The following is a 72,089-nucleotide window of genomic DNA, read 5'->3' on the forward strand; positions in this document are numbered from 1 at the left end:
TTCTCAGCAAACAAAACAATCAGTGAGGGGAATAGGGAGCCTTCATTTGGGGAGCAAATTTTTACCACATGCACATCAGAGCACTAATCTCTAGGATATATAAAGCACTCAAAAATCTTAACACCACAAACATAAATAACCCAATCAATAAATGGGCCAAGGAACAGGACACCTCTTAGGAGATGGTATATAATTAATCATCAAACATATGAAAAAATGTTCGACATCTCTAGCAATTAGAGAAATGCAAATCAAAACTACTCTAAGGTTTCATCTCATGCCAGTCAGAATGGCAGCTATTATGAAGACAAACAACAAGAAGTGTTAGCAAGAATGTGAGGAAAAAGGTACACTCATACATTGCTGGTGGGACTGTAAATTGGTGCAATCAATATGGAAAGCAGTATGGAGATTCCTTAGAAAAGTCAGAATGAAATCGCCATTTGACCCAGCTATCCCTCTCCTCGGTCTATATCCAAAGGACTTAAAAACAGCATATACAGGGACACAACCACATCAATGTTTATAGCAGCACAATTCACACTAGCTAAACTGTGGAACCAACCTAGATACCCTTCAGTAGAAGAATGGATAAAGAAAATGTGGCATATATACACAGTGGAATATTACTCAGCGTTGAAAGAGAATAAAATCATGGAATTTGTAGGTAAATGGATGGAGTTGGAGAATATTATGCTAAGTGAAGTAAGCCAATCCCCCAAATCAAATGCCAAATGTTCTCTCTGATATGTGGATGCTGATTCATAATGGGGATGGAGAGGGGAGCATGGAAGGAAATGGAGGAACTTTAGATAGGGCAAAGGGAAAGAAGGTGCAGGGAGAGGGCATGGGGGTAGGAAAGACGGTGGAATGAGATGGGCATTATTACCCTAAGCACATGTATGAAGACATGAATGGTGTACTTTGTGTACAACCACTGACATGAAAAATTGTGCTCTATAAGTATACTATGAATTGAAATGCATCCTACTTTCATGTATAACAAATTAGCATAAATAATTTTTTTAAAGTAATACATTTTCCCTCACATCTTTACCAGAATTTAGCATTACTTATATTCTTTTTAAATTTATTTATTTATTTATTTTTTAAATTGATTTTATTTTTTTAAATACATGACAGCAGAATGTATTACAATTCTTATTACACACATAAAGCACAATTTTTCATATCTTTGTATAAACTATATTCATGCCAATTCATGTCTTTATGCATGTATTGTTTTTTCTTGCATTATAATTCTTTTTTAAAAATATTTTTTAACATATTGTTTAGTTGTCAATGGATGTTTATTTTATTTATTTATGTGGTGCTGAGAATCAAACTCAGTGCCTCACACATGCTAGGCAAGCGCTCTACCACTGAGCCAAAACCCCAGACCCTACAATTCTTATTACACATATATACCACAATTTTTTGTATCTCTGTTTGTTATAAAGTAGGTTGACACCCAATTCATGTCTTTATACATGTACTTTGGATAATGATGTCCATCACATTCCACCATCATTGCTAATCCCCTGCCTCTTTTCTTTCCCTCCCTCCTCTCTTCCCTATCTAGAATTCATCTATTTGTCCCATACTCCCCCACCCTACCCAACTATGAGTCAGCCTCCTTATATCAGAGAAAACATTCGGCATTTTTTGTTTTTGATTGGCTAACTTCACTTAGCATTATCTTCTCCAACACTATCCATTTACCTGCAAATGCCATGATTTTATTCTCTTTTATTGCTGAGTAAAATTCCATTGTGTATATATGCCACCTTTTTTTATCCATTCATCCACTGAAGGGCATCTAGGTTGGCTCCACAGTTAAGCTATTGTGAATTGTGCTGCTATAAACATTGATGTGGCTGTGCCCCTGTAGTATGCTGTTTTTAAGTCCTTTGGGTGTAGTATGAGGAGAGGGATAGCTCGGTCAAATGGTGGTTTCATTCCCAGATTTCCAAGGAATCTCCATACTGCTTTCCATATTGACGGCACCAATTTGCAGTCCCGCCAGCAATGTATGAGTGTGCCTTTTTTCCCAAATCCTTGCCAACACTTGTTGTTGTTTGTCTTCATAATAGCTACCATTCTGACTGGAGTGAGATGATATCTTAGAGTAATTTTGATTTGCATTTCTCTGATTACTAGAGATGATGAGAATTTTTTAAAATATATTTATTGATTGATTGTATATCCTCTTCTGAGAAGTGTCTGTTCAGGTCCTTGGCCCATTTATTGATTGGATTATTTATGCATTTTTTTTTGGTGTTTAGCTTTTTGAGTTCTTTATATACCCTAGAGATCAGTGCTCTATCTGATGTGTGAGGGGTAAATATTTGCTCTCAAGATGTAGGCTCTCTATTCACCTCACAGATTGTTTCTTTTGCTGAGAAGAAACTTTTTAATTTGAATCTGTCCCATTTATTGATTCTTGATTTTAATTCTTGCACTACAGTAGTCTTATTAAGGAAGTTGGGGCCTAATCCCACATGATGAAAATTAGGGCCTACTTTTTCTTCTATTAGATGTAGAGTCTCTGGTTTAATCTAGGTCCTTGATCAATATTGAGTTTAGTTTTGTGCATGGTGAGAGATATGGGTTTGATTTCATTTTGTTGCATATGAATTTCCAGTTTTCCCAGCACCATTTGTTGAAGAGGCTATCTTTTCTGCAATGCATGTTTTTGGCATCTTTGTCTAATAAAAGATAATTGTAATTTTGTGGGTTAGTCTCTGTGTCCTCTATTCTGTACCATTGGTCTACCAGTCTGTTTTGGTGCCAATACCATGCTGTTTTGGTTACTATTGCTCTGTAGTTTAGTTTAACGTCTGGTATAGCAAAGCCACCTGCTTCAGTCTTCCTGCTAAAAATTGATATAGCTATTCTAGCTTCTTATTTTTCAAGATGAATTTCATGATTGCTTTTTTTTTATTTCTATGAGGAATGCCATTGGGATTTTGATCAGAATTGCATTGAATCTGTATAGTGCACTTGGTAGTATGGTCATTTTGATAATATTAATTCTGCCTATCCAAGAGCAAAGTAGATCTTTTCATCTTATAAGGTCTTCTTTGATTTTTCTCTTTAGGGTTCTGTAGTTTTCATTGTATAGATCTTTCACTTCTTTCATTAAGTATCTTATTTTTTTTTGAAGTTATTGTGAATGGGGTAGTTTTCCTCATTTCATTCTCAGAGACTTTGTCACTGATATACAGAGATGCCTTTGATTTTATGGGTGTTGATTTTATATCCTGCTACTTTGCTTAATTCATTTACTAATTCTAGAAGTTTTCTGGTGGAGTTTTTTGGGTCTTCTAGGTATAGAATCATATCATCAGCAAATAGAGCTAATTTAAGTCTTCTTTTCCTATACATATCCCTTTAATTTCTTTTGTCTGTCTAATTGCTCTGGCCAGTGTTTCAAGAACTATGTTGAATAGAAGTGAAAGAGAGCATCCTTGTCTTATTCCAGTTTTTAGAGGGAATGCCTTCAATTTTTCTCCATTAGGAATGATGTTGGCCTGAGGCTTAGCATAGATAGCCTTTACGATGTTGAGATATGTTCCTGTTATCCCTACTTTTTCTAGTGTTTTGAACATAAAGGGGTGCTGTATTTTGTCAAATGTTTTTTCTGCATCTATTGAGATGATCATATGATTCTTATATTTAAGTCCATTGATATGATGAATTACATTTATTGATTTCCATATGTTGAATCAACCTTGCATCCCTAGGATGAATCCTGCTTGATCATGGTGCACAATCTTTTTGATATGTTTTTGTATTAGATTTACTAGAATTTTATTGAGAATTTTTCATGTATGTTTATTGGTCTGAAGTTTTCTTTCTTTGAAGTTCTTTGCCTGGTTTTGGGATCAGGGTGATATTGGCCTCATAGAATGAGTTGGGAAGTGCTGCATCTTTTTATATTTCCTGAAATAAATTGAAGAGTATTGGTATTAGTTCTTCTTTAAAGGTCTGTAGAACTCGGCTGTGTACTCATCTGGTCCTGAGTGTTTCTTGGTTGGTAAGCTTTTGGTGGCTTCTTCTATTTTTTCACTTGATATTGGTCTGTTTAAATTGTGTATATCTTCCTGACTCAATCTGGGCAAATCATATGATTTAAGAAATTTGTTGATGCCTTCAATGTGTTCTATTTTATTAAAGTTTAAGATTTCAAAATAGTTTCTAATTATCCTCTGTATTTCTGTAGTGTCTGTTGTGATTTTTACCTTTTTCATCATGTATACTGGTAATCTGAGTTCTTTTTTCTTCTCTTCATTAGTGTGGCTAAGGGTCTGTCAATTGTATTTATTTTTTCAAAGAACAAACTTTTTGCTCTGTCAATTTAAAAAATTTTTTCTTTTGTTTCAATTTCATCTCTAATTTTAATTATTTCTTGCCTTCTACTGTTTTTGCTTCTGCTTTGTTCTACTTTTTCTAGGGCTTTGAGATGTAGTGTGAGGTCGTTTATTTGTTGACTTTTTATTCTTTCAAGGAATGAACTCCATGCAATGAGTTTTCCTCTTAGTTCTGCTTTCATGGTGTCCTAGAGATTTTGACATTTTTTTTTCTACGTTCTCATTTACCTCTAGGAATTTTTTTTATCTCCTCCTTCATGTCTTCTGTGGCACATTGTTCATTCAGTAGCATATTATTTAGTCTCTAGGTGATGGAGAGATTTTTATTTTTTTATTTTGTCATTGATTTTCAATTTCATTCCATTATGATCTGATGAAATGCATAGCAGTAACTCTACTTTTTTTGTATTTGCTAAGAGTTGCTTTGTGGCATAGTATATGGTCTATTTTAGAGAAGGGTCCATGTGTTGTTGAGAAGAAAGTGTATCTGCTTGATGCAGGTTGAAATATTCTATATATTTCAGTTAGGTCTAAGTTATTGATTGTGTTATTAAGTTTCTTTATTCAACTTTTGTTTGGAAGATCTCTCCAGTGGTGAGAGAGGTGTGTTAAAGTTACCCAAGATTATTGTGTTGTCGTCAATTTGACTCTTGAACTTGAGAAGAGTTTGTTTGATGAACAGAGCTGTACCATTGTTTGGGGCATATATATTAATGATCGTTATGTCTTGTTGGTGTAGTTTCCTTGAGCAGTATGTAATGTCCATCTTTATCCCTTTTGATTAACCTTGGTTTGAAGTCTACTTTATTTGATATGAGTATGGAAACCCCTGCTTGCTTCCACAATCCATGTGAGTGGTATGATTTTTCCCAACCTTTCACCTTAAGTCTGTGTATGTCTTTTCATATCAGATGAGTCTCCTGGAGGTGGCATATTGTTGAGTATTTTTTAAAAAATCCAATTTTCTAGCCTATGTCTTTTGATTGTTGAGTTTAAGCAATTAACATTTAGGGTTACTATTGAGACATGATTTGTATTTCCAGCCATATATATATTTTTTTTTGTTATTTTACTTGAATTGATTTTCCTCTTTGATTAGTTTTCCCTTTAGTGTACTATATCCCTCTGCTGATTTTCATTGCTGTTTTTCATTTCTTCTTAATACAATATTTTGCCAAGGATGTTTTGTAGTGCTGGTTTTCTAGCTTTAAATTCTTTTAACTTTTGCTTATTGTGGAAGTTTTTTATTTCATCTTCAAATCTGAAGCTTAATTTTGCTGGATACAAGATTCTTGATTGGCACCCATTATTTTTCGGAGCTTCATATATGTTGTTCTAGGATCTTCTAGTTTTTAGGGTCTATGTTGAAAAATCTGCCATTATCCTAATTGGTTTTTATTATATGTTATCTGATTCCTTTCTCTTGTGGCTTTTAAAATTCCTTATTCTGTATGTTGGGAATTTTCATTATAATGTGCCTTGGTGTGGGTTTGTTGTGATTTTGTATATTTGGTGTCCTGTAGGCTTCTTCAACTTAAATTTCCAATTAATTCTTCATGTTTGCAAAGTTTTCTGATAATATTTCATTGAATAGATTGTTCGTTCCTTTGGTTTGGACCTCTATGCCTTCCTCTAATCCAATAGCACTTAAATTTGATCTTTTTATGTTATCTCATATTTCTTGAATATTCTGCTCATGGTTTCTTATAATTTTCGCTGTGTGGTCTATGTTCTTTTCAAGATGCTTTATTTGATCTTCATTGTCTGATGTCCTATCTTCTAAGTGTTCTACTCTGTTGGTGATGCTTTCATTTGAGTTTCAATTTGGTTTATTATTTCTTTCATTTCAAGGATTTCTGTGTTTTTTTTTTTTTGTATAACCTCTATCTCCCTGTTGAGGTGATCTTTTGCTTCTTGAATTTGTTTATGTAGCTCATTGTCATAGTGATCTTTCACTGCCTGTATTTGTTCTGTCTTCTTTGAGATCCCAAAACATTTTAACCATGTATATCCTGAAATCTTTCTCTGTATTTTTTTTTTTTTTTGCTATAGCTACCAATTCTTCTAATGATGTATTGTCTTGATTTGTTTGTGGTACTTTCTTCCCTTGTCTTTTCATGTTGCTCATGTGTCTTCCTTTCCAACTCTGTGGATCTGGTGTGTTATTGTTTTTACCCTATAGATTTGTAGTGCTCTTGTATGCTCTTGTGGGAAAGGACAATGTTAACAGATCCAAATATCAACTATACATCACCTATGAACAGATTGTTGTTATCAAGACATTTACAGTTTAGTCTCAATGTCCAGAAATGTTGGATTCAATTATTATTTTAAATATAATCAGTAGTTTTATAAAAAGGTTTACAGTTTCTGGTGGTGGACAATGACCTGGGGGTCAGATGTAGGATGATATGTTGAGGGGAGAGGATGTGAGGGTATATAGTTAATATATTTTAGGAAATGTGAAGGAGAAATCTAACGTAGATGGTTAGTAGCAGGAGAATAGATAGGAAGTAGTTTGGGGTAGACAATTACGTGGGAAGACAGTAGAGTACATAAAACAAACACATATATATTTTTAGAAAATTTTAGGATGCTAAAATAGTATAATTTGTAGGGTGAAGGAAGAAGAAATATAAAAAAAGGGAAAGAAAGAAAGAAGAGAAGAAAAAGAAAAAAAGAAAAAAGAAGGAAAAAAGAGAGAAAAAGGGGGCTTATGCAATTCCTCTATATGATATTATTCAGGTGACTCAGTCTTCAAAGTTCTATTTCATGCAAAGTTCTTGGTTTTACATATGTTGGGGATGTGAGGGCCAGAGGATAGAAGGGTAGAAGAGAAAGAAGAGGAGAAAAAAAAAAAAAAACTCTTAGAAATCCGTTTCTTTCTCTTCTCATCCAGTAGGTGGGGTTGTCTCATCCATAGGTGTCTCTGCCCTCAGGATTGTGTAGATACCAGGGTGTGAAGACTGGACCTAGTGTGGAGCATCTAGAAGTGGGGAGTGCTGCCCACCAGTCCCAGCAGGAAAATAGTGCCTCACGGGTCTTTTTATGTGACCACAGGTCTGACTGGAGACCCCAGTATCATTTCCCTCTCTTGCCTGGATATTTCCCAAATCCTGGTCTCTCTGTTATGCTCCAGACTTTAGTTCCCTCCCCTCTCTTATTTATCAGGTCCCAACTGTGGGAACTCTCACACCCAGGCTCACACCAGGTGGGCAGCACCCTGTTCTCACTGCACTCCTGTCCAACTGAGAGCTGTTCTTGTGTTGGGTGGCCACTGTGCTGATTTAATGCTGTTGGGGAGAGGGGAGGAATTGGAAATCAGGTACCTGCTCAAATGGCAATCCAATCTGATAGCCATGCACACCACAAAATGGCGGGGAAGGTTTTCCAAGATGGAGTCAGTCTGCTTCCAGCACCAGGGTGTCTGATGATGTGGGGGGAGCTGGGCGATGGCCTTGTGCTGTGGATAGGTAGCAGCCGAGTGCCCTGTGTGGGAATGGTGTGCTGACTGGAGTTCTTCAGAGGTGGTGATAGGTGTTTCTGCTAAGTCATGCATGAGCTAGAACTGCAGGCTTTGGGTCCGGAATCCGGAGACTTACTCGAACCCAGAGGCTCTAATTTCTGTGCAGGTGGTCACATTTTTGCAGCACTGGTGATTTCTGCAAAAATCCACTGGCCCCTGGAGATCTAATCTGGGAACTGCCCCCACCTAATATGCTGAGAATGTTTAGCCAAGATGGCGGCAGTCTGCTTCCAGTGCTGGCGTGTCTGGTGAGGTTGAGGGAACTGAGCGATGGCGTTGTGCTGTGGGTAGGTAGCAGCTGAGTGAGCTTCATGAGAGCGGTGTGAAATCTTGGCAGTCTGCAGATATGCTGATAGGTGATTCTGCTAAGGCACTCACGGAGTCTTGCAGGTACTGGAACTTTGGGCTTTGGGTCCTACTCGAACACTGCAGACAGCAGCTGGATAGGCGTCCTCTAACACTCTCAGAGATGCAGTATTCCAACTAGGTGAGATCTGGATCACAGAGCAACACAGAATGCTGCCTCCCTCTGGTCCGCCATCTTGAAAACCATTACTAATATTCTTGATGACTGCCATTATAATTGGGCTGAGATAGAACCTTAGTGTAGTTTTGATCTGCACTTTCCTGATGGCTAAAGATGTTGAACATTTTCTCATGTATTTGTGCTAGCCATTTGAATTTATTCTTCTGAAGAAATTAATTCATTTGCCCATTTACTGAGTTATTTGGTTTTTTAAATGTTGAGTTTTTTTTTAGTTCTTCATATGTTCTGGATATTAATTCTCTGTTAGAAGAATAGCTGGCAAAGATTTTCTCTCATTATGTAGGTTCTCTTTCCATACTGTTGTTTTCTTTGCAGTGCATAAATGCTTTAATTTGGGATGTGATTCCATTTCTTAATTCTTGGTATTATTTCCTGAGATTTAGAATTCCTATTGATAAAGTCAGATGCATGCCATCTTTGATATTTTTCTGAAACAATTAAAGTCAGCATACTATGATAATAATGAATGCATATTCGTGTTTATAGCAGTGCAATTCATAATAGCCAAATAATGGAACCGGCCTGTGGGAAGCCATCTGTAAAATACATGAGGAACTTCTCTTGACATGGAAGCCAGGGAGGGATAGGCCTGGCATTGGGAAATTTCTGTGGCTCTCCCGAGGCAATAGATTACCCAATGCATGTGATCTTTCCCTCCGCTCTGCTAGAAAGGTTTCTCATAGTAGTACTGGAGATGAGCATATCCTGTTAGGAACTGAACAGCCCACATTTGTCCTATTTTAGTGAAGAACATTCTATGGAAGGCCTTTGATGTTTTCTGATATAAATAAAGCAGGTGGAGGCCTCATTTGGTCCAGAAGCTCAATCTGTCTGATGAGCTTGCCCTTCCTGCCTCTGCTTTTGAAACTACTTTCTGTGTTCTTTTTTTCCATTTTATTTCTCTTTTCTTTTATTTCTCAGCCATCCCATTCCCATCAAGGGGAACCCCATTTCCACTGCCCATGTGGACATGAGTAGGACCAGCATAGGTGTCCATCAATAAATCAACATATAAAGAAAATGTGGCATATACATACACAATGGAGTTTTATTCCATTCCAAATGAAAGTATATAATTTTCAGGAAAATTGATTGAACTGGAGAGTATCATGTTAAGAAAAATAAACAAGACTCAGAAAATCTAGGGTTGTATGTTCTCTCTCATATGTATAAACTAGAGAAAAAAATTTTAAAAAGGACCTTATAAAAATTAAAGGGAGACCAGTGGAGTTGAGGTAGGGTATCAGGGAAGAGAGGAGTGGAGTTAAAGGGAGATACTAGGAAATAAAATTAAGCATATTATGTTATCTGCATGTATGAATATGTCATAATGCACCAATTTAAAAAAGACATACTACATTAACTCAAAGCTAAATGAAGAAATAAAGATCTCCAGTAAAGTATTATGTATTTGTGTAACTCCAATTTTTATTTCCTAAATGATTTAAAGACAATTCATAAAACATCTTAAATCTATGTTCATAGGCATACATATAAAGATGCAATGTGTGATCCTCTAAAACAAAAACAAAAATCTTAAGAGAGGAAGGGATGGACCTATATGTGAATAGAATACATAATTTTGAAGGTAAATCAGTATCAATTTAACTGAACTTGCTATAAATATGACATGTTAATTAATTAATTAATTAATCAAGGAAATGTCCATAAATATAAAAGAAAATGAAAAAAGATCCATCATTGTGATAAAATACCTGAGGAAGTCAACTTTAAGAAGGAAAGATTTATTTTAAATCATGATTTCGGAGATTTCAATCCATAGTCAGTTGGCTCTGTTTTGGGGGGGCTTGTGGTAAGGGAGAGCATCATAGTAAGGAGCTTGTAGTGAAACAAAGCTGCCAACTTCATAGTAGCCAGGAAATGAAGAGAGAGGAAGGGACCAGCATCCCAATAACCCACTCAAAGCAATGTTCCCAGTGATCTATATTCTCCCACTGGGGCTCACCTACTAAGGGTTTTACCATCTCCCAATAGTGCCACAGGCTCCAGCCAAGTGTTTAGTATATGGGCCTGTGGGGGGACATTTAAGATCATTGGGATACAAACTGTAACAACATAGTAAAATACAAACCATCAGAATGAGTGGCAGAAAAGCTATAAAACAAAATGAAAAAGTGGCAGAAGCCCTTTCATCTGGAGTGGTTATAATGACATGAGACAACATGGACTGTAAATCAAAATCTGTTGTAGGAGACAAAAAAGAAAGTAATATATTGATGGAAGGGTCAATTTATCAAGAAAATAACAATGACAAACATATACACACCAAATAGCAGTGTTCCAGAATACATGAAGTTGACAATAATAAATGTGAGCAGAAACATAGACAGTTCTATAATAATAGTCAGAGACTTCACTATCTCAATTTTAATAATAGAAAAATTAAAACAGTTCTATAAAAAGGCAAAGAAATTGGATATCACTATAAACCCTCCAGGTCTAATAGACACATAGGAACACTCAACCCAATAACGGCAGAACACACATATTTTTCTCAGTGCACATGGAACATTCTTCAGGATAGACTACATGTTAAGTCACAAATCTCAATAAATTAGAAAACTTAAAGTACTGCAAAGTGTCAACCACAATAGAATGAAGCTGAAATTGAATAACAGAAGGAAAACTGGGAAATTCACAAACTTGTAGAAATTAAATAACATACTCCTAAGTACCTGAAGGGTCAAAGAAGGAAATAAAAGAAATGAAAAAAATACTTAGAGGTGAATGAAAAACAAAAGCAAGACATACCAAAACTGGCGAGATACAGTAAAAACTATGCCCAGAATGAAATAGCTTAATTGCATACATTAGAAAGAGGAAGAATACCCAACTTTATACCTAAAGAACTAAAAATAGAACAACTCAGTATCAGAAAAAAGGAAATAAAATTAGATTGAAATGAATAGAAAACAATATAGAGTTATCTAGAAAATGAAATAGCTCCAAAATCACCTAGAATTGGCAAAACTTCAACTAAGAAGACAAATACCTAAATTTTAAAAAGCATATAATCATTCATTTGACAAAGTTGAGGAAAAAAATTCATGAAAAAAACTTTTTGCAAGGGAGGAAATGAAATGTCATAAAAGATTTTTAAAAATTAACTTTCATAACCACCTCTCTATAATATTTGTAAATATTAGTGAAATGGATTATTTTTAAAAGAATATTTGTATTGATTAGAGAAAAATTTAAATTACAAGTAAATAAAACTTTTATAGTTACAAAGAATTATTTTCAGAACAAGCTCCAAGCCTATTAATTGTCACTGAGAAATTCTGTAAAAAAGTATCAAGAAGTAAATTTTCCAGATGAGAAAAACTTAAGAGAATCCCCTATGAATGAGGTCTAATACTCATTTCTAAACCTACCACCACACTCTGAAAAGAAAGGTCAGGACTGACTGCAGCAATTAATAAAGACGTGAAAGTCCTAAAACTAAGGCCTTCTGTATCCACAGGTTACACATCTTTGTATTCAACCAATCGTGAATCAAAACAGTACTTAGGCCTAAATTTTTTTTGTCTCTTATTTTACTCTGAGACCAATGCAATATAACAACAATTTACATAGAATTTATTTATTTTAGATATTTTAAGTAATTAGAGATGATTTAAAGTATGGGAAATGATCATGTAGATTATATGTAGTTACTATGCTATTTTATAATAAGGGAGTTGAACATTCACAGAGTTTTGGTAACTAAGGGAATTTTGAACCCAAACCCTATGGATACAAAGATATTGAACAAACAAACCAAGACAACAGCACATTAATCTCATTCAGAAAGTTTAGAATCAGCTTAATTAAGGAATGCATCAAAATTTATGTCATATAAATTGACCCTTTTGGGAAAGATTGATGATATCAATTGGCTCTGGATATTTTTTAAAAAAATTTTTTTTAGTTATAAATGGACACAATGCCTTTATTTTATTTGTTTATTTTTTATGTGGAGTCAAGGATCGAACCCAGTGCTTCCATGTGCTAGGCAAGCGCTCTTCTACTGAACCATAACCCCAACCCCGCTCTGGATATTCTTTAAATTTCTGAATTGAAATAAAGTAACCAACCAACCAAATAAAACAACCCATCCAAACCAACATAGATGCCCTCCAGTAGATGAATGAATAAAAAAAATGTAGTATGTATACATAATGGAATATTACTCAGCAATAAAAGAGAATAAAATCATGGCATTTGCAGGTAAATGGATGTAGTTGGAGAATATAAAGCTAAGTGAAGTTAGCCAGTTCCCCAAAACCAAATGCCGAAAGTTTTCTCTGATATAGGAGGCTGATTCATACTGGGATAGGGAGGGGGAGCGTAGGGGGAATAGATGAACTCTAGATAAGGCAAAGGGGTGGGAGGGGATGGGAGGGGACATGGGGTTAGAAATGATGGTGGAATGAGATGGACATTATTATCCAAAGTACATGTATGAAGACATGAATGGTGTGAATATACTTTGTATACAGAGATGAAAAATTATGCTCTATATGTCTAATATGAATTGTAATGCATTTTGATGTCATATATAACAAATTAGAATAAAAAATTTAAAAAAATTAAAACCCGTCCAAAATCTTTAGTAACCTAGTAATAAAAATATCTTACCTCAACAAAGAAAAAGCCATATTTATATGAGAAACACAAGAAAAAACATTTGTGATCACATTATTAACTAATATTTTTTTCTGGATTTATATTTAATATTTTATAACAAATGAAACACATCTACATATATTACTTTAAAAACAAGTAAATCTAGGTCATAGTGCTAATATAATTGATAGAATAATCAATGGAATCATCAATATTCTTGCAAGAAAATCTTTATATCTCATAGAAACACACACACACACACACACACACACACACACACACACACACATCCTCCAAAGGAAAAGGTCTAAGTTTTGGAAAAGAATTTGGAAATTTAACTTGTTAGAAAAAAAGTTTTATAAATTAAAAATAAAATAAAATAAGGAAGAAAAACAAGAATAAAATCTAGATGATATAGGATGAATACTGGAAAGAGTGAGGCCTTTTTAAGTATTAAAAAAAAAACAGCAAAAAATGGAGTAGTACTGATACCAAAAAACTGGTTCTTCACTGATAAACTGTTAACATAACAATTTATGTATGTTATAGACATATACATTTTACAGTTAAATGCATGGATACCTACTTATGGAATGTTCACATATATGTACATGTAATAATATATATTTATTTTTCTATAAAAGGAGTTACTAATCTTAATAATAACTCACAAATTAGATAAACAATAAAGCAATACCAAGAAAGAAATGAAGGTTATGAAAGAATTTTTAAAAGGCAAAAGAAGTGTTCATTCTTAATAATAGTAATTAAAAATTATATTAAAATTAGAATTTTAACAAATAATGAAAAATAAAGTAAATTGATAATATTTATTGATGGTAAGAGTGTGGTAAGACACCTGCACTGTATAAATTTTCTTAAAATCAATATATATCAAACATTCAATAGAATTTGCATCTCTCTGAGGAATATTTCTAAGATATTAGAAAGTTTGGGGATTGATTGTAGCATATAATTTGCCTTATTGGCATGCATAAATATTATCAGCTATTTAAATGACATTTAAAGTCTTTAGCAAGAATAATTGTGAGAAAATAATTATTGTGGGGTGTAGCTCAGTGATAGAATACCTACTTAGTAAGTGTGAGACCCTTGGTTTGATTCCTAGCATCAAAGGAAAATAAAATTAGCACAGAACAATAAAAGCCAATTGAGGTGTATTTGAAGTAGAAGGCTGGATGCTTACTTCTTACTTTTTTTGCACTTAAATATTTAATTCCATATAGTAGTTTGGTATGGTTATAGTTTGGTATGGTTATATGAGAGAACACAAGAGAAAGATTAAAATAACCTACCACCAACAAATTTTGGAGACAGGTAATTAAAAATTTAATATTTGAAGGTCAGGGCTGTGATGTGGTGATGAGGGAGAGTGGTTAATTTGTCCTAAAGGGATGGCTAACTTGGGTCATTGCCCTTCCATTCCCTTTCCGCTGGTGTGGTCCCCAGTGACACTTGGTTTAGGAGAGCACCAGAGGTTTGCCTGCCCCATGCCTGGCATTTACCTCCTGCTGTCGTCAATAATCCCTTTGTGCTAGAGCTCACCAACTTCAATTCCCTAACCCCTCTCAAGGGCCTGATGGAATCTTCACCGCTTTACAAATTTTGACCCAAGTTCTATGCATTATTGCTACAGGGATATTTTACATGGGAAGCTCCAGGTGAGTGACTATCAGCTGTTTCATTTGTCATAAGCTTTATTTCATTCATTTGAAGTCTGGAAGGACACACAGGACTGTAGTCCTGGCTGTGCTACTAACTGACCTTGAGGACTCAGTGTATTGTTGAACTTCTTTGGGTCTTAATTCTGAGCAACTTTATAATACAGACCACTTTTCCTGTTAAGGTCTGTTCACTTTCAGGATAAAGAATAAGGTTAAAATTAGAATGTTTCCTCTCTAACTGGAAATATGTGTTCATTAAAGTAGAGTGATTTCAACAAAAGGCTTAAACTTTTATAATTCTCCTAGTGAAGGCCTATCCCACAGTTTTAAATCTTTACTTAAATCATTGCTTAAACTCAAGTGCCACACCTAGGAGGTTCTAATGCGTAGATTTGATTTTCTGACTCCCTTGCTCAGAAACTCTACCTAAACTAGGGACTCCTTAGTCTAACATTTAAAGTTGAGAACACAATCTGTTCTTTATCTAAATTTTCAATATTATCCCTTACTTAGGTTTCTGTCTACAACTGAACATTTTGACCTTACCCATTCATATCCTCCACTCTCAGATCTCCACATATTTTCTTAATCTGTCCTTTCCCCTTGAAATTCACCATCTTTGTTGCAGCCTATTTCTGACAGTTAAATATCCTTTCCAAATCTCAAGACATAGTCATAAATAAATTTCAAGATATTGTTACCAAGATTTCTTCTAAACAAATAAAAGACATTAGGCTAAATGCTTTTTATACATTATTGGATTTCATGCTTAACCTAATCTTAAAGGATATTATCCTCCTTTTATACTTTTGAAAACTGCAAGATAGGCATTAATGCTCACATTTTGCAGATTAGATCCACAGCAATTAGAGACTTTGCCCAGGTGTTCCTAGTTAATGAGTTTTAAAGCCAGGGTCTGTACAGATGGTACTGAGCTTTTCTAAAGCACATGTTATCTTCTCTGTGAAATTTTGTTTTTGTAGAGTTGGCAAATGTTATGGTTATTGAGCACCTTCTGACTGCTGGTATAGAGATCCTTGGATGACGGAAATATACAGCTCTCAGTCCATCAAGCAGAGGGAATTTCTTCCTCATTAGCACAGTATCTATAATCTTCCAAACACATTTATTACATTTTAAACCTATTCTCAATTTTTATTTTATTCACAATTACCAGAGTGATTGTTTTCTTATTTTTAATCTAAAATGTAATCCAAGAAAGTAGAGGTCTTAAATAACACATTATTCTTATAGTTACTAATACTCTCTACACAAAATATTTTGCAAATGAATGACTATTGATTTGGATGAAATAGGAAATTCACACACAATGTCAGAGTTATACTTAAAATGTTAAAATAAAACCCTGCATACTGATTAAAATGTAAAACTACATTTGTATTTCTAGTGATGAGATATATTACCTTGAAGTTCTGTCAAATCTAAGGAAGTTTTCAGGGATGATAAGCTCAAGAAAATTCTTAAATCCAGACAGAGGTTGCAAATACATTATGCCTTATATAACTGTTTTTAAATATCTTGCATGATTTGATGTTTAAAATATCTCAGCAAGGCAAATTTGGCATATTGTTATCATTTTATCTTACATACAGAAAACTAAAGATTTGAGAGGGATTAAGTAAATTTTCCAATGCCACACATATTTTAGTGCAGAAGCAGAACTAGAGTTCAGGTTCTGTGATGTAGTTTCCACAAACGTAAACTTTTGTGGGGCTGTTGAATCCTAACTACTATATTCTCTAGTGTCCTCAACAGGTTATCTTGTCTAGTAGTTCAAGGTTTTTGTAATCAATCTTACAAAATGTGTCCTGTCTGGCACAGGGTTATTTCGTAATTTGGTATATTATAAATTTCCAAATAGCTATTTATTGTGAGGAAGATTGGTAGAGCATCACAAGTGGAATGAAACTTATTATTGTAACGCAACTAGCCTCAAAGTTCCTTGAAATGGAGTTCAGAAGAAACTTCCTTCCTCTGATTAACACAGTAGCTCCCAACCACTAGGGCTTTGGAGAACATTTGAAATATGGCCAGCACAACTTTAAAAACCCTTTTTTTAAATTTAATTTAATAAAAAATTATTACTAATCAACAAATTGTAATGGTATATATTTATGATATAAAAACCATGTAATATACGTACATTTTGGTTTTTCTCCCACTTCCTAGCTTCTGGCAACCATCTTTCTACTCTGATTCTGAGACCCATTGCCATAGATTCCACACATAATCGAGGGCATGTGGTATATGTCCGTCTGTGTCTGGCTTATTTCCCTTACCATAATGTCCTCCAGATTCATCCAGGTTCTTGAAAATGACAGACTTTCTGTGTTTTTAAAAGCTGAATAATATTCCACGGGCACACAGGCCACTTTTTCCTTATCCATGTGTCCGCTGATGAGTGCTGAGTTTGCTTCTGTAACTTGGCTATTGTGGATAATGCTGCAGTGAACCTGGGAGTACAGACATCTCTTCAGCAGACCGACTTCAAGTCCTTTGCATGCATAGCCAGAAGATTGATGAATCATGGTTATTCTAATTGTAGCCTTTAAAAAAAATTTGTTAGGACCTACATATTTTTCCATAATGGCTGTACTCATTTTTGTTCCCACCAAAAGCATATTAATGTTCCATTTTCTCCACATTTCCCCCCATAATTATCTCTTGTCTTTTGGATAATGATCTTTCTGACAGGTGTGAGGTGATATCTCATTGTGATTTTAATTTGCAGTTCCCTAGTGATTAGTGCTGTTGGAATTTTTTTCATATATGTTATCCATTTGCTTGTCTTCTTTTGAGAAATATTCTTTTTCTCACTTCTTAATAAGGTTATTTTCTTGCTATTGAGTTGTTTGCATAAGGACACTCCCATGGGCAAAACTGTGACACAGGTTTGTGTCCTCCCAGGTCTGAGGGATAGCCAAGGAGTGACCTGTTTTCTGGATGGTGAGGCAGGAGACGGAGCTTGACTATGCAATCTGGGATGCATACACATATACTATGGAGACCCCTGTGTGCAGGATGGAGCCAGGGGTGAACAGAAAGCAAGTGAGACTGAGTTCTCTCCTGTCACCTTCCAAAATAGACTTCTACATAACCAAGAATTCCAAAATCAAACTTTGTCTTCTGTGTCTTATGCAAATATATTCATCAAGTGATCAAGAATATATCTCATTTAACAGTTTATTTGTTTGGGCTATCATTTTATGTTTACATTCATGGGGTGTGATGGAAGTTCATGCTTAAAATTTAGATAAACATACTTTTTTGGGGGGGGGCAGTACTGGGGATTGAACTCAGGGCACTCAGCCATTGAGCTGCACCCCCAACCCTATTTTGTATTTATTTAGAGACAAGGTCTCACTGAGTTGCTTAGTGCCTCACCATTGCTGAGGCTGGCTTTGAACTTGTGATCCTCCTTGTTTCAGCCTCCCAAGGTGTTAGGATAACAGGTGTATGCCACTGCACCCCGCTAGATAAGTATACTATTTTTTGTAATTTTTTTTTTTTTTCGTTATAGATGGATACAATACCTTTATTTTATTTGTTCATTTTTTTAAATGTGATGCCGGGTATTAAACCCAGAGCAAGCATTCTACCATTGAGCCACAACCCCGGCCCAAGCATACTTTTTGACACAGCAGTTTCATTCTTGGGTATATAACATAAAGAAATTCTAAGAGATGTGGATAAAGATGAATATAATAGGATAAGTGCAACCTTATTTGTTAAGGGACAAAGTAAATAAATTCTCGTTACAAGGAAAATTAAAAGTAAATTATTGTAGATTATGAAAATTATGTCAAACTAAGTATACGATATAGTCATCTTGATCATAGTGTATGTATGATCTTTAATGTGCTGTTAAATTCTGTTTGCTAGTATTTTGAGAATTTTTGCATCTCTGTTAATCAGAGATATTAGCTATAGTGGCATTGTCTGGCTTTGGCATCAGGGTAATGCTGGTGTCATAGAATGAGTTTGGAAGTATTCCTTTTCTTGTTTTTTTGGAATAGTTTAGGAGGGCTTGGTATTAATTATTCTTTGAGTTTCAGTTTAATTCATCAGTTAAGCCATCTGTTCCTGGGGGTTTCATCATTGGGAGATTTTTATTTTTTCATTCTCCTTGTTATTGGGATGTTCAGTTTTTCTTTTTGATTCAATTTTTAAGCTTGTATGTTTTAGGACTTTATCAATTTCTTTTAAATTATTCAGTTGTTTTGTAGTTATTTATAATAGTGCCTTATAGTCCTTTGCATTTTTGAGACATCCATTGGAATGTTTCCTCCTTTGTTTCTGATTTTTTCTTTTTTTTTCTAGTCAATTTTTACTTTTTGTCAAAAAAGCAACTCTTAGTCATGTTAATTTCAGTTCAAGTATGGAATTCAGTATGGAGGCAGTCTAAATGTCCATTAGTGGATAAATAGATAAGGAAAATGTGGTGTGTGGGTGTAACAGAATATTATGCATATATATAATCAAATATTCAGCTTTAAAAAAGAAGATTTTGCCATTTGTGACAACATGGAGGAAACTGGAGGATATTACACTAAATGAAATAAGCCAGATGCAGAAAGATAAGTTTTGCATAACTTATCTTCTATGTTGAATCTAAAAATGTTGTAGTCATAGGAACAGATAAGAGTGCTTACCAGGGGCTGGAGAGGAGGATATGGGTAGATGCTGATCGAGAGGTACAGTTTTAGAAATGTAAATACATAAATTATAGAGAGCTAATTCAATCACATGAATAGGGTTAACAATATTATATTGTACAGTTAAAATTTGCTGGAAGGGCAGATATGACGTGCTCTAACCACAAACATAAGAAATGATAAGGGCTTGAGATGATGAATGTATTAGTTGGTTTGATCATGATCAATGCTTCACAGTGTATGCCTATTGCAAATTATCATTTTACTGCTGAAATGTAAGCAATTATTCACTGTCAACTATATCTTAATAAAGTCGATAAATGAATTTATTGGAGAGATTGAAACAATTAAAAATAATATATGTAGCATTCATGGTTTACTTTTATTTAAAACATGACATTTGAGTAAGTCAATACATAAATTTATAGAAGTTTAGATTGTTCTCACATAGATCTTAGACATATCTCATAAGGTTAATTTCTGAGTATTCTTAGAGCATGTAACACTATCTTGGGATGGTGAGTTTTAAATTTCAATGAATATTTAAAGCTTCCTCTTCTTGTTCCCATATAAGTAAGAAAATATTCTTTGGGTTATGTTTCTAAAACTACATTGGTACTCAAACATTTTGGAGGAGCTTAATATTTTAGTTCCCTCTATTTTTAGATTTTACTAGGAACTTAGAGTTTCTCTGGGCTTTTCTAGAATCACAAGAAAGGAGTCTTTCTCTTTCACATGCATGGTGTCCAATAGCACAACTCACAACATTCTTCCTATGGAATGAAACAGTTGATAATTACTAAGATGGGCTGGAGAAAACTATTTCAGGGAAGCTTGCAGATACCTCGATGAATATGTCCATTTTCTTCAGTAGGTTCACACCACGCAGATGAATCCATCAAATCATTCCCAGGTGACAGCATTTGTTCTACTGGGGCTTTCTCAGGTATGGGAGCTTAGGTTCTTCTTCTTCATTTTCTTCGCAGCTGTGTACTTTGTGACTGTCACTGGAAATCTCCTCATTGTGGCCATAGTGACCTCTGATCCACGCCTGCACACAACCATGTATTTTCTCTTAGGCAATCTTTCTTTCTTGGACTTTTGCTACTCCTCTATCACAGCACCCAGGATGCTGGTCGACTTGCTCTCAGAAAACCCCACCATTTCCTTCTCTGCCTGCCTGACTCAGCTTTTCTTCTTCCACTTCATCGGAGGCATCAAGATCTTCCTGCTGACTGTCATGGCATATGACCGCTATGTGGCCATTTCCCAGCCCCTGCGCTACACGCTCATTATGAACCAGATGGTGTGTGGGCTCTTCATGGCAGCCTCCTGGGTGGGGGGCTTCATCCACTCCATTGTACAGGTTGCACTGACTATCCAGCTGCCCTTCTGTGGGCCTGACAAGCTGGACAACTTTTATTGTGATGTGCCTCAGCTGATCAAATTGGCCTGCACTGACACTTTTGTCTTAGAGCTTCTGATGGTGTCTAACAATGGTTTGGTCACCCTAATGTGTTTTTTGGTGCTGCTGGGATCCTACACAGCATTGCTAGTGATGCTCCGAAGCCACTCTCGGGAGGATCGCAGCAAGGCTCTGTCTACCTGTGCCTCTCACATTGCTGTGGTGACCTTAATCTTTGTACCTTGCATCTATATCTATGCAAGGCCTTTTCGGACATTCCCCATGGACAAAGCAGTCTCTGTGCTGTACACAATGGTCACTCCCATGTTGAACCCTGCCATTTATACCCTGAGAAACAAAGAAGTGATTATGGCCATGAAGAAACTGTGGAAGAGACAGAAGAATTTTATTGGTCCCCCAGAGCGTTGACCCCCAGGTAGCAGAGACAGGGTTCGGAGAATCTGAGAAATGCTTCGCTGTACTAACTTGCATGAGAAAACCCATACAGTAGATAAAGCTCCTTCCCTATTGCTTGTCCATTGTTTAGAATCAAAATTTCTGGCGACATAACTTTTAGCCAATCTAGAACATGGGATGCCGTCTAAAGAAAAAGTCTCCAAGTTCCATACAGAAGTACCATATGGTTCAGAGAGCATCTTCCGAGATGAGCATGTTGGCCTTGCCAAGAAATTTCCAGCTGCAGTATGCATGGAGGTGGTAAACCTGGGGTCTTTCTTGCTATCACTTCTTAGACACAAAACATATTTGAAGAGCTCAAAACACTTGTCATCTTTCTGGAGATAGGATGGGATATGAAGGTTAAAATAAAAGTGGGATCCTGATTTCAAGAGACTGACTAAATGTCTGTCAATGAAGAAGAAGAAAATTATGTCCATCAAATTAATTTTTTCCTCATAGTTTCTCAAGGTCATTGTTGCTATCATTATTGCAATTATTGTCACAGTCTTCCTCTTCATCTTCTTCATCTAAACAGCATTTGGTAAGAGCTTATTATGTCAGGCATTATATCAAGTGATTTATATTTATTATTTATTTTAACTCATTTTAAAAGATGAGTCAATTGTGGGTTAGAGACACTTAAATAACTTATTGAAGGCCACGGAGCTCATTTCTGGAATCCAATGTACGTATGTCTACATAACTTTGAAGCCCAAATTCTAGATAATATCTAATCTTCTTCATGCTCCTAAAAGTCAGTATCTCTTTGTGAATTTTTGTTGATTAGACTCACATCATGGGTAGAATTGGAATTTTAAATTGGACTAGGTCAAGTGTGGTTGTGAGAGTCAGGCAGATTGGAAATTGGAATATGGGCAGATAATTCATGGAGAAATGGACACATGAAGAATGTGGAATTGGAGAAAGATCTCTTTCTTTTAGAGAATTAAGGGGGAATTTTCTTGAGGGGACAAACATCCAGAAGACTTGTATAGGTGAGTAGTTTTTTCTATACCTTTGCTCAAAAACTCATTCTTACATTCAGCTACCTTTTAAGCTTTGCAGAACCACAGATGACTGCTTTGACAGTATTTCATCCTCTGGTTCTTAAATAGAAAGTAGTCTCTACTTCAGCTTAAGAAGTGATAGAAAAATGATTATAGACTTCTTTCATCATCTCTATATTCTTTTCTAATATCTTATTCTCACCTTGATTCAGATTGCTTTATATGCTATGACAAAGTTTGTCAATCAAATCTCACTGGAATTGTGAGGGTTGTACCTTTTTATCTCCACATGCATACATAAGAATATTTGTAAAAATAAAACAAGCAAGGTTTTGCAAATTTAACTTTTTGACTGATTATAATCAATCAGTGTTACCCTTCATGGAATCTGTCATCTTTGCATTATGTCATTGTTCTTCACTTATGTTTTTATTAATAAGTCACTATAAGCAAAGTTGCTTCCCACAATACAGCCAACTGAGAAGAAATGTTTAAATACAAGGACTAGAGCATGGGTCAGTGTCCAAATAGAAAAGGCCTAGGATTAGAGAAAAGGGAGTTGGGATATTAAAGGAAAGGACATGACAGAGTAAACACTTCATCTGTTAAAGAGAGTGCACATTAGTGGAAAGGGAATTTTGGAGTTACAATACCTAAGTCAGAGTTGTTTTCTCATGGCATGAACTTGAAGTAGAGCCACATATTTACTTAGACAAAATCATGTGTGCAAGTAAAATGTAGTTTCTTTATTTTTAATAACTGATATTATTTTCTTTACAAGGATTACTTGGCTGGGCAATTGAGGAAAATTAGGCACATCTAGTACACTTACTTCTGTATATAAAATCACACAGTTCTTTTAAGTAGATGATCATTTTCTTTACAAAATACATCAGGCTTTTGGATTCTGCCATCTGCCTTCTGACCTGAGCTGCCTTTTGGATTCACAGATGGACCTGAGAATAGTTCTATCTCTGTGTTGGCCCTGGATGCTCCCTGACAAGGCTTGAAGTTGGGTTTCTCTGTTTGGTCAGGGCCTGGTGATGCTCCAGTTCCAACAGTCTCATCTATGCTTTGCTTTGGGTTAAGACCAACGATGAGTCCCTTGACTTTCTCCATCATTTCCTGGTCACGGTTTTTGTTCTATAGGGTGCAATTATCTTACCCCCCATCACTGTGACCCCCATGATAACCCTACTGATGTGGTTCAGACTACATCTGTACACTGCCTGGAGGCGGGTACAGTCAGTCATGTATTCTATCTGTGTCTCACAGAGACCCAGAGTGGCCCTTCCTTTTCCTCACCATCCTGTTTCTCTTAGATGACTTTAATTATGCCACACATCAGCTCATTTGGTGGACAGCCTGTGGGGTGAGTTCATTCAAGATGTCTTTCTGTGGTGCAAGAGAAGGTCTCCTGACCTTGGCATTCTCCTCAGTGCCACCCCAGAGGCAGTAAAGAGCACCAAGAAGATCTCTGATCATCCACTCCCCTGTCCCTTTATTCCTTTATTTCTTTTTATCATTATCCTTTCTCTTCTTGTTTTACCAGGATCTTCTTTAGGTAAAAATATATGTTCTAGTAAGTTCTTCAGGCCTTGACACTTGTGTGTTAAAGTGACAGTAAAAGGAAGAAGAACATCCTGTCTTTCTTAGCCAACAAACAAATTTCATGACTATTTTCTTGATATAAATTGCAAGTCTCAAAAATTATTGATGTCTTCTTTGGTCCTGTTCTCTCTTTATGTACCTTATGGTAAAATTTTTGGAGTATAAAGCTTCATGGATACTTGATTTAAAGAGGCAATTTAAATGCTTCGATTTATTATGCACAAAGTATTTTCCTTTTGGACTATCAAATAGTTCTTATAGACTCTACAATCAATGTGTCTAAACAGAATAGGAGAATTTATACAAAAGCACAGAGATTATTAGAAATTGAACAAAATGACTTTTCTTCAGTGTTTGTGCCTGTTTGAACTAAAAGTTTATTTAACTTTTTTCAGTTTGCAATGAAACTTAGGATGCTGAAAAATCTAAATAGAGTTATAATCATTGAAATGATAAGATTTTTTTTTAAATATATTTCTTATTGAACCAACCACAACCATTACAGAAATGATAGGATTTTAAAGCTGCTTGACACAGAGTAGTTTGTTTATCCTTTCTTTATTCTGAAAATGAAGTCTGATTTTCCAAGATTACTTGATTTATTTTGTACACCAAAAATGGCAGATCAATGTCCAAAAGGCTGTTACCTTCCTATTATTGTTCCTATAAAAATAATTGCCTAGAGTCCTCCTAAAATAGATCAATATGGCTCAGGTGGCCCAATGGGCACTGATAATGATTGGAATTTAGGACTGTAGATGAATCTGGAACAGGCTATTTGTTCATGTCCTTGGCACATGCAACTTAAAAGCTAACTATGTTCAGAGTGTTATAGTTCTTCAATTAACTTGCTTTAGGTGTGGTGAATTTATAGTTTTTCCTGCAATATACAATAAAGTATATTAACTTAGCCTCAGTTTCTCATACTTAGTATGTATAGTGTCAGAGTCTACATCTTTCTCTCTCCCTATCCAGATATATTTTTATATACTATCTATCTATCTACCTACCTATCTCCTACCTATCTTCTATTCATCCATCCATATTACCACTAATATAATACTAATGATGGCACTTACTATCAGAATCTAAAAGTGAAGTGTGTTTGAACAGACCTAGATATAATCTGCACTCTTTTAAAAATCATATAGAATTACAGATTTCCAGAGCCAAACATGATTTCTCTTATCTAACTTAGGGTTCCATAAATGAGTTTAAGTGTTCCATAAACAACTTGAAATCCTTTGCTAAGTTTTAGGTCTCTATATAATATTTTGGGGAGGAAAAAGGTTATAAATTTCATGAAATTCTCAAAAAAGATATGTGAGGGGCTGGAGTTGTGGCTCAGTGGTAGAGCGTTTGCCCAGCAGGTGCGAGGCGCTGGGTTCGATCCTTAGCACCACATAAAAATAAATAAAATAAAGATATTTAAAAAAGATATGTGATCCCCCCAAATATTAAAAGTTATGTTATTCAGCTCCTTTATTTTACACATGAGGAAGACAAGGAAAAAACAAGAAAGAAAATGGTATTCTTAAGTATAATGCTAGTGTTATGCTTGTTACTATGATCTATTAACGAAGCGTGTTTTAAGAGACCTAGATACAATCTATAATTCTTTCAGAGCATACAAAATCATAGATTACTAGAGCCCCAAACAATTTCTCTTATCTAATTTAGGGTTCTGGAGATGCACAGGGCCAGCAAATGGCTGTACCATTCTTACTCATTGGAGCTTCTTAATATTAACAGAGCTGCATTGACGAGGTCCCGCTCACCTTTCCGTCCCTGTGTTTTCCTTCACTTTGCCTCATATGTGATCCTACTGTACTTTGAGTTTCCTAAATATGCTTGAGGCCCTCTGAGTCTTTGTACCTACAGCTTGTGCTGCAGGAAACACTGGTGGCTTCTTTCTTCATCTGGCTTATTTCTACCAAAATTAAAGAACCACTTATCACTGCAGCCAGAACTGGCTTTCTCAAATCAGAGGTTCTGGTGGTTTTGTTTGTAGCCCCTGTTCTAGGAGAAGGAGTCCTCACCAGGCCTCTTACCTCTAAACTCTAAGTTGCAATTTCCATGTTTAGCCTGCCCTGGTGGACAGTGTGGTTTGTGGGACTGAAGCAGTGATGGGGCCCTTCAGCATAGACGTGGAAAAGGATCTGCCTCTCTGCATTGAGGCCACCCACTGCTGCATGCTCTCCAATTCAAATATTCCACCTCAGAAGGAATGCGTCCTAATCAGAATTCTAAAATTTTGGCCAATTGGGTTTGGCTTCTCTCTGTGGGGGTGTGGAGACATTAAAAGAACTACAGGCAGAATGATGAGAGTTAACTCTGATATTTCTTATTGCATATTCATTCAGACTAGCTGAGAAAGTTGTAGGGCATTGCGGAGTCTTTAAAAAAAAATTCTGCACATTAAAAATATTTACCATATATATTTAATTTCCCAATTTAATAGGGATATTTCCTTTTACTTGTGACCCACATAGTTTCCTGGAAACAGTGGACCAGTGCCACCTCAGGGCATCTCTCAGCACCTGCTTCACCTTGTCATTGCGGAGGCTGAAGATAAATGGGTTCAGGAGAGGTGTGATGATACAATTCAGGACAGAGACACCTTTGTTGAGCAGCATGGACTGAGCCTCTGACAAACGGATGTAGAGAAAGATGGAACTGCCATAGAAGATAACCACCATGGTAAGGTGTGAGGCACAGGTGGAGAAGGCTTTTCTTTTCTCGGCAGCTGTGGGGGCCCTGAGGACAGTGGCAAGGATAAAGGCATAGAAACTGAGGTCAAGGTCAGAGAGCCCAGTAACACCAATGAAGAGAGCAGGAAAGCCACCAGCTCCAGCAGGGAGGTGTCCCCACAAGAGAGCCTCAGCAAGGGCCAACTGTCACAGAAAAAGTGGTCAATCCTGTTGGGGCCACAGAAAGGGAGGCTGACCATGAGGATGGTGGGGCAAAGTACCCAGAGGAACCCAGCTAACCAGGAAGCCAGCACCAACTGGGAACAGACATAACCACTCATCAGAGTCTCATAGTGGAGAGGTCGGCAGATCGCCAAGTAGCGATCCAGAGACATGACTGCTAAGAGGAAGAAGTCGGTAGTGCCTAGGAGGAAGTAGAGATAGGACTGGATCATGCAGCTGGCAAATGAGATGGTGTGATCCCCTGTGAGGATGATGTCAAGCATCTTGGGAACCACAACAGATACCAGCAGCAGCTCCAGGAAGGATAGGTTCCTCAGGAAGAAGTACATCTGTGTGTGCAGGCGGTGGTCCATCCAGCTGAGCACTATGATTAGCAGGTTGCCTGTGACTGTTACAATGTATGTCACCATCAACCCCAGAAACAGAAGCATCTGCAGGATGTGGTTACTGGGAAAGTCCAGTAGGACAAATCCTGTTATCTGAGTCCAGTTTTCAGAGCTCATCTCCAGTCACCTGCTAGAGAAATGAAACACAACTTTATAAAATGGTTTATCGCTACCAATCATCATTTTATCAACCAATAAAATTATACGGAATCTTTAATTCTGTCTTATATTCTGGTAATGTGTTGATTCATATTTCTGTCTAAGTGGTTTACAAAAACAAACCAATTATGATAGCAGGTAGTTAGTAATAGATAACCTGGATGGTACTGAACACCAGTTTTGTATTTGGAAATTTATGTGCAGTATCCCCTCTTAGCTACCCTTAACATTAGGTTTTATTATTCTCAAGTAAGAAAAGGATGACTAAGGAAATTTAAGTGACTCTTCAATGAGCAAAAAGGGAACAGCGGTAAAGGCAGTTTCCTAGGCAGCCTCTGTGAGTCTAACACACTTGCTATTTCCATTGTTTGACTTAAGCAGAGAACCACATTCCTAGATAGTATGTCCTTGGAGGAATCTGCTGGAATAGAGGGATCAGGGAAGAAGTTGCAGAGGAAATGTACCATGAGAAAAGTTTTGCTTATACCAAGAACTGTTTCAGTATTTATGGCATTAATATGTCTTGGCATATCATAAAATAACATTTTAAAAATTTGGGCTTTTGTGTCCTTGGAGATTTTATCTTCATTAATCAACTGGGAAACTATATAGATTTGGACAGTACAAAGCTCTAATTCCATTAATAAGTGTTATTTTTCTCCACTCCCAGACTTTTGTAGGTTATAAGAAATCTCTCCTTCTGGTGTAAAATGTACTAATCTCAAATGCAACTCTTCTAACATTCAAGTAGCATAAAACAGAGAGAAAGCAGGAATGTTACCAAAAAAGATAGGATGTATCAACTTGCCTCCTCAACTTTCTTCCTTACTTTGGAGATAAATTTATTTTGTCCTTGGAGTTTTGGGAGTCTTGTGAAATTTATCTACATATTTTGAAGGATTGGGTTTCACAAGACATCTTGGTTCCAAGATCCTTTTCTTACATCTTGCACTAAATACTCAGAATTGTATAATTCTTGCCTATCAATTAGGGAAAATATTATCAAATACTCTAGGAGAAAAAAATGAAAGTCATCATCAAATTACTATTTGACAAGGAATGAAGTATTGAGAGTTGTGACAAAATTTAATCCAGTATCATCTATTAGTACAGAATACTAATGTTAAAGATGAGAACCACACATTTTCTCATTGTGCCTAAAATCACTTTAACAGAGAATATTGACTGAGGTCAGGAATCCTTCTTCAATGATGAAGAGAGAGGACTCAGGGCAAGTTCTCTCAGTATCAGTTTTGGCAGAAATAAGTCCTGGGTCTTAAGTAGCTAGCTAATAATAAAACTTCATTTTGCTGGAGTCTGTATGTCTAAAATCAAAGAAATACCTTAATGACACTCCAAGAAGTTTGCTTGAGCTCTATTGTACGGTAACAGTGCTACTGTGGCTATTTCCAAAGTATGGGATAAATATTATTAAAAGTAACTTATAAAGTCTAGCTGTCAGTATCATTTTCTGGTTATTATAAGATATATACACTAGAGTCTGAAATCCAGAAATCCTTTAAGAGTTTAACCCGAATAATCACAAGTTCCCAAAGACCTTCCTCAATTGACTAGCTGTATCTCATATAAATCTAGATAATAGCAATATCATCCCTGTACATACATGTTTAAATTTTGTCATTTTGAACCTCAAAATAATCTTGTTGATCAGGTTACTTAATAAGTAGGACAATTTACCAAACGTCCCACAATTATACGCTGTTTGTATTCTTGTTGGAAATGCATTCCTGTTTATATGCATTTTGCATTAAAAATACTTCTTGACAAGATGAGGATCAGTGAAGGGAATTAGAACTAATGGGGACACACACACGTTTTTATTCATTCGACATGACTTACACAATTAGGTAGCTACTATTATTGTCTACAACTGAACAAGATGGAATATAGCAGTTTTAAGTAAAACACACACACACACACACACACACACACACACCCACAAAACAAACTCAGGTAGAACCAAATTTCTGACTCTGGTTTCTGACTACAGCACAAACTTACAATCATAGTATGTATAACTATGAACCTTGAAACTACTGGGGAGCAGGTTGTGGATACTGATTTGGATATTGCATTCTTTCTTGGTTAAATCACTTAGCAACTACACAAGGCACGCATTATTATTTTCTCCATTCTACAGACAAGGAGAAAGTACTCATATTAGTAAGTAGTGGAATTATTGATTACAATTTTATTCTGATTTCAGCGCCTGCACTTTTAACCTAAAACTATTGTCTTATATGAGAGTTATCTTATGTGAGTAATACAACTAACTGTGCAGTTGCCTCAGAGCAACAATAAAACAAATTTAATATCAGATTCTATTTGTTACCTTACTTCATTTGTCAGTTGATGATAGGAGTTTTTTTTTTTTATTGTTGGTCGTTCAAAACATTACATAGTTCCTCATACATCATATTTCACAGTTTGATTCAAATGAGTTATGAACTCCCAATTTTATCCCGTATACAGATTGCTGTATCACATCAGTTTCCCTTCCATTGATTGACATATTGCCTTTCTAGTGTCTGATGTATTCTGCTGTCTGTATTATTCTCTACTATCCCCCCTCCCCTCCCCTCCCCTCCCCTTTTCTCTCTCTACCCCTTCTACTGTAAATCACTTCTTCCATTTGAATTATCTTGTCTTACCCCTCCTTTCCTCTTATATGTCATTTTGTATAACCCTGAGGATCGCAGAGTAATTAATTGAGTAGTTTGAAGATTTGATCTTGAAAAAGAGAAAACATTTTCCAGATTTTCTTCCAGAGCAATGACAGGTAGAGGTTATGACCTAATATGCCCTCTCCACTCTCAGAAGATGGATACCTTACCCTCATTAGATCATAGAAACTTGTTTGTCCTTGTCCTCTATGTTCTGTCACAGGCTACATAAATTATATTACATTCTGTCTGGATACAAAGATGAAGTATCAACCATGATTTATTTATAATCACCAATTCTTTATAGATCTGGAATCACAGAAGTACCTGCCTATTTTAATAATCTCCAGTAAGTATTCCCTCATGGAATTTTGCTTCTTACCCTAATTCTGATGGATTATTAAAACCCTTCTAGAAGGTGGAGCTCTCCCAGCAGGGCTCACCCTAAACTTGTGCTTATCAGACCCTTTGTTGATCCCTTCATCCTCAGAGACCACTTAGATTTGGACCTCTCTCTCTGGCTGAGTGATGTGTGCTAACCTTGTAATCTCTGAGTTAGTGTCTTTCTCATGTTAAAGCCGTCCTGTGCTATTTGTAAGATCATCACTTGGTTTTTGCTTTCTTCTCTTTAGATATACTCCTGGTGTCTTGAAGTTGGTATAAAATTAGCATCTTATTAATCAAGTGTTATTGATTTTTTTTTTCCCTGAGAGTGTGGAAAACCTGCATCAGAACTGCCCAGTTTGTTTCTTAGAAATGCTGATTTCTAGCTTCTACCCATAAATATACAATCATTCTCTAAGGTTAAGATCCAGGAATACAGATTTTTAACAATTTCTTTGGGTTCTTATTACCTTAAAGTTTGAAGAATACTGTTTTAGAAAGAAAGAAAAATATAGAACAGGTTTGTGTATGATTAGGGTAAAGGAAAGAGTTAAACAGGAGATGAAGATACAGAAGAGCTCAGCTATGTGAAGCCTTGTTTTCTAAACTAAAAATATTGTCAACTTTCTCATGTGGTGATACAACTGACTTTAAAATGCCCTAGAGCAGCAATAAATCTTAGGCCTTTGAATTCTCATTACATTACAGATGGCTGTCTTGCACTCCAATATCCCCATGGGTTTGCAGAGATTACTCTTTTTAGGGGCTAGCTAAATATCCCTATAAAGGTAAGACAGAACACCTGCTGTGTGCCAAGTTCTGCTAGGTATTGAAGATACAAAGTTGAATAGTGTAGGAGCCCATAGTGTAATAAGGATCAGATCTATGCAAATGATAAATTTCATCAGAACTCAATGAAGGCCATAATAAGAGTAAAACCAAAGTCTTATGGGGGCATAGTAAAGAAATGTACACAGTTTGTTTGGGGACAGCATGAAATACTTCAGAGTATTTCATAAAGAGATCGGTGACATTTAATTGGGCACTTAAGGATGAATATTTTCACACGAAGAAGGGAAATGAAGGCTGGGTATGAGAGCACATGCCTGTATCCCAGTGACTCAGGAGGCTGGAAGCAAGATGATTGTAAATTTGAGGCCATCCTGGGCAACTTAGACTCTGTCTCAAAACAAAAAACAAAAAGGGCTGGAGATACAGCTCAGTGGTAGAAGAGCACCCACAGGTTTTACCCCAGAACAAAACAAAAAACCAAGTGAGCCTTTTAGTTTTAAAGTAGCAAATCACAAACTTTTTTTTTTTTTAGTTTTTCAATAGGGAGATGAGATTATGAAGATTATACAATTACTGTTTAAAATATATGTCATAGTTATTACATAAGTACATTCTGCTTAAAGGTGGCAAGAACAAAGCATACAGTTTGGACAATATGTATGCTCAATTTAATTAAATTCAGTGGGCTTACAGACTCAGAGCATAAACAGAGTTGACCCTGGAGACAACAGAAATTTAAACTTTACCTTTGGATCTTTCCCATTGCTCCCAGTAGTGCTACAACCCTTATATGATATTCTTTATTTTAAGTAATTGTAAAATAATATGATTAATATAATTTAAAAATATATGAATATTTTACAGTTATTTACATATAAACACTTCAAGTGTGTGTGTATATATATATATGTGTGTGTGTGTATATATACATGTATATATGTGTGTGTGTGTATATATATGTATATATGTGTGTGTGTATATATGTATATATGTGTGTGTGTGTGTATGTGTGTGTGTGTGTGTGTGTGTATGTATACACACACACACTGTTTTGGGATGGGGACGTTTGTCTTGTGCTCTCTCAATTATAATAGATCACCAGTTATCCCTCTGCATGTAAAACTTGATCTTCACATGAAATTAGTGAGTACTTTAAAGTTTTCTGAAAGCTGGAAGCTTGGTGCTTTGGCCCCTAATAAAATAGAAAGTTGTAGGCTCATTTTCTGGGTACTTAAAAGATGAAAATAAGGTCTCTGCATAACGTCATCCTGTACTTGGTGTGCTCAAGTGTTGATCTATGTAGAACCCAACAACTAAAGAGATGGAGAGGTCACATCCATATCTCCTATCAGTAAACAAAAATTTTATAGCTGTGCACAATTATTTTTCAGTGGCCCAAATTCATATGGCTTAAAGAACATAATAAAGAGAACACCTCAATCCCAATGATTAAAGTTCTAGTTCAGGATTAAGACTAAGTTTTAGGCATACAAATTTATTTGAGATGAGAGTTTGATTAGTTGGCTCCTCTACCTGTTCCAATGCTGCATTTCATGGGCTCCTTTCCTGGATCTGCTTGAAGAATGTGCACTCAAACTACACAAATCCTGTTATGATCAGTGGAGCACACATAGAAGGGTTCTTGCACCAAGGGGTCCTTTTGCTTCAAGTAATACCAAGTAGAACTCCTTAATGGTGTTGAAAGAGAAGTGACTACATCTTTGCATAGTTATTTTTTCCACATCCAATTAAAATTGACTTAAAGTTGCTTTGAAGATAAATCTCAAAAGGAAACAACTTTGGACAAAGCTTACTAAAAATAGCAAAGTAATTAGTCCTTCAAGGATTTAGGGGATGAGATGTTTGAGATTTGAGATTTGTTATAGAGTGGCAACTACACTTTTTCAAACAAAGGCTAAGCTATTTCTTGGGTAATAAGAATAGAAGAAAATTTGTTATTGAATTCAAACTTTGGAAAATTCTCTTAATTTAAAAAATATTTATTTTTAAGTTGTAGTTGGATACAATACCTTTATTTTATTTATTTATTTTTATGTGGTGCTGAGGATGGAAACCAGGGCCTCGCATGTACTAGGCGGGTGCTCTACTACTGAGACACAATCCTGGCCGAATTCTCTTAAATTTGTGAATGACTTAATGAGGCCTTGGTTATCTTGACTATGTAATGAAATAATTAAAATTAAGTGTATAAGTTTTAGTCAGTTTTTTTTGCTGACTAAAAAAATTTTAGAGCAGAAAGGGTTTATTTTGGGGTTCATGGATTCAGAGTTCTCAGTCCATAGGCAGTTGGCTCCATTCCTTGGGGCTTGAGGTAAAGCAGAACATACTGGCAGAAGAGTGTGGCAGAGGAAAGTGGCTCAGGACATCACAGCAGGAATCAGAGAGAAATATAGAGATACAGATTCTAGGATTGAGAGAGAGAGAGAGAGAGAGAGAATATTCACTCAAAATATATACCCAAAGGCATGTACCCAATGACCCATTTCTTCCAGCCACACCCTATCTGCCTATAGTTACCATCCAGTTAATCCCTATAAAGGGATTGATGCATTGATTAGGTTAACTCTCATAACCCAATTATTTTACCTCTAATTTTGTTGCATTGTGTCACACACAAACTTTTGGGGGACATTTAATATCAAAACCATAATAATATATATGTGATCAGCTCTAATAACAAAACTCACCCTATTTAGGCCTTGAAAATTTGGTCATATATTAGTTATTATATACTTTCATCAACTTGAATAAGTTACTTAAATTTTCTGAGCTTCAATTTTCTCATCTATAAAATAGGTTTCATAGGACTTTTAAGAGAATGCATTGTGTACATTTTGCACCCAGGTGATTAAGACAAATTTGAAAACGCATTTGATAATCATTACCAAGTAGAACAAAAAAAATTCTTTTCTCATTTACATCAATTATATAAACTCAAAGTATCTACTTTTCCAGTTCTCTGTCTACTCTACACTCCCCCAACAAATGCTGAACTTAAAGCTCATTAAAATCACACTGAACTGTTATGAGCCTGTACCATTCTTTTTTTCCCATTTCATTAAGATATTATTATCTTTTTTTTTTTTAAATCAAGATTTTCTTTGTTTCACAATGGCACAAATTACACTTCATTCACATAAATATACTCATATTTTTCTTGAAACATGCAGCCTTTGGGTGTCTTCTCCCTACCATAGGCAGACTATTACATTCTTTTTCCTTCTTTCTCCCTAAAGGGAAACACAATCCTGAAGTTGGTATGTATTTGTCTCATCTGTTTTTATAATTTTTCTGAATTTGTATATACCTAGTATATACTTTTGTTTGGTTTTAAATTTATATAAATAACATATCCTTTTGTTATGGGGCAGAGCGCTCAGAAAACCTACCAAGTCCGTTTTGTCCCAATTGGAGAGTCTTTATTTAGCCAGACGGTTGGAGACTGCTCCCCACAGGACCCACAACTGTCTCTGCAAGGAACAGCCTTGAGCCTGAGCATTTCAGGGTCTTTAAAGACAAAAACTGCAAAAACCACATAACAGGTTGATGTAGCTGCAAGCAGGCAGGGGTACAGAAGCTGAGTTGGGCAGTTAGTGAAACAATGCAAAGGGCACATTGGTATTTCCCTCGGGACTTTCCAGGTTGGCATAGCAGCAAGCAAGCAGAAGGGAAGTGGGTCAAAATGACCTTAGTTGAGTACAAGTTAGAGAATGGTTACTAACATCTATACAATCAATTTCTGTCAAGGTACATTGCCCAAGAAAAATGGGAACCAAAAAGAGAACAATTTTATATTGTATAGGAATTGTCATTTTGTGTTGCTAAACATGCTATGCTAAGCAACTATTGATAGCTACAGAGGTGGAGTGTTTCCATGGGAGAAGCATTTCTTATATGACATGGAGTCTCAGGGTAAAATGGAATCTGCTTGGTCATTGCCCATATAACCTGGCCCATAACATTTTTGCTATTTACTTGCCCTTCTGATGTTGTTTTGATGATCTATACTGACACATATAGATCTGTCCATTCACTTGACTGTTATGTAATACATCACAGTAACAACTTATATACTATTTATTCTTTCTGCTATTGAAACGAATTTGACCCCACACCTTTCTAGGTACAGTTCTCCTGAAATATTTTGCACACTCTGGAGCATGAAATAGATTTCTAATAGTATTAGTTTAATAGATATTCAATAAAATATAAGGTGCATATTTAAAAGTTTTATTGATGGTTGTCCAACCTTGGTTGAAGTTAAGAAATGTGAAGTCATGTCAAATTGGGTACTTTTATTTGTATGTTTTTATTCTCTTTATGCTAATCGTAGGAGTTCATATAATAAAAGGGTATATATTTCATTATAAAAAAGATAAAGAATAATTTTACATTGATCAGAATTATCTGTCTAGAGAAAAATTTCCAAACATTCTAGCCTCCATAAGTAAGAGGATGATGAATTTAATAAAAGCTAAACACTGTTAATATGGGAAAAAGGGAATCAGTGAGGACCCTGCCTTGCTCTGATTTTCAGGAACTAAAGTGTACCCAAGAGGGTTAAATACTAGAGTGGGCACTGTGAACAAAACTTTCTATCTTTAACCGCTCTATTGGGTCAACTTTGTATACTCTTGGAAGTCAATTCTGGAGTCCCTGTCTGGAATCCATTTCCTAAGTGTAGCTGGTGATTTTGTAAGTACTTAATCCCCTTTAATTCTTCTTGCTTAAAATTCCTAGACTCATTTCTCTTTCCTTAAATGAATCCTAACTAACACAAATCTCAATTAAGATGGACTTCTGTGAACTATAATAATTTCCTTAACCAGAGGATATTTTGCTATTCTAATGTACCCCAAAGACTTTTCTCATAGAAACAAGAGAAGAAACAAGAAATGGATCCCCAAAGAATTGTTCAATCTCATGTAAGTTTATGTCTGTAGGTCATCCTGAGAAATAAAACTCCTATGTGACAATATTTTGTTTTAAAACAATGATCAGGTTGAGGCGGAATTAATATCATTCTATCTTTTAAAAATGGTCCCCCTTTAAAAAACGTCTACTTAATTGGCTAACCCATGTAAATGGGTTAGGAGAAACTGAAATATCTATTGTTTATCTGAATTGCCTTAGAAATTACTCTATAGCATTAAATTTTCATTGGAATGTTGCGCAAAAGAAGATCATGTATTGGTGTGTTTAAATGCTATTGTTGAGTGCTGCTTATCTTTCCTCCATTGACATCAAAATTTATCTTTTTTTTTTAATGTTGGTTGTTCAAAACATTACATAGTTCTTGATATATCATATTTCACATTTTGATTCAAGCGGGTTATGAACTCCCATTTTACCCCATATACAGCTTGCAGAATCACATCAGTTACACTTCATTGCTTTACATATCGATAAACTCATGTCTGTTGTATTCTGCTGCCTTTCCTATCCTCTACTATCCCCCCTCCCCTCCCCTCCCCTCCCCTCCCCTCTTCTCTCTCTACCCCCACTACTGTAATTCATTCCTCCCCCTTGTACTGTTTTTCCCTTTCCCCTCACTTCCTCTTGTATGTAATTTTGTATAACCCTGAGGGTCTCCTTCCATTTCCATGCAATTTCCCTTCTCTCTCCCTTTCCCTCCCACCTCTCATCCTTGTTTAATGTTGGTCTTCTTCTCGTGCTCTTCTTCCCTAGTCTGTTCTTAGTTACTCTCCTTATATCAAAGGAGACATTTGGCATTTGTTTTTTAGGGCTTGGCTAGCTTCGCTTAGCATAATCTGCTCTAATGCCATCCATTTCCCACCAAATTCTATGATTTTGTCATTTTTTACTGCAGAGTAATACTCCATTGTGTATAAATGCCACATTTTTTTTTATCCATTCGTCTATTGAAGGGCATCTAGGTTGATTCCACAGTCTTGCTATTGTGAATTGTGCTGCTATGAACATCGATGTAGCAGTGTCCCTGAAGCATGCTCTTTTTAGGTCTTTAGGGAATAGACTGAGAAGGGGAATGGCTGGGTCAAATGGTGGTTCCATTCCCAGCTTTCCAAGAAATCTCCATACCGCTTTCCAAATTGGCTGCACCAATTTGCAGTCCCACCAACAATGTACAAGTGTACCCTTTTCCCCACAACCTCGCCAGCACTTATTGTTGTTCGACTTCATAATGGCTGCCAATCTTACTGGAGTGAGATGGTATCTTAGGGTGGTTTTGATTTGCATTTCTCTGACTGCTAGAGATGGTGAGCATTTTTTCATGTACTTATTGATTGATTGTATGTCCTCCTCTGAGAAGTGTCTATTCAAGTCCTTGGCCCATTTGTTGATTGGGTTATTTGTTATCTTATTGTCTAATTTTCTGAGTTCTTTATATATTCTGGATATTAGGGCTCTATCTGAAGTGTGAGGAGTAAAGATTTGTTCCCATGATGTAGGCTCCCTATTTACCTCTCTTATTGTTTCTTTTGCTGAGAAAAAAACTTTTTAGTTTAAGTAAGTCCCATTTGTTGATTCTAAATGTTAACTCTTGTGCTATGGGTGTCCTATTGAGGAATTTGGAGCCCGACCCCACAGCATGTAGGTCGTAGCCAACTTTTTCTTCTATCAGATGCCGTGTCTCTGATTTGATATCAAGCTCCTTGATCCATTTTGAGTTAACTTTTGTGCTTGGTGAGAGAAAGGGATTCAGATTCATTTTGTTGCATATGGATTTCCAGTTTTCCCAGCACCATTTGTTGAAGATGCTATCCTTCCTCCATTGCATGCTTTTAGCCCCTTTATCAAATATAAGGAAGTTGTAGTTTTGTGGGTTGGTTTCTGTGTCCTCTATTCTGTACCATTTGTCCACCCGCCTGTTTTGGTACCAGTACCATGCTGTTTTTGTTACTATTGCTCTGTAGTATAGTTTGAGATCTGGAATCGCTATACCACCTGATTCACACTTCCTGCTTAGTATTGTTTTTGCTATTCTGGGTCTTTTATTCTTCCATATGAATTTCATGATTGCTTTCTCCATTTCTACAAGAAATGCTGTTGGGATTTTGATTGGCATTGCATTAAACCTATAGAGAACTTTTGGTAATATCGCCATTTTGATGATGTTAGTTCTGCCTATCCATGAACAGGGTATGTTTTTCCATCTTCTAAGGTCTTCTTCAATTTCTCTTTTTAGGGTTCTGTAGTTTTCATTGTATAAGTCTTTCACCTCTTTTGTTAGGTTTATTCCCAAGTATTTTATTCTTTTTGAGGATATTGTGAACGGCGTGGTTGTCCTCGTTTCCATTTCAGAGGATTTGTCGCTGATATACAGGAATGCCTTTGATTTATGCGTGTTGATTTTATAACCTGCCACTTTGCTGAATTCATTTATTATCTCTAATAGTTTATTTGTAGACCCTTTTGGGTCTGCTAGGTATAGAATCATGTCATCTGCAAATAGTGATAATTTAAGTTCTTCTTTTCCTATTTTTATGCCTTTAATTTCTTTCGTCTGTCTAATTGCTCTGGCCAGTGTTTCGAGAACTATGTTGAACAGAAGTGGTGAAAGAGGGCATCCCTGTCTTGTTCCAGATCTTAGAGGGAATGCCTTCAATTTTTCTCCATTCAGAATGATGCTAGCCTGAGGCTTAGCATAAATTGCTTTTACAATGTTGAGGTATGTTCCTGTTATCCCTAGTTTTTCAAGAGTTTTGAACATAAAGGGATGCTGTACTTTGTCGAATGCTTTTTCCGCATCTATCGAGATGATCATATGGTTCTTATTTTTAAGTCTATTGATGTGGTGAATAACATTTATTGATTTACGTATATTGAACCAACCTTGCATACCAGGGATGAATCCTACTTGATCATGGTGCACAATTTTTTTGATATGTTTTTGTATCCGATTCGCCAGAATTTTATTGAGGATTTTTGCATCTAGGTTCATTAGAGATATTGGTCTGTAGTTTTCTTTCTTTGAAGTGTCTTTGGTTTCGGAATCAGGGTGATGTTAGCCTCGTAGAATGAATTTGGTAGCTCTCCCTCTTTTTCTATTTCCTGAAATAGCTTGAAAAGTATTGGTATTAGTTCCTCTTTAAAGGTTTTGTAAAACTCTGCTGTATACCCGTCCGGTCCTGGGCTTTTCTTAGATGGTAATCTTTTGATGGTTTCTTCTATTTCCTCGATTGATATTGGTCTGTTTAGGTTGTCTATATCCTCCTGACTCAATCTGGGCAGATTATATGACTTAAGAAATTTATCGATGCCTTCACTATCCTCTATTTTATTGGAGTATAAGGATTCAAAATAATTTCTGATTATCTTCTGTATTTTTGAAGTGTCTGTTGTGATATTGCCTCTTTCATCCCGTATGCTGGTAATTTGAGTTCTCTCTCTTCTTCTCTTCGTTAGCATGGCTAAGGGTCTGTCAATTTTATTTATTTTTTCAAAGAACCAACTTTTAGTTTTGTCAATTTTTTCAATTGTTTCTTTTGTTTCGATTTCATTAATTTCATCTCTGATTTTAACTATTTCTTGCCTTCTACTTCTTTTGCTATTGTTTTGCTCTTCTTTTTCTAGGATTTTGAGATGAAGTATGAGATCATTTATTTGTTGGTTTTTTCTTTTTTTAAGGAATGCACTCCAAGCAATGAATTTTCCTCTTAGAACTGCTTTCAATGTGTCCCATAGATTCCGATATGTTGTGTCTGTGTTTTCATTTAACTCTAAGAATTTTTTAATTTCCTCCTTGATGTCTTCTAAAACCCATTGATCATTCAGTAACCTATTGTTCATTCTCCAAGTGATGCATGATTTTTCCTTCCTTCTTTTATCGTTGATTTTCAGTTTCATTCCATTGTGATCAGATAAGATGCATGGTATTATCTCTACACCTTTATATTGACTAAGAGTTTCCCTGTGACATAATATATGATCTATTTTTGAGAAGGATCCATGTGCTGCTGAGAAAAAAGTGTAGCTGCTTGATGTTGGGTGGTATATTCTATATGTGTCAATTAAGTCTAGGTTGTTAATTGTATTATTGAGTTCTATAGTTTCCTTATTCAGCTTTGTTTGGAAGATCTGTCCAGTGGTGAGAGAGGTGTGTTAAAGTCTCCCATGATTATTGTATGGTGGTCTATTAGATTCTTGAACTTGAGAAGAGTTTGCTTGATGAACATAGCAGCCCCGTTGTTTGGGGCATATATATTTATGATTGTTATGTCTTGTTGGTGTATGGTTCCCTTGAGCAGTATGTAGTGTCCCTCTTTATCCCTTTTGATTAACTTTGGCTTGAAATCTATTTTATTAGATATGAGTATGGACACTCCTGCTTGTTTCCGCAGTCCATATGAGTGATATGATTTTTCCCAACCTTTCACCTTCAGTCTATGTATATCTTTTCCTATCAAATGCGTCTCCTGCAGGCAGCATATTGTTGGGTCTTGTTTTCTGATCCATTCAACTAGCCTGTGTCTCTTAATTGGTGAGTTTAAGCCATTAACATTTAGGGTTATTATTGAGATGGTTTGTTCTTCCAGCCATAGTTTGTTTATTAATGCTATTAAACCTGATTTGTTTTCCTCTTTGATTATTTTCCCCCCTTTACTGTCCTACCTCCCACTGTTGGTTTTCATTGTTGTTTTCCATTTCCTCTTCCTGTAGTGTTTTGCCAAGGATTTTTTGAAGAGATGGTTTTCTAGCTGCAAATTCTTTTAACTTTTGTTTGTTGTGGAATGTTTTAATTTCATCTTCCATCCTGAAGCTTAATTTCGCAGGATACCCGATTCTTGGTTGGAATCCATTTTCTTTTAGCGTTTGAAATATGGTATTCCAGGATCTTCTAGCTTTTAGAGTCTGTGTTGAGAGATCAGCTGTTATCCTGATTGGTTTACCCCTAAATGTAATCTGCTTCCTTTCCCTTGTAGCTTTTAAAATTCTCTCCTTATTCTGTATGTTGGACATCTTCATTATAATGTGTCTAGGTGTGGATCTCTTATGATTTTGCACAATCGGCGTCCTGTAGGCTTCTAGGATTTGGGATTCTGTCTCATTCTTCAAGTCTGGGAAGTTTTCTTGTATTATTTCACTGAATAGATTGCTTAATCCTTTGGTTTGGAGCACTGTGCCTTCCTGTATCCCAATGACTCTTAAGTTTGGTCTTTTGATATTATCCCATAGCTCTTGAATGTTCTGCTCATGGTTTCTTAGTAGACTTGCTGAGCTATCTATGTTCTTTTCAAGTTGAAATACTCTGTCTTCACTGTCTGATGTTCTATCTTCTAAGTGATCCACTCTGCTGGTAGTATTCTCAATTGAGTTTTTAAGTTGGTTTATTGTTTCCTGCATTTCTAGTATTTCTATTTGTTTGTTTTTTATTACCTGTATCTCCCTGTGAAATTGATCTTTTACTTCCTGGATTTGTTTGTCAATGTGATCTTTCATTGTCTGATTTTGCTGTCTCATGTCTTCCTTGAGACTCCAGATCATCTGAAGCATGTATGTCCTGAGCTCTCTATCTGACATTCCATCTGTTGCAGCTATTACCTCTTCTAAAGTTGAGTTGATCTGCATTGCCTGTGGTCCTTTCTTTCCTTGTCGTTTCATACTGCTGGCGTTTCTTTCTGCTTGGTGAAATTGTTGTGTCTTTGATATTTTCCCTCTATTTATTTATATTGCTCTTGTATAGTTGAAAAATCACCCTTGCAGGGCAGGTAGTGGCTGTGATTCTCCTCCAATTAGTGTGATCCGTCTACCATGCTGGCAGGCCCTAGGTCTGCTTTGCTGGTCGGTCAAAGGTCCACCTACCCAGCAGGTGCCAGGGGCACCTGTGTCACTCCATAGGTTGCTGGGCCTAACCTCCCGATGGGTCGCAGGTTCCCCTAGGTTGCAGGCACTGAGGGAGGGGCCGGTTCCGCCCCTCAGCAGGCTTTGGGCCCGATCTGCTGGTGTTCACAGTCCAGCCTACCTTGCAGACACTGGGGGAGGGGACGGGCCTAGCCCTCAGCCGTCCGCCGGACCTGTCCTAGTGGGTCCGGTCCGCGTTCCCCGCAGGCGCGGGTAGCTGCTGTCACTTGGCTGGTTGCTGGGCCTCCAAAATTTATCTTTATTTGTTACCTAAGTAAGGTGTGTGTGTGTGTGTGTGTGTATAAAGAATGGTTTATTGATTGTGCTCTAAGAGTCTCAGAATTACTAGAATCTAAGAAACAAATCAGAAATTATGCTAAATAGTCAATAGTAACAAAAACAGCATGGTATTGGCACCAAAACAGGCTGGTAGACCAATGGTACAGAATAGAGGACATAGAGACTAACCCACAAAATTACAATTATATTAGACAAAGATGCCAAAAACATGCACTGGAGAAAAGATAGCATCTTCAACAAATGGTGCTGGGAAAACTGGAAATCCATATGCAACAAAATGAAATTGAACCCCTATCTGTAACCATGCACAAAACTTAAGTCAAAATGGATCAAGGACCTAGGAATTAAACCAGAGACTCTGTGTCTAATAGAAGAAAAAGTAGACCCTAATCTTTATCATATGGGATTAGGCCCCAACTTCCTTAATAAGACTACTGTAGTGCAAGAATTAAAATCAAGAATCAATAAATGGGACAGATTCAAATTAAAAAGTTTTTTTTTCTCAGCAAAAGAAACAATCTGTGAGGTGAACAGACAGCCTACATCCTGGAAGCAAAATTTTATCCCTCACACATCAGATAGAGCACTAATCTCTAGGGTATATAAAGAACTCAAAAAGCTAAGCACAAAAAAAAAATAATCCAATCAATAAATGGGCCAAGGACCTGAACAGTCACTTCTCAGAAGAGAATATAAAAATCAATCAACAAATATATGAAAAAATGCTCATCATTTCTAGCAATCAGAGAAATGCAAATCAAAACTACTCTAAGATATCATCTCACTCCAGTCAGAATGGCAGCTATTATGAAGACAAACAACAACAAGTGTTGGCAAGGATATGGGAGAAAAGTTACACTCATACATTGCTGGTCAGACTACAAATTGGTGCAGCCAATTTGGAAAGCAGTATGGAGATTCCTTGGAAATCTGGGAATGAAACCACCATTTGACCCAGCTATTCCTCTTCTCAGACTATACCCAAAGGACTTAAAAACAGCATACTACAGGGACAAAGCCACTTCAATGTTTATAGCAGCACAATTCACAATATCTAAACTGTGGAGCCAACCTAGATGTCCTTCAGTGGATGAATGAATAGAAAAAATGTGGCATTTATACACAATGGAATATTACTCAGCATTAAAAAAGAACAAAATCATGGCATTTGCAGGTAAATGGATGGCATTGGAGGAGAAAAATGCTAAGTGGAGTCAGCCAATCCCAAAAAAACAAATGCCAAAGGTTTTCTCTGATATGAGGCGGATGACTCATAGTGGGGTAGGGAGGGAGAGCATGGGAGGATTCGATTAATTCTAGATAGGAAAAAAGGGTAGGAGGGAAAGGGAGGGGGAAGGGGATTAGCAATGATGGTGGAATGTGATGGACATCATTATCCAAAGTACATGTATGAAGACTTGAATTGGGTGTCAAAATACCTTATCTACAAACAGAGATATGAAAAATTGTAGTATATATGTGTATTAAGAATTGTAATGTAAAAAAATGTACATGTATAATGGCATAAATTGACGTGAACATACTTTATATACAGAGATATGAAAAATTGTTCTCTATATGTGTAATAAGGATTGTAATGCATCCCACTGTCATTGTGTATTTAAAAAATAATAAAATCAATAAAAAAGAAATTATGCTAAATAGCTACCAGATTGCTAAGATCTCAGGCAGCTATAAAAATGAATGATGATGTCTATAGGATGACAAAATAAGAAATTCCAGTCCTTATCTCCCCCACAGAGGGACCAAGGTGGGTATTTGAAGAAAACCATTATAAATCAGTATTTGTCAGAGTTTCAGAGAAGCCCAGAGATTCTGGTGTAGTGAATGGCGTGGCAGTAGTGCTGTGTCACTGCAAAGGGAGGGGTCGACACAAGAGAGAGAGAAACACGGGACAAATTTGGCACACAAACCCTGTGGAAGGCAGTCTGTACCAAGTTGATGCAAAAACGGCTCAGAGAGCTGTGGTTTAAAATGCACTTGGTGTTTCTCAACTTCTTTTTTTAATTGATTAAAAAAATGGCAGTGGAATGCATTATAATTCTTATTACATGTATACAGCACAGCTGAAAAAGTGAGGTAAAGATCCAGCGTGAGGATCTTTATGCTGAATCTTTTTCATACGGGAACCTGAGAATCCCAAGCAGATATTTCCATAGTAAGTAGTACTTACTGTGTGACCTAAGGTGCATCTGGCAAAGCATTATCCCAAATCAGCTATAGGGAATAGTGGATCCAGCTGGATCAAGACAGAGGCCCAAGCCAGGTGCAGTGGGATGTGCCTGTAATCTCAATGATTTAGGAGGCTGAGGCAGGAGGATCAAAGGTCAAGGCCAGCCTCAGCAATCAGAGAGGCCCTAAAGACTTAGTGAGATGCTGCCTCAAGATAGAAAATAAAAAGTTCTAGGGATCTGGTTCAGTGGTGACATGCCTCTGAGTTCAATTCCCAGTAACAAAAGAAAAGAAAAAGACACAGAGAAGTGCAACCTGAATGACCAGTGGAAAAGGATCAGGGGAATTGGCCAGACAGGTATGATCACATTGGGGACAGGAGAGTGCAACCTTATATACTTTTTAGCTCTGTGGTGTAAATGACCAACTGAAAATGATCTGGAAAAATCTACTTAGCCCTAGGGATGCAAAGATTTAATCACTCTGGAGTAGTTACTCCAAACAAAGGTTCAAAGTTCTGTTTAGAGTTTCACCCCAGCAGACTGAAATTCCCAAATAAATCTCGGCACCTCTTCCAACCAGGGAGAACAGTAACCTAAGACATCTGGACAAAGTCCTAATAGAAGGTACTTCCAGTTCCATCCTTCCTCTACTGCTATGCAGAGAAGCTGAGAGCCGTTTCAATCAGCTAAATATCTAGTGCACTCAAACTGTCAGAGTGGTAAAAATCAAAAATGAGGTTGGATTTAATGTCATCCAGTCCTCTCTTTGAAGAGGCGCATTGCTTAAGAAATAAGGGTCAGAAGGGCAGGCTGGAATAGGATATAAATACTCAAAATCAGCTGCCTTAGTAGAAAAATACAAGTTTTTTTTTTTTTTTGAGAGGGAGAGAGAGAGAATTTTTTAATATTTATTTTTTTAGTTTTCGGTGTACACAACATCTTTATTTTATTTTTATGTGGTGCTGAAGATCGAACCCAGCGCCCCGCACATGCCAGGCGAGCATGCTACCGCTTGAGCCACATCCCCAGCCCCACAAGTATTTTTAATTGAGAATTTTTAATTATTATCATCAACTTTTTAGTTGTTTTCTGGTCATATTTGCTATTGGTTCATCTATCTATCTACACTTATACACATATGTTTCTGTTCTTTTTCCCATTTTATTAACATTTTACTTTTCATTCTATTTTTCTAAGAGGTGGTGACTTTTGTTTTAGGTGTTTTTGTCTTTGATATTGTGGAGGGGTTGGTGTTGTTCTGCTCCACTTGCTTGATTGTTTTATCACTCTTATTCTCTTCATCTCTCACTCTAACATATCTCTTCTCTCTCTTCTTCTCCTTTACTTCCTCCCTCTTTGATGCCTTCATGGGCTATCATGCTTCTACTTTTTCTCTTCTCATTTTTCTTCTCTCTGCTTTTTGCCTTCATACCCAACTTCTTTACTCTTGATGAAATGTATTGTTAACATCTTTTTAGTCCATGTAGTCTACCCATTGGGGAAATGAAATAAGATGATTCAGAGGGAAACCACCTTATCATGGCGGCTCCCCAAGAATGAATCAAAACAATAAACTGGAGGTATTACAATACCTGATCTGAAATTTTACTACAGAGCTCTAGTAACAAAACATCATGATGTTGGTATCACAACAGACATGAAGACCTGTGGAATACAATAGAAGACCCAGAGACAAATCCATATAGATTCAGTCATATGATACTTGACAAAGGTGCCAAAAATATTAGTTGGAGAAAAGACAGCCTTTTCAAAATGGTGCTTGGAAAACTGGATATCCATATGCAGAAGAATGAAGCTAGATATTTATTTTTCACCATGCACAAAAGTCAACTCAAAGTGGATCAAAAATTTAGGAATTAGACCAGAAATTTTGCAACTGCTAGACTTTGCATTCCAACATATTGACACAGACACCAACTTCCTTAATGAGATCTCTAAGGCTCAAGAAGTAAAAGCAAGAATTAGTAAGTTTGATGGTGTTAAATCAGAAAGCTTCTTCACAGCAAAGAAAACAATTAAGGACACAAAGAGAGAGACTATAGAATGAGAGAAAATCTTTGTCAGCATCTCTTCTAACAAGGGATTAATATCCAAAATATATAAAGAACTCAAAAAACTTAGCACCAAAACAAACAACAAAAACAAAAAGTCAAACCAAACTAAAACAGAAACAAAAATAAAAAACCCAAATAGCCCAATTAATAAATGGATAAAGGAATTAAACAGATACTTCTCAATAGAAGAAATACAAATGGCCAACAAATATATGAGGAAAATGTTTCCTTAGGAATCAGAGAAATGCAAATCAAAACTACATTGATATTTTATGCCACTCCAGTTAGAATGGCAGTCATCAAGAATACAAACAATGATAAATGCTGTCAAGGATATGAGGGAAAATGGTACACTCATACATTATTGGTGGTACTGCAAATTAGTACAATCACATTGGCAAGCAGTTTGGACATTCCTGAAAAGACTAGAAATGGAATCACCATGTGACCCAGCTATTCCATGCCTTGATATTTATCCAAAAGAATTAAGATCAGCATGCTACCACGATACAGGCACAACAATTGTTTATAGTAGTGCAATTCACAGTAACCAAGTGATGGAACCAGCCAGGTTTCCATCAACAAATGAATGGATAAGGAAAGTGTTGTATATATACATAATGGAGTTTTACTTAGCTATAAGAAGAATGAAATTATAACATTTGCTGGTAAGTGGATGGAACTGGAGAACATCATGCTAAGTGAAATAAGCTAGAATCAGTCAAGGGTTGAATTTTTTCTTATATATGAAAGTTAGAGCAAAATAATGGAATAAAAGCAAGGAGTCCCCATGAACACAGAAGGGAAATCAGTGGAACAGAGGAAGGGAGGGATGGGAATAGGGAGGAGCTGTGGATGAAACTGAGCAAATTATGCTATGAACATACATGAATGTACCACAGTGAATACCACACATATGTATATAAACACATGTCACATATACTGAAATGGAACAAATTATATTCCATCCATGCATGATTATGTTAGAATGAATCCCACTATTATGTATAAATATAACGTACTGATGAAAACATTAAAAGAAGGAAAAGATGCTGGACACATATTAATAAAATGGATGATCATTTGACACATTCTGTCACAACTGAATTAGGCCAATGTGACCATTATGCAGTTAGAAGAGGGGAAAGAAATTATATTCATGCAATGTAAAAATCAAGTCATGATCTCTCTGTATTCATTTTGCTTCTGCTCATTTCTATACCAGTTACATTCAATTCTAGCTTAGAATTCTGGGATCAAACTCTTCTTGTAATATGATTTGATATAATATAAACTTGGGGCATATCCTGTTCTTGCATTATGAGAGTTCTTCATATTTCCATAGAAAACACACATTTTAATGAAATCACTATATTCTTCACTGCTGTAGTCTGAAGAATGTCTGTCTTGTGGGATACATTTCAAACTCATACTTAGGAAGTTTGGATCTGCTAGTGATTTTGAGGGGTCTGAGAATAATAAATAATGGTTGAGATTTATATAATTTTAAGAATAATTGGGGGGGGTTTCCTGATTTTACTTTGTTTACAATTATAATTTTATTTGGGCTTTTGCCTATTACATAGCTCTACTTGTTTATCCAATTGGCAACTCAATCACACCATTATAAAAAATGAATGTATAATTTTTACCAATATTTCCAGCTTTCTGTGTTCTATTTGTAATACCAACTTACCCAAATACCGAGGCTTGTATCTTAGGGATTTTTATTTTTGGAGGGGTCTCTTTCCATCCCCTTTGTGAAACATTCTATTGAATCTTCCTGGCAATGTCTTCTGCATATGTTTGTTTCTTGGAACCACTCATAGTAGCCCTGTTAATTCAGAGCATTAAAAAAACAAATGTTCATTGTTGTAATTGCCTCCTGTGGCTCACCCTAACTCCATTTCTCTAACTGCCGTCATTCCTTCCAGTGCAACCATATTAATCTTTGTAAGTCTTCACTGTGGTGATTTCTGTGCCAAAATAAATAAGTAGAAATCTTGAGTGGCTAATGGGCCTCCCATAGTGAATGGAATCTTGATTTTGGCATTTGAGAAATTCCTGAACTGCACTGTTCCAAACTCGCCTCTGATTTGAGTATATGCTGCCATCCTGTGGGGAGAGATATTGGGACCTCACAAAGAGCCTGAATAACTCCCCAGGTGACATCCAGGGAAGGGAGACTGCAGTCTTTCTAAGAACTCAGTTACTTGGAACTGAAATGCTACTAGATGACCTTTAAGACTCTAGCAGTGGCCTTTACATATCTTACTGATGTTTTTCCTGTCCAGCATTCTTTTCTACAAATAGCACCTTTGACACTATATAAGCCCTTACCTGTGGAGCATGAATTTTGTGTAGTATCCAGTATAGGTTCCAGAAAAAAAATAGGAAAGAGATTCACATCTATTCAACTTTTTATTATGCAAATATGTATTGTGTACCTATTTTATATGTCAGGTTTGGCTCTAAGGTGATACAGAAATAGTCTTGAAGAAAAGACATGGTATCTCTGCACTTTTGGAGCTTAGATTCAAGTGTATGCACATGCATGCATGTGTGCTTATGTGTTGTGAGAAGATAGAAGATAGAAGCAAACAACAGTATGGTATTTCACAGGTGCTGTGGGGGGATTTCATAGGAATAGATACTATAAATACAGGAAGGTCATTTTGATTTTCTGTTGGGGATATGTCCCATTTGGTAGGAAATCAAAACATGGAAAATTATGCAGCTCCAATAAGCCAATATTATTATCATGAAAAAGATTGCAATTCAGGGCAGATAATTTATTTTAGCTGCAAAGGTTGATCTCTGGGGAAAACACTGGGGAAAATAGGTCTTTTGGTATTTAATAAGGTCCCTAGGATTTTCTAACTTATAATAACCCCTTGGGGCATATAAGCAGGTGGTTCTTTTGGCTATCTTCTACCCCATAGGATGGAGAGGACACACTGGGCAAAGTAACCACTAGAAATCATGATTTGTGTCTCATGATTTCTTAAACATTGGGAGACTAAGGGCTGTGCTCTGACTCTTTCAGTCCAAAACTCACAAAATAGTAATGACAACAATAGAACAGATGCCTCTTCAGGGATATTCATCCATAAAGTTAATCAGACCTATTTGGCCCTCCATGAGAACAGGGAAGAAGTATTAACAAGATCCTTTCCTGAAGTCCTGATGCAGAAGGGCGAGGGCTGAATTGTACCTGTGTTGCTATTCTTCTTCCAAACCTTATCTGTGGGTCCAGTGAGTCCTTTAAAAGCCTCATCTCCTCTCTCTCTCTCTATTGAAATTACCATTGACCCTGAGGTTGGAAGAGGTTGTCCCTGCAGAAATGGATCCAAGATGCTGTAAGGCCAAAAGTAATAATTGGCTTCCTGAACCTTATCTCCTCAGAAATTGCTGTCTATGCATGTTTTAATATTCATCTGTATACATTCTCTCAAGCTTACAAAATGAAAAAAAATGAAGACAGAAAATGGTGGGCTAGAATTCACCTCTCCATCTGGCTCTCAATCTCATTATATTGGATCTGGGTGGAGAGAGCTGACTTCTCCTTTTAATGCTACTATTTCTCTTTCTCTCACAGACCCAGTCCAGGAAGGAATGGCCTCAGGCAATGGCTCCTCAGTGACCCAGTTTATCCTGCTGGGTTTAACACAGCAGCCAGAGCTCCAACTGCCTCTCTTCCTCCTCTTCTTAGGAACCTACTTGGTCTCTGTGGTGGGGAACCTGGGCTTGATTGTTCTGATTGTTCTGAATCCTCACCTGCACACTCCCATGTACTACTTCCTCTTCAACCTTTCCTTCACAGATCTCTGCTACTCCTCCGTCATTACCCCCCGAATGCTGATGAGCTTTGTAAATCAGAACATCATCTCTTATGCAGAGTGCATGGCTCAGCTCTTTTTCTTTGCTTTTTTTGTAATTGATGAGTGCTGTATTTTGACATCAATGGCCTATGATCGATATGTGGCCATCTGTAAACCTCTGCTTTACAGGATCACCATGTCCCATCAGGTCTGCTTTATGCTGATGGCAGGTGGGTATGCAATGGGGTTTACGGGTGCCATGGCCCACACTGGATGCATGATGAGACTCATTTTTTGTGATGGCAACATCATCAATCACTACATGTGTGACACACCTCCTCTCCTGAAGCTCTCCTGCACAAGCACCTCCATCAATGAGCTGGTGGTCTTCATTGTGGTGGGTGTCAATATAATAGTACCTAGTCTTACCATCTTTATTTCTTACACTTTGATCCTTTCCAACATCCTCTGCATCCATTCTACAAAGGGCAGATCCAAAGCCTTTAGTACCTGCAGCTCCCACATAATTACTGTTTCCCTTTTCTTTGGATCATCAGCATTTATATATTTTAAATCTTCTCCTGCTGAATCTAGGGATCAAGATAAAGTATCCACAGTTTTTTATACCATTGTGGGGCCGATGATGAATCCTTTCATATACAGTTTGAGGAACAAAGATGTTCAAGTTGCATTGAGCAAGACTTTGAAGAAAATGGTGCTTGTCTAAGTAGAATTTATATTGTTTATAAGTGGCAAATCCTAGTAAGGGCACTTGATATATAAAACTATGGAGAAAAAAGTAAGAAATCACAATAGAATGTAATGTATTTAAATTATGGGAAATAAGTAGAGAAAGTTGCATGATAATAAATACCCAAATGATAAAGTTGTGAGATTTCTGACTAGGACATATCTAGAATTCCTATGAAGTTGTGCCATGGAGATATTGACTTTGACAGTCAATCATCTACTCATTCATTTAACAAATCTCTGTTACATGTTACAGGGGATTCTGTTTTGAGATATTCTATTGTTTTTCTAAAGGAGAGACATATGGGTGTGCTCATCTCATTTTGGTCTTTGGTCCTTTCTTAAGGGAATGTGATAAAAAGAGGCCAAAGATTTTCCTGGGATCCTAATTCTTAAGGGCAGGAACCTGAAATAATCATTTATTTTAGCAGCTAGAATGAAAACAGCCTGCACTGGACTTCACTTTAGGCAAGAATGTGGGTACAAAGACATGCTGTGTTTTCATTGGGAAGTTTACCAGAAATGTTTTTATCAATATTACCAGAGGAATTTTGGTCCTTTTCTCTGATAGATTTTAAACTTTCTAATTAGTTAGTGGCCTATGTGTACCCTTTATTGTTTCCATTCTTTCTTTTGTTTCAGAGGGAATGTATTTATTTAATATTGTAAACAAACAAAATTAATTTTTACCAGGGTCATAATTTCAGGGTTCCCCACCTGTGGTGCATCCCGCACACGCAGGCAGTCCTTGCCACATCTGCATGGGGAGGCTCTGGCTTTCATGTTACTCTGGGCAAGGCAAAGGATGCAGTTATTGCTTAAAGTAATAATGTACTTTGATTCATAAACCTGAAATTTGCTTTCAGGATAATATATGTAATATTGGTATTAAAATATTATAATAAAGTTTCACTAATAATATTTTCATATCCTATTATGTTTCCAAGTTTTAGGAGCTTTTTACTTCAAAAAGAAGAAAATAGGGCTGGGATTGTGGCTCAGTGGTAGATCGCTTGTCTTGCATGTGTGAAGCACTGGGTTTAATCCTCAGCACTGCATAAAAATAAATAAATAAAAATAAAAAGATATTGTATCCATCTTCAACTAAAGAAATATTTTTTTTAAAGAGAGAGAGATAAGTTTTTAATATTTATTTTTCAGGTTTTTTTTTTTTGCGGACACAACATATTTATTTTATTTTTATGTGGTGCTGAGGATAGAACCCAGTGCCCCGCACATGCCAGGCGAGAGCGTTACCGCTTGAGCCACATCCCCAGCCCAAGAAATGTTTTTTAAAAAGAAGAAAATAGCCATTTTTAACCTATTTATGGGAATTTAAATACACTCTGATTTTTATATTTTGATACCAGAGGTGCTTAAAATCTGAACCACAAGCTCAACCCTTTTTATTTTGAAACAGAGTCTCACTAAGTCTTGCTAAGTGGTTGAGGCTTGCTTTGAACTTGTGTGTACAATACTGAGCAGGCACTAACCTCTGTGTGAACCTGAGATTTAACATCTTATGTATCGAAGGTCCATATAATTTGCTCTTTAAAAGTAAAGTGAAAATATACATTTAAGGTGTTCAATGAACTATATGAAATCCAAATTAAATAGGTTCATTTGTTTTATTTTTCAAAATCTAAAGCTTTTGAAAAGTTAACATATTACATAAATTTACATTTTATTTTCCTTCCCTCACTGTGTTTTATAGTACTGCCTTATTAAGTACCTGTTTGAAGACGTTCATTTCAGTTACATAAGTCAAATTAAGTCTCAGCTATGATTTCTCACTGGAGGAATATGAATGTGAAATAAAATGCACAAAATTAAACTATCTATATTGATGTTTTGGCATATGCATACAATTGTGAAACCACCAGCACATTCAGATAGTTCCTTCAGGCTGCTCTAACAGAAATGGCACAAACTGTGTTTTATTAACAACAGCCACTTATTTCTCTTAGTTCTGAAGTCTGGGAAGTCTAAGGTCAAGAAAAAGACATGTTTGGTGTCTGGTAAGGGCTGCTTTCTGGTTCATAGATGGCTGCTGTGGTTTGATTTTATCCCTCAAATTCAATCTGCAGTATAACAGTGTTGGGAGATGTCTGGGAGCGTATGGGGAGCTGTCTGGGTAGTGAGGGCACCAGCCCCCATCTGTTATGAGAGTGCCAGCATCTGGAAAGGACTTTTCTGCTGTGTTGAAACCTGGTGAAAGAGCAGAGGGGCAGGAGAACCATAGAGAGAGTGCACAACCTCAGCCCTTTCAGAATCAGCATTAATTTGTCCTTGAGAACTGTTCTCTCATGATCTAATCTGTTCCCAAATCATCCCTGTGCATCTTGAAAACCCTCCTGTCCTACTCTGTCCATCCCCTAGTTCTATCCCTAAGAAAACACTAGCCAGTTTTGTGTCCTTGTCAGTTCTTTTGCATTTTCTGGTATAATACAGAAATAAAATGTTATATGCAAATTTTTTGTCTTGCTTCCTTCAGTTGCTGTAAATATTTACATATTTTTCCAAGTCATTGGGAGTATTTAACTACCAATAAACTTTTGGACAGTGAAATCAAAACAATATCACTTAGAATCACTAAAAAATTAATCTCACCATTATGTGCAACTTTAAGCACCAATAAAAAAGGGGGGAAAATCAGGAGCAATAAAAGAATTTAACTACCTAGGTGTAAATCTAAAAAAACATGTGCAGGGCTAGCATGCTAAAAATTGCATAATACTTATGAAAGATGTACAAGTTGTTTTAAGTAAGTGGAGACACATCATTTTCATAGACTGAAAGACAACACTGCAAAGATATTAATTATCCTCAAATTATTATTAGTAGGATAAAAGATTTCTATAAAAATCTCAGCAAGATTTTTTTGGTATAATTTTATACAACTTTATGTAGAAAAACCAACTAACTAGAATAGCAAAGAGATTTGGAAAAAAACAAACAGAATAAAATAGCAAAATACCATTCTAGTTGATTTTAAAAGCTATATAGCTAATGTGGTCATGACTATATTGTATGAATTCAGGGTAGATACATTACTCAATGGAAGAGAATAGACAACCCTAAAATAGACCCACAGAAATAGATTCTTCTCTTGAGCTGTGTTGAGTTCCAGTGAGCATGAATTTTGAAAAAGGTGCAAAATTTATTCAATAGAAGAAAAAGAATCTTTTAAATAAATACAGTAGAGGGATAGGACATCTATAGCCAAAAAGATTAACCACATTTTAAGTCACCTTATCAAAACATTAAGCCAAAATGGGTCACAGACATATACAAAGCATCATATACAGAACTTTTAGAAAAAATAGGATAAAAATTTTAAGATATAAGGCTAGGCAAAGGTTTTAGGTTTGACATCAAAAGCAAAGCATGATCTGTGAACTTATCTTCAAGCTCACAGATACTTTTCTTGAGCAGCATTGAGTTCCAATGAGCACATTAAAACAACTTTATTCTTTATTGAATGTTTAATACTTTATTGAATATTTGATACTTTATTGAGGTGTGATTAATATATAAAGAGTTATACATACATGTTTAATATATACACTTTGATGAGTTTGGATGTAAGTATATACCTGTGTAACCATCACTAAAATCGATTCCATGAACATATCCATCATTTCCAAAGGCTTTTATTGCTATTTTAGTTAACTAATTAATTAATTTTTATAATAAGAACACAGCATAAAATCTACCTTCAGGCCTGGGAATGTAGTTCAATGATAGAATAGTTGCCCGGATTCAATCCTCAGCACAGAAAAAAAAAGAAAAAAAAAAGAAAAAAAAAGAAAAAAAAAAAGAAAAAGAATTAATGGGGTTTGGTGGCTCAAGCCTGTAATCCCAGCAACTTGGGAGGGTGAGACAGGAAGATCACAAATTCAAGGCCAGCCTGGGCAACTTAATGATACCCTGTTTCAAAATAAAATATAAAAAAGGGTGGGGATGTAGCTCAGTGTTAGAGTACTTCTGGATCTAATGCTTGATGCAGGGAGAAAAAAATCTTACAATTTTAACAAACTTTAACTGCAATAGATCTCCAAAACCTCTCGAATACCTAAAATTTGTACATTTTGACAACTATTCTTTCCTTCTCTTCCCACAGTAACCATTCTGCTTCTTTTGAGGAGTTAGACCATTTTTTTAAGATTCCATTTGTGAGCTTATGCAGCATTTGTCTCACTGTGTTTTTCTTATTCCACTCATCATAATGTCCTCCAGTTCATTCACAGTAAATGATAGGATTTTTCAGTTTTTTTTAAAGTATGAATAATATTCTAATGTATGCAGATACCACATTTTCTCTATATAGTCACCACTAATGAAAATTAAGGTGGCTTGCTTGTCTTGGCTGTAATGAATAGGGCTGCAGTAAACATGGGATTGCAGGTATCTCTTTGAGGTCCTGATTTTAATTCTTTTGGATATATATACTCAAAAATGGGAATGGTAGTTCTGATGGTATTTCTACTTTTAACTTTTTATATATATTTAATGTATGTACTTTAAGTTTTTGAGAAAATGTATACTCTTTTCCATACTGGCTGCATTTATTTTATATTCCCATGAACAGTAGACAACAGTAGACAAGAATTATATCTTTTCCACATTCTTGTCAATTGCTATTGTTATTCTTTTTGATGAGAGGTATGGAGTAATATTTTTATTATGGTTTTGAATTGTATTCCCAGTGATTAGTGGTTGCACAAGGACAACCTGTCTGCATCTTGAGGATGCAGGAATTCCCAGTCCTCTATATTCTCATTAGCATACACAAAATACTTATCACTTTGGAGAGTCCAAGGATTTTATGTACTCCATGCCAAGAACTGAAGATGAAGAATATATATATATATATATATATATATATATATATATATATATATACATATATATTTCTTATTATAAACTACATTATCACAATTATATTCAGCACCTCTCTATATATCTGTGGTTATTTGTTTGTCTTTATGGAGAAATGTCTATTTGGTTCCTTTGATCATTTTTAAATTGGATTATTTCATTTTATTTGTTATTGAGTTGAAGGAATTCCCTAAGTATTTAGATATTAACCTCTTTTCAGATATATGGTTGACAAATACCTTCTGCTATCTTGTGAGTTTCTTTTTCATTTTGTTGATTTCTTTTACTGTATAGAAGCTTTTTAATTTGATATAGTGCCAATTGCCTATTTGTCTCAGTCCAGTTTCTGTTGCTATAACAAAATACCTGAGTTCCCAACTTATAAAGGAAAGCGGCTTATTTAACTCACAGTTTTGGAGGCCTAAAGTCCTATATAAGACAGCCTTAAAGGTTTAGATTCTGGTGAATGACTCCTTGACTGTACCACTACATGGTGAAGAAGGGAAACATCCATGTGCAAAAGATACATAGATAGCCACACTTTATAACAACTTGTTTTTTGAGAATTGAGACCCCTTCAAAACTACATCAGTCCACTTGACAGCATGACCTAATTATTTTCCACTGGGCCCCACTTCTTAAAGATTCTACAACCTTCCAGCATCACCACACTGAAGGCTAAACTTCTAGCACTTGAACATCTGGGAGACACACCCAAGCCATATCCAAATCATAGCTCCATTTCCATTTTTCTTGCCTGTATTTTTGGGGTCTTGTTCAAAAAATTATTGCCAAAACAAATTTCAAGGCACTTTTTCTTATGTTTTCTTTTAAAAGTTTATAGTTTTGGGTATTGATTTTAGGTCTTTAATCCATTATGAGTCCATTTTTGTGTGTAGTATGAGTACAATTTCATTCTTCTGTGTGTGGACATGCAGTGTTCTCCAACACTGTTTATTGAAGAGACTATCCTTACTCCATTGTGTATTCTTGGCACCTTTGTTGAAGGTCATTTGACCATATGTTAATGGGGTTTACATATGGGCTCTCTGTTTTATTTTGTCTGACTGTAAGTCTACTTTATGTAATACCATAGTATCTTGAGTACTGTGGCTTTGTAATGTATTTGAAATTAGTGTGAAGTCTCACTTTTGTTTTCTTGTTCAAAATTACTTTGAATACTTGCAGTCTTTTGAGGTTCCATATGAATTTTAGTATTTTTTCTATTTCTACCAAAAATGCCTGTGGGATTTTGATAGGTATGTAAACCATTTTTTTTTAATCACTGTGTTCGAAATACCTGATAAGAACAACTTAGAGGAAGAAAAGTTTATCTTGGCTTATGATTTCAGTGTTTTAGTCCATGGATGACCAACCTCATTGCTCTTAACCCTGGGTGAGATGGAATATCATGGCAGAAGGGACAGTGGAGAAAAGCTGCTCAACTCATGCCAACAAGGAAAGAGGCAGGGAGTGTAGAGAAAGGGAGAGAAAGAGAGAGAGGAAGCCAGGGACAAGATGTACAATACCAGATTGTACGCTTCCAGTGATCTACTTCCTCCAGCAATGCCCCACCTGCCTAGAGTTACTGCCAAGTAATCCATTCAAATCATTAATCCTTTGAATGGATCAGTTCACTGATTAGATTATAGCTTTCACAATCTAATAATTTCACCTTTGAACATCCCTGCAATCTATCATATGAACTTACTGAGGGACACCTCATATCTAAACTATAACATTTAGTCCTAGTTCCCAAAAGCTCATGCCCATCTCACAATACATTCAGATGCACAATACATTCAGTCCATCTCAAAGAGTCTATATAATCTTAACAGTTCTAGAACCTCCCAGAAGTCCAAAGTCTCCTCTGAGATTCACATCAAATTCTTGGCTGTGGGTCCTTATAAAAACCCAAAGAAAGTTACATATATGCAATATACAATGGCACAAAATAAAGATTTCTATTACAAAAGGAAAGAATAGGGGCATAGGAAGAAGGGATGGAACCAAAATAAAACCAAAAACCCACCAGGGAATACGTTAGGTCCTGTAGCTCCACATCCAGTATTTGGGACACATGGTAAGTGAGATGTGATCTCCAAAGGGTTTTTGAGGCCTTCCCACTTTTCCTTGGTGGTTGAAGCCCAATGTGGCCTCTCTGTTACTCTGGCTTTTTCTGCAGTCTGCATCTTTCATCAGCAGATATTCCATGGTCCTGGCATCTCTTAATCCCTAGGGTTTCTGTTTCAACTTGAGCTTCATTCTCAGTTTCATGCCATCATCCTCTCAGGGACTGCCCTTCAGAATTCCAGCCCTACTACACTTTGCCTTGACTCCCAGCCTTTCTTTTGAAATCTCAGTGGAATCTTCCAGATCCCTAAAATCCAGCACCCTCCATTCCTGAAGAATCAGTCCCACGTGGATGACGACAATTACTGCCACCACTCAAGCAGCAGTTGGGCTTCCTTGGACCATGACTGAAGTAGCCTCTTAATGCCTGGATGGCTGAGCACAGAGGATGAATCCTGGGAAAACAACTTTCCAGATATCATTGTGTGAGCAGGGACACCCAAGTTTTCTTTTCAAATGTGTTTTCTCTTTTACTCAGATTGAACCTGCAATGGATATGGTCTTGCTGATACCTGAGTTGTCAATAACACATCTTTCCTAGTGTCTCTGTGCAAAGTATTTGGCTTTTCTTTAGTGGAGCTAATCTCTTCAGCAATTACATTTTCCTTGTTCCCTGTTTTATACATGCTTTTCTGGCCAAACTGCAAGGTTTAAACAAATTTCTTCTCTGCTTTCTGCCCTTGATTATCATAGTAGCTTGGCTGAAAGCTATAAGCAATGCCAGTGCCACTTCCTGAATGCTGTGGTGTCTTGAAATTTCCTTTTCCAGATTAATTAGCCCATCATCTTTAAATCCAACCTCACACAAAGTATCAGGACACAGGCAAAGTGTAGGTAAGTTGTTCACTAGATGTAACACTAATGGTCTCCAGGCCAGTTTTCAAATGAGTCCTATTTTTCATCTGAAACCTGAGCATAGGATATAGTGCATGCTAGTCTGAGCTTCCATCAGAACTGCCCATTAAGCTCTGCTTAGCTTAAACTTTCTTTCAGCCTGTACTTACAAACTTTTCCAAGTTCCTCCTGCAAACCAATTCCAAAGGCTACTGAACTACATGTTCAGGTTAATAACAGCAACAATCCCACTTCTCAGTACCGATTTCTGTGTTAGTTTTCAATCACTGTGAACAAAATATCTGGCAGCTATAACTTAGAGTAGGAAAAATTTATTTTGGGTCATGGTTTCAGAGGTTCTGGTCCATGATCCACTGATTCCCTTGCTTTGGGCTTAAGGTGAGGTACAACATTATGGTAAAAGGAGGTGATGTATGAACGATGTTCAGCTCATGGAGCTAGGAAGAAGAAGGAGAAGGAGAAGGTTAAGAAGGAAGAAGGAGACAAGAAGAAGAGGAGACGGAGGAGGAGGAAGAAAATAAAGAGGAGGAAGAGGAGGAGGGAGTGAGGAGAATGAGTAAAAGGAGAAGGAGGAGGAACTAAAAGAAAAAAGAGAAAAAGAGAGACTATTCAAGGCAAAGATATATAATCAACAAAGGGCACTCCTCAGTGACCTACTTACTCTAGCAATATCCCACCTTCCTGTAATTACCAGTTAGTAATCCATTCAAATTATTAATCCACTAAATGGATCAGTGCACCGATTAAGTTACATCTCTCATAATCTAAGCATTTCACCTCTGAAAATTCCTGTTGTATGTTACATGAGCTTAATGAGAGGATATCTCATATCCAAACCATAACTATAGGATTTGAATTCAATCTCTATCTTGCTTTGGGTAGTATGGACATTTTAACAATATTTATTCTCTAAATCATACACATAAAATATTTTTCGAATTGTTTGTGTCTGCTTTATTGTATCAGCATTTTCTAGCATTCATTGTACAAGTCTTTCATCTCCTTGGTTAAGTTTATTCATAAGTGTTTTATTTTTGATACTATTGTAAATATTATTAACTTCTTATTCTCAGAGAGTTCATTGTTACAGTTTTAATACACAATCTATTTTTGTCTGCTTTTATCTATCAATTTACCAATGTAATTTATGAGTTCTGATATTGTTTTTGTATGGAATTTTGGGGATTTTATACATATAAGAACATGTCATAAGCAAATAGACAATTTTATTTTGCCCCTTATTATTTGGTTGCCCTTACTTCTTTTTTCTCCCCCCCCCAAGTGATCGGGCTAGGACATACTGTACCATGTTGAATACAACTAAAGAGAATGGGCATCCTTGTCTTGTTCCTGATCTTAGAGGAAAAGCTTTCAACTTTTTACTATTGATTATGTTATCAACTGTGGGCTTGTATTATATGGCCTTTATTGTATAAGGAACTTTTTTCTCTACTTAGTTTTTAAAAAGTATTTATCATAAAGGAATGTTTTATCAGATGCCTATTCTGCATCTATCAACATGATTACATTTTTATCCTTTTTTCAGAAATATTTTCCTAGTTGTTTCCTATGAAGCTTTATATTTTTACAGTACCAATTATATATTCTTGTTCATTTATAACTTCATTTCTCCTTAGTAAATGCTGCTAAAATTTTATTAAATTTCTTTAAAAAACCACAACTCTTAGTTGAATTGATCTGTTCTATTACTTATCTAGTTTCTGTTTCAGTTATTTATTCTCTGGTCTTCATCATCCTTCACTCTGCTAGCTGGAGCCTGGGGGTGTACAAGCCAGCCTGAGGCCAAGGTTTCTTGGGGCAAGTTTAGTGCTAGGGTCCATAGCAATGTCTGGTGCTAATGTCACTCTCCTATCCCATGAAAAGGGTACCTATTTGTCTCCTAGCTGTGTTGTCTAGGCTTAGGGGAGAAGTGATGTGTGAAATGTAAGACTGTCCTTACCACACTCTTCATAGTTCTTTGGTCCACCTAGGTGCTATCACCTGGATTCCTTAGCTATTGTAAATATATTTTTATATGTGAATAGTTGTTTCAATTGATGTTTCTGTAATAGGATGAGTAAACATTTCTTGAACTCTTATTCTGCCATCTTGATGACATTGTCTTTGCATAATTTGTTAAAACTGCCTGTGAGTCTACATGTATCAAAAGATAAAAGTTTAAGACAAATTATATAAAGTTAAGAATTTTCCAGAAATAGCAGTCAAAGGAATTCATCCCCTTCACACTTTCAGTGCCAGAAATGTTATAGGAAGCTCTTTAAGGCTTTGAAAAATAATGCTAGATTCAAACCTCTGTCTACATGAATAAATAAAGAGTACTAGAAATGGTAACAAGATGGGTAAATACAAATCCATTTTCACTTTATTCATTTGGATTCAGGATTTGGTATCAGGTGTGCTTTACCATTGAGCTTAATCCTCAGTCCTTTTTATTTTTTGAGACAGGGTCTTGCTATGTTGCTTAGAGCAGTGCTAACTTGCTTAGGCTGGCCTGGAACTTGCAATTGTCCTGGCTTTCCTGAGTTGCTGATATTACAGGAATGTACCATGCCAGTGTGCCCAGCTTTAATCTTTTTTTTAATAATTTTTTTAATATTTATTTTTTTAGGTGTAGATGGACACAACACAATGCCTTTATTTTTATGTGGTGCTGAGGATCCAACCCAGGTCCGGCCCATGCGAGGTGAGCGCTCCACCGCTGAGCCACAATCCCAGCCCCTTTAATCTTTTTTTGAAAATAATTACTCAGATCAAGAAATATAACAATGTGTTGTGTAACTGTTAACAATTGTGGAAGTAGGACTACAATGTGTGACAACAATCACACAAGTGATTTTTATCAAACAATTAAGAAAAGAAATAATGCTTATTCTAGAAAATTGAAGAGTTTAGAATACTTAAATCTCAGTTTAGAAGGTCAGTATTATTCTGATACAGAAAGTAGATAAAAACTTTGGAATAAATGACATTTGTAAACCAATATCCCTCAAGAACACATACACAAAACACTGAACAAACTTTTAGCATGTAAAATTCACCACTACATAAAAGGATAACATGTTGAATAACTTGGATTTTAGAAATGAAGATTGGTTTATCATTGAAAATAAAATATTGTAGCTCACCATATTAGCAGATTTTTAAAAAGTACATGACCATTTCAGTAAAAATTAAAAAAATACACGATTATTTTAGTAGATGAAGAAAAAGTATCAGACAATATCCAGCATCCATTCATGATAAAAATATAAACAAACAGGAATAGAAAAAAAAAACCCAAAGGTAAATGGCATCTAGGAAAATCCTACTGTTAAAATCATTCTTAATTATGAAAATCTAAATTCTTTCCCTTAAGACCAAGAACAAGGTAGAGGTGGGTGATATTGGGGTGGGAGATATTGTTGTGATCACTTTGGGAAAAATGGACTCCCAATATTTTACAATTTGATAAATTTTTGAATATGTATATGTGTATAATGAAAGATGTTCTAAATTCAGCAATTCAAAGAGCAGAAATCCTTATTTCAGAGACAATCTTCCTAAGGAGTGGTAAAACACGTTCTACAACATTTGACTCCAAAGTTTATACATTTCTACAACATTTCTGGCAAATGTTACTGGATCAATGACTAACAGTAAGAATGCTTAATTAGTCATAGCAAAGTCTTCTCTAAAAATTGTCCTGTTTAAATGATGTTTTTAATTCTTATCCATTTGACATCTATTCAGCATAGAGATGGATATATATGTTCATAACATCAATTCTGGTACTGTTTACTTGTGGGGACTTTGGGAAAATGATAAATTTATGTTGTTATCTTCCTTTTGTCAAGTATGCTTTTCATTTTAATTATTATTAATTATTTGGTCCCTTTCCCTTTTAATTTTCATGTGAATTTGTAATTGTATAGCTAAACCAAGTATCTTAAATGTCACAATGAAATGAAAAGAAATATCTGAAAGGAGAAAAATAGGATTAATAATTTCCTTTTCTCTTACAAATATTCTTACTTGGAAACTATTAGGAAAAGTGGATATGTGTCTTGTTTTATTTCTAGATTCTGAATATTAGATTGAACAAATTAATATTTTACTGGTATCTTGTCTGGAACACATAACAGTTAAAGGGGTCCTAGCTCTTAAGGCTTTTAAAATCTAGTTATGAACACGAAATATTTAATAATTAAATAAAGTAGAATATCAGTCAGTGCCATTATTAAGGCTTATGCCAAGCAAAATAATGAGACTGTCATGCTGCCAGAGAGACAGATATGAAAGATGGAGAAGCAGAATTCAAGACAGGGAAGGATTCTTACTAGATAGACATATATAAAAGTGGTAAGACCGAATTTGAGAAGAGAATAATATAAGACTGGATTTGCATATCCAAAATCTTTTCACGTCATCTACCTTTTAATTTCTAAAAGGCAGCCATTTGGCAAGATTGAAGAATGGTGTAGAACAGGACCACAGCTTGCTTTAGAATCATCTCCCATTCTGTATTTGATGTTCTAGTATGTTGCACCTATGCTTCAAGTTTACTCTGATGGGAATGATGAGTTTGCCTGAGTTACTTGTGTTCTTCCTTCAGATAGTTCAATAACTAGAAAAGGGGAGACTAGATGAATACTGCATCAGAAATGCAATTTCTTTCTTTTTCCTTTAAAAAAATGCTGGTTCAGAAACCACATTTATAGAGCACTAGGGCACTATTCAAAAGTCATATAATCCTTGTTTCAAAGAGAATCTGCTTTGATTGAGAGATCCGCCCTAAAATGATTTTGAGAACTTTAATATTACTGGGCAAACAATGGGTGCAGGATTTACCTCTAAGGTCCTATCCTTATAACTGAAATATGTGGTCTTTGAAGTCATATGGATTTGAATTGAAATTCTGGCTTCAAATACTATTATTTGCATGACCTTGTAAAAGATATTTAACCATTCTAGGTCTTGATGGCCACATCTGGAAAATGTAAATAAAAGCAAAAATATAGATAAAGCAACTCACACAGTGCCTTGAGGTTATGCATGTCAAGGATGATTGTAGTTTCTATTCCCATTCCTGTAGTTCTGTATTTCTTCCTTAGACACCATCCATTTGAAATGGATGCCTGTCCATCTCTAGTGTCATCACTGAATGTAACAATGATTTTTTTCTTAAGTCTAGGATGTTATCATAGCTTATACTAGTTGTTCTATAGAATGGCCTCTCCTTTCCCCCATGTTCTTTCATTTTCCCCATGATTTAGCATTTAAAAAGTGGCTTTTCAGGATAAGAACATTTCTACAGATAAAGAAGAAATGCATTAAAAAAAAAAAGGCATGCTGCCTGGTGAATAATAAATTCTTCAGGTTGGCAGTCAAGGTTCCTTTTATCCCAGAGTAATTGAAGGACTCATTTTCAGAAAACAACTTCTGTTACTTATATGGCAAATTGCTTTAATTAGAACTTTGCATTAAACTTGTCATCTCCAAGTCTATAGTATTTCTACTAATCAGTATGATCTTAGTTATCTTAGTACCTGGAGTAGGAGAAATAAGATAATGGCACTTTCTAAGTGACCTTGGGCAAGTCATTTTTCTCTTTGCAGTTATATTTTTTTCATTCTAAAACAATGTGGTCTCTTAAGCTGCATGGTATTTTATTTTCCGAATTCTTTAATGTGTATTCTACATCAAACAAAATAATTTTCAAAAACGTATAAAAAATTCTAAAATAGGATTTGAACAGCATATTCATATACCTTTGAGTCATGGAGCTTAGATTTTTGGGAGAGTCTAAACACCAACTAATTCAGTTTTTTTCATTTAATGGGTGATAAGTTTATGACAGAGACATTGAGGCCAAAGCAGGGAAAACGTGGCTGACCGAAACTCAGTTATTCTGATTTCGGCTCCAATGAGTTTCCCTGCTCATTTTGACACTTGAATAACTGTTTTCCTGGCAAGCAAGTCCTGGGCAAGACAGCTCCGCTTACTGGGGTGGGCCCCTTGCTGGAGACTCCCGGGAACCAGGCCACAGCAGTCTCCGGAGAGCCCGCTTCACTTCCTTGTTCCGCAGAGTGTAAATGAAAGGGTTGAGCATGGGAGTGACTATTGTGTAGAAGACAGCAGGCGCCCCAGCTCCTACCCCACTGGAGCTTGGCTGCAGGTAGATACAGACAGGAGGCATATAGTACAGGAGCACCACGGTGAGGTGGGCGGTGCACGTGGAGCAGGCCCGCTGCCGGCCCTCGGCTGTGCGCATGCGCAGCACAGCTGCAGCGATGAAGACATAGGATATGACGATGAGGATCAGGCAGCCTGCAGCCACAATGCCAATGTTGGCAAGCATGACAAGCTCATTAATGGTGGTGTCTGCACAGGCCAGCTTCAGCACAGGGGGAATGTCACAGAAGAAATAGGCTATGTGGTGAGGCCCACAGTACGGCAGGTGGAAGGTGAGAGAGGTATGGATTGCAGAGTGCACAGCACCTGTTGCCCAAGTGATCCCAGCCAGCCCTGCGCACATCCGCCTGTTCATGGCCACTGGGTAGTGCAGGGGTTGACAGATAGCCAGATAACGGTCATAGGCCATGACTGTGTACAGGAAGCACTCAGTGCTGGCTAGGAAATGGAAGCAGTAAAGCTGTATAGTGCAGCCCTCAAAGGAGATCAGCTTCCCATCCAGAGTCAGCAGGCCAGCCATGACCTTGGGTACTGTCACGGTGGACAAACATGCATCCAGGAAGGACAGGTGGCCTAGGAAGTGATACATAGGGGAACGGAGTTGAGGATCACAGCCCACAGTTATGAGAATGAGGAGATTTCCCATCATGGTGATGCTGTAGATGAGGAGGAAGAGGAGGAAGAAGAGGCTAGGATGTTCAGCTGTGAACCTCAGACCCTCCAGGAAGAAGTGGCTCACCACAGTCTGGTTAGGGTACTCTGTCTTCACTTTCATCTTCTCACATACAGAGTAGGTACTTAACCTCTGCAACAAAACTGAGTTAATAGAGTAAATAGTTGTTTACCTTTCCCCTAATATCATTATCCGTCTAGTGATGCCATGGTGGTTTCTCCCATAAGTTAGAAAAAGATAGAATTCAGTTGAAGTTTTGCCTTATTCTTCTGTTTTCTTGTTGCCTGTTCTTTCAGAGTAAATCTTTCAAAGAATAATCTGCACTCCTTGTGAAACACATAATGGACTGAAAGGATTATTTTCAGAAAGATAATCCCTAAATTATGGCCATAAGAAAAAGTATTATAAGTCCTGCTTTCATTGAGTATATCCCTTTTTTGTATATATTCTAGAATTGTGATGCCTCTGCCCTCCTAATTTATTCAGTCATGCTTTTGATGTGCACAAGCAGGTTCTTATCATTGTCATCTGGGAGTTTCATCTCACCCTGGGAGAGCTTTGGCTAGATGTTGAGTGCTATTGCATCAGCCAGGAACATAGCATCCCCACCTAACCCTCACACAGAGGGAGTTCTCTGGAATTTCAGTTGCCCACAACCCTCAAGTGTATGACAATGAAGCCCTGGAGAGTAGGCTGAATAATTACCAGAACAATTTGTTCAGTACATTTCATGCTCTTCCTGTAAAGCTTTGTCTGAAATTTTTGGGAATTGTTTTCCTATTTCTTTCTTGTTGTTCCTTTCTTTTAGGCCACAAGATTTCTCTTTGATTCATTCCGTCCTTTACCTCCTAAGCCTAATTAGATGTTGTATTATGTGAACATTTTCTTTAACCCCCCCCCCCCCAGTTGTGTCTTCAGTGCCCATGAATTTTACCTAGCACAGCCTATGTTTGTTTATTTATTTGGTGCTGGGGATTGAACCTAGGGGTGCTATAACACTGAGCTACATCTCTACCTCTTTTTATATTTTTATTTTGGAACAGGGCCTTGCTAAGTTGCCCATATTATCCCTGAAAAATCTTTCGGCCTCAGCCTTTCAAGTATCTGGGATTATGTATGGGCCACCATGCCTAGCTGCCTTTGTTTATTTTATGCCTAGATTTTCACGATGGCATTTTATGTGCATTCTCTTACTTACTCCCTAATATAGCAAATAATTCTATAGTCTACTTCTTAGTCAGTTTTCTGATAACAACATGCTTAATACAGCTTTCATCTTTACTGATCTGCACTGCCTATTGTAAGCAAAAGTAACCAACATGGTTTCAGCACCATAATGAAAATACAAATAACCGGGACTGAATCAGATCTCAAGGGGATCAGCAAGCTTTTCTTTTATTCTGCAGCAGAGTCAATCAGGCATGGGAGGGCTCATTTCTGGGTACGGAAATGGTCCTTGGGTTACGAAGGAGTCCGAGTTTTATAGTTTACCATGAGGGTGAATTAATCATAGGAGACTGTGGACATACAGTTTGGACAGTCCGGGACCTAGTTGTGCAGGTTAAAATTTTAACCAGGAAGGCAGTTGTAAAAAGTTTGAGACTCATGGTCACTGGGAAAAGCTCAGAACTCTGTGTTCACTGCTTATCTTCCTTCCTCTGGGACCCATTGATATCCAGAGCTTCACTATTTGCTTTTCACCTTCCAGGATTCATGGGCAATGGGAAAGGGTAAAAGTCCAGGGCCCAGTGTTTCAGTATCCACCTCCTCCCTTCAAGACCCATTGTGGTTGGGAAGGGGTGAATGTTTGCTTTTGGTGGAGATGCTGGTGGTGAACCCAGGAAAGAATGAGAGTTTGCCCAGTGTTACTGGAAAGGATATACTGGGAGAGGTTTAATGTTTGTCTAATTTCCCTCCTTCCTCTGGAACCATACTGTTCCTCCGTTTCTCTCAGGGGGATATCTTGTAGGAATATTATTTTCTATAACTCTGCACCTATAACACAGAGTGCATCTATTTGTAATATTTTGAAAATACCTATAAACTATTTCTTTTATCATAAAAATCTTTCTCCTGAAGTCCCCAAAAGAAACTTTTCTTAGCCAAGAATGCTATTTGTTCATTCATTTTCTCCTCTATGTGCCACAATCTCTCTCTGATCCCATCATAGCATTCCACGATAAACATAAATGGAATGCTTTAATATCTACCTCCCTAAATATATTCTCTAGGTTTCATTTTGAAACTTAATTCCTAAGGGAGCTCTTATAAATATTTTCCCTCACACTAATTTATTAATTTCTGAAGCCTAACAGAAATCTTGATAATTATTAATAATTACCTAATCATGTTCTGCTTTGGAATTTTTTTGTGATCTATGTGTCCTGTCTCCCCATGGGGAACACAGGGAAAGAAACACATTTCTCTATTTTCTCATTAGCACTTTTGAGATAGAACAGTATAAGTAGAGGAAGCTATGTTCATTTAAGTAGCTGAAAGATTAGGATAACGATTGATTTCTCTGTTCCTACTGTCCTTAAGTTTAAAATGTGGATATTGTGATTGGTGGTCCAATAATGTAGCCTCCTGGGTTTCAAGGATTATGAGTGTGTGCTACCATGCCTGGCTCATTTCTCTCATTTTTTACTTGAAATATTTCCACTTCATCAGAACATATAACATTTGCAAATTAATCTTTAATTTTCTTCCTATGATTGTTTTAGTCTTGGGTGTATATTTTTGGTAAATTAAACTATTCATTATCTTTTTGCTGAAGTTCTCCCAGTTATCGCTTGGTTGACTGAGGTTCATTCTTTAATAGATTGCACCAGAGGGCTGATAAATACAAAATTCCGTAAGTTTTCATGTGTTGAACATTGCTATCATGTGGCCTTCTTCTCTGAAGGATTCGTTGTCAGAATATAAAATTATTCAGTTACATTTTGTTTCACTGAATTTTGTGAAACATATTGTTCCATGGATGGTTTGCTTTGTGTGTTGGCCACTTTGTATGCTCCATTGAAGATCTGTTGACAACTCTGATTCTTTTGCCTTTATAAAAGATTTTATCTTGCCAGAGGCCTGACAAATTTATATTTATATTTAAAACAAAAAGTTTTACTAATATCTATCTCAGAATTAACTTTGTAAAATACTTCAAAGATTGCATTTTTAAAAAACTTGTCCATTAAATTAACATAAACTTTACATTAATTCCAAAAAAGACAGTAAATGATAGAACATTATATATTATAGTCTTGTTATCATATGAAGAATTTTATGTGCTTGTTTCCTGTGAAGGTCTTATAAGACTTACAAACCTCACATTTTCTTATATTTACAATCTTACATTTTTCCAAGTAACTAGCTTGATAAATTCCAGGCCTAGTGATATCTTTCTCTGTCTTCTTTTCCAGAGTAATATTTACTGGACACTTAATTATATCAACAGCTTCTTATTAATTTTTCAGTCATGTATTTTATCTCTTTGCATCTCAAGATTAGAAATTTATTTGGAATGGACAACAATGTCACTATTTTGGATTTAAACTGAATTCATTTGTGCTAAGTTGAACTGAATTGACTGTTCTTGCATATTTTTATGTTTAAACTTGCATTTCTGTTGTTAAAACAGACAGGGAACTTCCTGATAACACACATTTCTTTTTAGAAAGTTTCTGGTGCATAGTAATCAATAATTCTCTATTATATATTATTTTTAAAATGAAACTGAGTCTGTAGAAGATAGTGATTCTCTTGGGCTGAATTTGCTGATGAACTTTTGCAACATCAACAGAAGCATCTCTAGCACTTAGGGTGCCCTAAGAGTGAAGGACTACCACTGAGATGCTGACAACATTCTTAGAAGAAATATATCTAGGTGTACTTCAGATGAGTTTGATTATTATTATTTTGATTATCTTGTAACCAGATACATGTCCTGTGGCACCCTACCCTACACTCATACCCCAAAACTATGTAACAAATGCAGGAGTATGCCAGCATGTATACTAGCCTACCATCTTAGATGATCTGCTTCATTAACATCCCTGGAAGTTCAGGGAGACCTGGTTTATATTTGCAGAGCAAGGAAGGTTACCCTTGATATATCTATATCATTTTTTATCAAAGTGAAGCTTTGTTCAAGCTTAGAAGATTAGATATATTCAGGTTATGGCATATTGCACATGTAAAGACTCCCTCATATTAAGGTGAAATTGCTCCCTCAAGTTGAAGTACAAGTTTATCTCCTATGTTAAGCTAAAAGGAAGAGAGAAGAAAATACGGAAAATCAACTTACTTCCTTGAATTTCAATTTCTCCTCAGTTTCATGAGAATAATGATACCTATGTCACAGAATTGTTGTCAAGTTCACATCAAATGGTTTGCATGGAGATTATTAGCATCAACACTGGGATTAGAAGCTATCATGTACATATAGATGGATGCCAGAGAGATGGAACTTTGTTTTGAAGTTTTCTTATCTTGGATCTTTCCTTCAAGCCGATACCTTTGTTAACAAATTTTTCAGTGGTAATGAAGGGAGACATAGAAAGTCCTATTTGAGAACAGTTACAATGTGGAACTTTCCAACTTTAGCCTCCCTACCTAGGAGTCCTTTACTCTCTGTGTGAATCCTTTTTTCTCATTCTGTCTTACATCTTCCCAATTACTTGGTGTCCAATCCTTGCCTTGAATTTCTGTATCCCCCCCCCCCAATGTCTGTGCAGGGTGAGGTCAGTGAGGCTGCACTTCCTTGAGGCCTCCCAGCCTCCGTAAAGCTGCTTTCATCTCTTTGTTGCGGAGGGTGTAGATGATGGGGTTGAGCAGGGGAGTGATGACTGTGTAAAAGACAGCTACCACCCCATCCAGGGGTTCCTGTGAGCCAGGCCGCAGGTAAATGAAGGTGCAGGGCACATAGTAAACAATGACCACAGTGAGGTGGGCTGCGCAGGTGGAGAAGGCATTGCGACGCCCATCTGCTGACCGGATTCGCAGGATGGCAGCCACAATGTAGCCATAGGATGTGAGAATGAGCAAAAAGCATGTGAGGGCCAGGAAGCCAATGTCCACAAAGGTGACCAGCTCATTGATGGTGGTGTCAGCACAGGCTAGACGCAGCATGGCAGGGATGTCACAGAAGAAATAGTCAACTCGGTTTGGGCCACAGAAGGGCAGCCTGAATATGAAACTTGTTTGGAAAAGTGAATGGATGGTCCCTCCCAGCCAAGTGCCAAAAGCCAGGTAGTTGCAGACACTCCGGGTCATGATGGTAGCATAGTGTAAAGGTTTGCAAATGGCCAGGAACCTGTCATAAGCCATGAGTGTGTAAAGGAAGCATTCAGTGCAGCCCAGGAAATGGAAAGAAAAGAGTTGGATTACACAGCCCCCAAAGGAGATTGCCCTATTATCCAAGAGAAAGCCAGCCAGCATCTTGGGGACAATAGCAGAGGAAATGGTCATGTCCAAGAAGGAGAGGTGACATAGAAACCAGTACATGGGGCGGTGGAGCCGGACATCCACCAAGACAGTGAGGATGATGAGCCCATTGCCAGACACGGTGAGGAGGTAGATGACAAGGAAAGCGAGGAAGAGCGGTAGCCCCAGCTGTGGTGGGTGGTGCAGGCCCACCAAAATGAAGTACAGCACAGAGGTCTGGTTTCCACTTTGCATTTCTTTGCTGTTCACATCTGCCAAAGTAGTAGCAGAAAGAAACATTTTATTCCTGTAAAATATCTTAGCACGGCACATCTACACTGTGTCATTTTCAAATAGTTACAAGAGAATCAATCTCTCTCTCTCTCTCTCTCTCTCTCTCTCTCTCTCTCTCTCTCTCGTTCTTGTTCTTCCTTTTGCTTTCTTGCTCTTTTATCATTTTTTTTCTCCTATCATTCTCCCATCTCTTGATTCTGGGACTTTACTTGATTCCAGAGAATGGTCTTTGAGGTTAAAGCTAGCTGATTATATGTACAATGGTACCTCATTATCCATAATTTCACTTTTCAAATTTTCTGTTATGTTTCTGTTATGACCCCCAAATTTTGTTTGTGTTGAGTTCTTTGAGAGAGAGGGTAGGGAGAAAGAGAACAAAAGAGAGATACAAGAAGCAAGGG

General features: G+C 36.5%; 5 protein-coding genes across 6 annotated transcripts; 2 read left to right on the forward strand and 3 right to left on the reverse strand.

Moving 5' to 3' along the window:
- Positions 1–20,325: 20,325 nt before the first annotated feature.
- Positions 20,326–21,745, forward strand: Or4d5 (olfactory receptor family 4 subfamily D member 5). Of its 2 annotated transcripts, XM_026402720.1 has the most exons (2): positions 20,326–21,227; positions 21,718–21,745. In XM_026402720.1, the coding sequence occupies exons 1-2, from the start codon at positions 20,326–20,328 to the stop codon at positions 21,743–21,745; spliced, it is 930 nt and encodes a 309-aa protein (XP_026258505.1). The 2 variants fall into 2 exon arrangements, with proteins under 2 accessions (XP_026258505.1, XP_026258504.1); XM_026402719.1 differs by lacking the exon at positions 21,718–21,745 and having other exon boundaries at positions 20,326–21,270.
- A 4,614-nt stretch (positions 21,746–26,359) lies between these two features.
- Positions 26,360–27,354, reverse strand: Or6t1 (olfactory receptor family 6 subfamily T member 1). The gene is given in 2 exon segments (XM_026402737.2): positions 26,360–26,706; positions 26,709–27,354. Coding segments are annotated over 2 exon segments (993 nt in total).
- A 22,926-nt stretch (positions 27,355–50,280) lies between these two features.
- LOC113192537 (olfactory receptor 8B3-like) lies at positions 50,281–51,219 on the forward strand. The gene has a single exon (XM_026402702.2). The coding sequence runs from the start codon at positions 50,287–50,289 to the stop codon at positions 51,217–51,219; it is 933 nt and encodes a 310-aa protein (XP_026258487.2). The 5' UTR covers positions 50,281–50,286.
- Positions 51,220–65,109: 13,890 nt separating this feature from the next.
- On the reverse strand, positions 65,110–66,099 carry Or10s1 (olfactory receptor family 10 subfamily S member 1). The gene has a single exon (XM_026402736.2). The coding sequence runs from the start codon at positions 66,076–66,078 to the stop codon at positions 65,110–65,112; it is 969 nt and encodes a 322-aa protein (XP_026258521.1). The 5' UTR covers positions 66,079–66,099.
- Positions 66,100–70,713: 4,614 nt separating this feature from the next.
- On the reverse strand, positions 70,714–71,661 carry Or10g6 (olfactory receptor family 10 subfamily G member 6). The gene has a single exon (XM_026402721.2). It carries the CDS (start codon positions 71,647–71,649, stop codon positions 70,714–70,716), a length of 936 nt encoding a protein of 311 aa, XP_026258506.2. The 5' UTR covers positions 71,650–71,661.
- Between the last annotated feature and the right edge of the window lie 428 nt (positions 71,662–72,089).

Source organism: Urocitellus parryii, chromosome 4, assembly GCF_045843805.1.
Source record: "Urocitellus parryii isolate mUroPar1 chromosome 4, mUroPar1.hap1, whole genome shotgun sequence".
Taxonomy (NCBI): Eukaryota; Metazoa; Chordata; class Mammalia; order Rodentia; family Sciuridae; genus Urocitellus; species Urocitellus parryii.

Excerpts from the sequence above, each read along its gene's own strand:
- Or10s1 (XM_026402736.2), bottom strand. The coding sequence starts at position 66,078 with ATGAAAGTGAAGACAGAGTACCCTAACCAGACTGTGGTGAGCCACTTC.
- Or4d5 (XM_026402719.1), top strand. The coding sequence starts at position 20,326 with ATGAATCCATCAAATCATTCCCAGGTGACAGCATTTGTTCTACTGGGG.
- LOC113192537 (XM_026402702.2), top strand. The coding sequence starts at position 50,287 with ATGGCCTCAGGCAATGGCTCCTCAGTGACCCAGTTTATCCTGCTGGGT.
- Or10g6 (XM_026402721.2), bottom strand. The coding sequence starts at position 71,649 with ATGCAAAGTGGAAACCAGACCTCTGTGCTGTACTTCATTTTGGTGGGC.